Source organism: Euwallacea fornicatus, unplaced genomic scaffold (genome assembly GCF_040115645.1).
Source record: "Euwallacea fornicatus isolate EFF26 unplaced genomic scaffold, ASM4011564v1 scaffold_50, whole genome shotgun sequence".
NCBI lineage: Eukaryota > Metazoa > Arthropoda > Insecta > Coleoptera > Curculionidae > Euwallacea > Euwallacea fornicatus.
Window position 1 is genome coordinate 999,967 of NW_027096018.1, and position 72,089 is coordinate 1,072,055.

Sequence of the window (72,089 nt, forward strand, 5' to 3'; positions counted from 1 at the left end):
ATGAGGACCAAATTTGTTAAACAAAGTGTCAAATTAATCACCTCAACGAGATTTTGAAGATGTCGCAACACATCATGATTACATCTTGTTGAACTTCCAAGAAAAATAGTACTTTATGTGCTCAAACACACAACTTTTGTGACTTTTCAAACTTTGATGCTCGATAGCTTCGACAAATGAAGACCAAATTTGTTAAACAATGTGTCAAATTAATCAGCTCGACGAGATTTTGAATATGTCACAACACATCGTGATTGCATCTTGTTGAATTTCCAAGAAAAATAGTACTTTATGTGCTCAAACACACAACTTTTGTGACTTTTCAAACTTTGAAGCTCGATAACTTCGCCAAATGAGGACCAAATTTGTTAAACAGAGTGTCAAATTAATCAGCTCGACGAGATTTTGAATATGTCACAACACATCATGATTGCATCTTGTTGAATTTCCAAGAAAAATAGTACTTTATGTGCTCAAACACACATATTTTGTGACTTTTCAAACTTTGAATCACGATAACTTCGGCAAATGAGGACGAAATTTGTTAAACAGAGTGTCAAATTAATCAGCTCGATGAGATCTTTAACATGACACAACACATCAGAATTGCATCTTCTTGAACTTCCAAGAAAAATAGTACTTTATGTGCTCAAACACACAACTTTTGTGACTTTTCAAACTTTGAAGCTCGATAACTTCGGCAAATGAGGACCACATTTGTTAAACAGAGTGTCAAATTAATCAGCTCGATGAGATCTTTAACATGACACAACACATCAGAATTGCATCTTGTTGAACTTCCAAGAAAAATAGTACTTTATGTGCTCAAACACACATATTTTGTGACCTTTCAATCTTTGAATCTCGATAACTTCGGCAAATGAGGACCAAATTTGTTACACAAAGTGTCAAATTAATCAGCTCGATGCGATTTTGAATATGTCACAACACATCATGATTGCATCTTGTTGAATTTCCAAGAAAAATAGTACTTTATGTGCTCAAACACACAACTTTTGTGACTTTTCAAACTTTGAAGCTCGATAACTTCGGCAAATGAGGACCAAATTTGTTAAACAGAGTGTCAAATTAATCAGCTAGATGAGATCTTTAACATGACACAACACATCAGAATTGCATCTTGTTGAACTTCCAAGAAAAATAGTACTTTATGTGCTCAAACACACAACTTGTGTGACTTTTCAAACTTTGAAGCTCGATAACTTCGGCAAATGGGGACCAAATTTGTTAAACAGAGTGTCAAATTAATCAGCTCGACGAGATTTTGAATATGTCACAACACATCATGATTGCATCTTGTTGAATTTCCAAGAAAAATAGTACTTTATGTGCTCAAACACACATATTTTGTGACCTTTCAATCTTTGAATCTCGATAACTTCGGCAAATGAGGACCAAATTTGTTAAACAAAGTGTCAAATTAATCACCTCAACGAGATTTTGAAGATGTCACAACACATCATGATTACATCTTGTTGAACTTCCAAGAAAAATAGTACTTTATGTGGTCAAACACACAACTTTTGTGACTTTTCAAACTTTGAAGCTCGATAACTTCGGCAAATGTGGACCAACTTTCTTAAACAAAGTGTCAAAGTAATCACCTCATCGAGATTTTGAAGATGTCGCAACACATCATGATTACATCTTGTTGAACTTCCAAGAAAAATAGTACTTTATGTGCTCAAACACACAACTTTTGTGACTTTTCAAACTTTGAAGCTCGATAACTTCGGCAAATGAGGACCAAATTTGTTAAACAGAGTGTCAAATTAATCAGCTCGACGAGATTTTGAATATGTCACAACACATCATGATTGCATCTTGTTGAATTTCCAAGAAAAATAGTACTTTATGTGCTCAAACACACATATTTTGTGACCTTTCAATCTTTGAATCTCGATAACTTCGGCAAATGAGGACCAAATTTGTTAAACAAAGTGTCAAATTAATCACCTCAACGAGATTTTGAAGATGTCACAACACATCATGTTTACATCTTGTTGAACTTCCAAGAAAAATAGTACGTTATGTGGTCAAACACACAACTTTTGTGACTTTTCAAACTTTGAAGCTCGATAACTTCGGCAAATGTGGACCAAATTTCTTAAACAAAGTGTCAAACTAATCACCTCAACGAGATTTTGAAGATGTCGCAACACATCATGATTACATCTTGTTGCACTTCCAAGAAAAATAGTACTTTATGTGCTCAAACACACAACTTGTGTGACTTTTCAAACTTTGAAGCTCGATAACTTCGGCAAATGAGGACCAAATTTGTTAAACAAAGTGTCAAATTAATCACCTCAACGAGATTTTGAAGATGTAACAACACATCATGATTACATCTTGTTGAATTTCCAAGAAAAATAGTACTTTATGTGCTCAAACACACAACTTTTGTGACTTTTCAAACTTTGAATCTCTATAACTTCGGCAAATGAGGACCAAATTTGTTACACAAAGTGTCAAATTAATCAGCTCGATGAGATTTTGAATATGTCACAACACATCATGATTGCATCTTGTTGAATTTCCAAGAAAAATAGTACTTTATGTGCTCAAACACACAACTTTTGTGACTTTTCAAACTTTGAAGCTCGATAACTTCGGCAAATGAGGACCAAATTTGTTAAGCAGAGTGTCAAATTAATCAGCTCGATGAGATCTTTAACATGACACAACACATCAGAATTGCATCTTGTTGAACTTCCAAGAAAAATAGTACTTTATGTGCTCAAACACACATATTTTGTGACCTTTCAATCTTTGAATCTCGATAACTTCGGCAAATGAGGACCAAATTTGTTACACAAAGTGTCAAATTAATCAGCTCGATGAAATTTTGAATATGTCACAACACATCATGATTGCATCTTGTTGAATTTCCAAGAAAAATAGTACTTTATGTGCTCAAACACACATATTTTGTGACTTTTCAAACTTTGAATCACGATAACTTCGGCAAATGAGGACCAAATTTGTTAAACAGAGTGTCAAATTAATCAGCTCGATGAGATCTTTAACATGACACATCACATCAGAATTGCATCTTGTTGAACTTCCAAGAAAAATAGTACTTTATGTGGTCAAACACACAACTTTTGTGACTTTTCAAACTTTGAAGCTCGATAACTTCGGCAAATGTGGACCAAATTTCTTAAACAAAGTGTCAAAGTAATCACCTCATCGAGATTTTGAAGATGTCGCAACACATCATGATTACATCTTGTTGAACTTCCAAGAAAAATAGTACTTTATGTGCTCAAACACACAACTTTTGTGACTTTTCAAACTTTGATGCTCGATAGCTTCGACAAATGAAGACCAAATTTGTTAAACAGAGTGTCAAATTAATCAGCTCGACGAGATTTTGAATATGTCACAACACATCATGATTGCATCTTGTTGAATTTCCAAGAAAAATAGTACTTTATGTGCTCAAACACACATATTTTGTGACCTTTCAATCTTTGAATCTCGATAACTTCGGCAAATGAGGACGAAATTTGTTAAACAGAGTGTCAAATTAATCAGCTCGATGAGATCTTTAACATGACACAACACATCAGAATTGCATCTTATTGAACTTCCAAGAAAAATAGTACTTTATGTGCTCAAACACACAACTTATGTGACTTTTCAAACTTTGAAGCTCGATAGCTTCGGCAAATGAAGACCAAATTTGTTAAACAGAGTGTCAAATTAATCAGCTCGACGAGATTTTGAATATGTCACAACACATCATGATTACATCTTGTTGAACTTCCAAGAAAAATAGTACTTTATGTGGTCAAACACACAACTTTTGTGACTTTTCAAACTTTGAAGCTCGATAACTTCGGCAAATGTGGACCAAATTTCTTAAACAAAGTGTCAAAGTAATCACCTCATCGAGATTTTGAAGATGTCGCAACACATCATGATTACATCTTGTTGAACTTCCAAGAAAAATAGTACTTTATGTGCTCAAACACACAACTTTTGTGACTTTTCAAACTTTGATGCTCGATAGCTTCGACAAATGAAGACCAAATTTGTTAAACAATGTGTCAAATTAATCAGCTCGACGAGATTTTGAATATGTCACAACACATCGTGATTGCATCTTGTTGCATTTTCAAGAAAAATAGTACTTTATGTGGTCAAACACACAACTTTTGTGACTTTTCCAATTTTGAAGCTCGATAACTTTGGCAAATGTGTACCAAATTTGTTAAACAGAGTGTCAAATTAATCAGCTCGACAAGGTTATGAAGATGTCACAACACATCATGATTACATCTTGTTGAAATTCCAAGAAAAATAGTACTTTATGTGCTCAAACACACATATTTTGTGACTTTTCAAACTTTGAAGCTCGATAACTTCGGCAAATGAGGACCAAATTTGTTAAACAGAGTGTCAAATTAATCAGCTCGACGAGATTTTGAATATGTCACAACACATGATGATTACATCTTATTGAACTTCCAAGAAAAATAGTACTTTATGTGCTCAAACACACAATTTATGTGACTTTTCAAACTTTGAAGCTCGATAGCTTCGGCAAATGAAGACCAAATTTGTTAAACAATGTGTCAAATTAATCAGCTCGACGAGATTTTGAATATGTCACAACACATCGTGATTACATCTTGTTGAATTTCCAAGAAAAATAGTACTTTATGTGGTCAAACACACAACTTTTGTGACTTTTCAAACTTTGAAGCTCGATAACTTCGGCAAATGAGGACCAAATTTGTTAAACAGAGTGTCAAATTAATCAGCTCGACGAGATTTTGAATATGTCACAACACATCATGATTGCATCTTGTTGAATTTCCAAGAAAAATAGTACTTTATGTGCTCAAACACACAACTTGTGTGACTTTTCAAACTTTGAAGCTCGATAACTTCGGCAAATGGGGACCAAATTTGTTAAACAGAGTGTCAAATTAATCAGCTCGACGAGATTTTGAATATGTCACAACACATCATGATTGCATCTTGTTGAATTTCCAAGAAAAATAGTACTTTATGTGCTCAAACACACATATTTTGTGACCTTTCAATCTTTGAATCTCGATAACTTCGGCAAATGAGGACCAAATTTGTTAAACAAAGTGTCAAATTAATCACCTCAACGAGATTTTGAAGATGTCACAACACATCATGATTACATCTTGTTGAACTTCCAAGAAAAATAGTACTTTATGTGGTCAAACACACAACTTTTGTGACTTTTCAAACTTTGAAGCTCGATAACTTCGGCAAATGTGGACCAACTTTCTTAAACAAAGTGTCAAAGTAATCACCTCATCGAGATTTTGAAGATGTCGCAACACATCATGATTACATCTTGTTGAACTTCCAAGAAAAATAGTACTTTATGTGCTCAAACACACAACTTTTGTGACTTTTCAAACTTTGAAGCTCGATAACTTCGGCAAATGAGGACCAAATTTGTTAAACAGAGTGTCAAATTAATCAGCTCGACGAGATTTTGAATATGTCACAACACATCATGATTGCATCTTGTTGAATTTCCAAGAAAAATAGTACTTTATGTGCTCAAACACACATATTTTGTGACCTTTCAATCTTTGAATCTCGATAACTTCGGCAAATGAGGACCAAATTTGTTAAACAAAGTGTCAAATTAATCACCTCAACGAGATTTTGAAGATGTCACAACACATCATGTTTACATCTTGTTGAACTTCCAAGAAAAATAGTACGTTATGTGGTCAAACACACAACTTTTGTGACTTTTCAAACTTTGAAGCTCGATAACTTCGGCAAATGTGGACCAAATTTCTTAAACAAAGTGTCAAACTAATCACCTCAACGAGATTTTGAAGATGTCGCAACACATCATGATTACATCTTGTTGCACTTCCAAGAAAAATAGTACTTTATGTGCTCAAACACACAACTTGTGTGACTTTTCAAACTTTGAAGCTCGATAACTTCGGCAAATGAGGACCAAATTTGTTAAACAAAGTGTCAAATTAATCACCTCAACGAGATTTTGAAGATGTAACAACACATCATGATTACATCTTGTTGAATTTCCAAGAAAAATAGTACTTTATGTGCTCAAACACACAACTTGTGTGACTTTTCAAACTTTGAAGCTCGATAACTTCGGCAAATGGGGACCAAATTTGTTAAACAGAGTGTCAAATTAATCAGCTCGACGAGATTTTGAATATGTCACAACACATCATGATTGCATCTTGTTGAATTTCCAAGAAAAATAGTACTTTATGTGCTCAAACACACAACTTTTGTGACTTTTCAAACTTTGAAGCTCGATAACTTCGGCAAATGTGGACCAATTTTCTTAAACAAAGTGTCAAAGTAATCACCTCATCGAGATTTTGAAGATGTCGCAACACATCATGATTACATCTTGTTGAACTTCCAAGAAAAATAGTACTTTATGTGGTCAAACACACAACTTTTGTGACTTTTCAAACTTTGAAGCTCGATAACTTCGGCAAATGTGGACCAAATTTCTTAAACAAAGTGTCAAAGTAATCACCTCATCGAGATTTTGAAGATGTCGCAACACATCATGATTACATCTTGTTGAACTTCCAAGAAAAATAGTACTTTATGTGCTCAAACACACAACTTTTGTGACTTTTCAAACTTTGAAGCTCGATAACTTCGGCAAATGAGGACCAAATTTGTTAAACAGAGTGTCAAATTAATCAGCTCGACGAGATTTTGAATATGTCACAACACATCATGATTGCATCTTGTTGAATTTCCAAGAAAAATAGTACTTTATGTGCTCAAACACACATATTTTGTGACCTTTCAATCTTTGAATCTCGATAACTTCGGCAAATGAGGACCAAATTTGTTAAACAAAGTGTCAAATTAATCACCTCAACGAGATTTTGAAGATGTCACAACACATCATGATTACATCTTGTTGAACTTCCAAGAAAAATAGTACTTTATGTGGTCAAACACACAACTTTTGTGACTTTTCAAACTTTGAAGCTCGATAACTTCGGCAAATGAGGACCAAATTTGTTAAACAAAGTGTCAAATTAATCAGCTCGACGAGACCTTCAAGATGTCACAACACACCATGATAGAATCTTGTTGAATTTCCATGAAAAATAGTACTTTAAGTGCTCAAACACACAACTTTTGTGACTTTTCAAACTTTGAAGCTCGATAACTTCGGGAATTGTCGACCAAGGTTGTTAAACAAAGTGTCAAATTAATCAGCTCGACGAGATTTTTAGGATATCACAACAATTCATTATTGCATCTTGTTGAATTTCCAAGAAAAATAGTACTTTAAGTGCTCAAACACACAACTTTTGTGACATTTCAAACTTTGAAGCTCGATAACTTCGGCAAATGAGGACCAAATTTGTTAAACAAAGTGTCAAATTAATCCGCTCCACGAGATCTTTAAGATGTCACAACACATCATGATTGCATCTTGTTGAATTTCCAAGAAAAATAGTACTTTAAGTGCTCAAACACACAACTTTTGTGACTTTTCAAATTTTGAAGCTCAATAACTTCGGGAATTATGGACCAAATTTCTTAAACAAAGTGTCAAAGTAATCACCTCAACGAGATTTTGAAGATGTTACAACACATGATGATTACATCTTGTTGAACTTCCAAGAAAAATAGTACTTTATGTGCTCAAACAAACATATTTTGTGACATTTCAAATTTTGAAGCTCGATAACTTCGGCAAATGTGGACCAAATTTCTTAAACAAGGTGTCAAAGTAATCACCTCAACGAGAGTTTGAAGATGTCACAACACATCGTGATTGCATCTTGTTGAACTTCCAAGAAAAATAGTACTTTATGTGCTCAAACACACATATTTTGTGACTTTTCAAACTTTGAAGCTCGATAACTTCGGCAAATGTGGACCAAATTTCTTAAACAAAGCGTCAAAGTAATCACCTCAACGAGATTTTGAAGATGTCACAACACATCATGATTACATCTTGTTGAACTTCCAAGAAAAATAGTACTTTATGTGCTCAAACACACAACTTTTGTGACTTTTCACACTTTGAAGCTCGATAACTTCGGCAAATGAGGACCAAATTTCTTAAACAAAGTGTCAAATTAATCAGCTCGACGAGATCTTTAAGATGTCACAACACATCATGATTGCATATTGTTGAATTTCCAAGAAAAATAGTACTTTAAGTGTACAAACACACAACTTTTGTGTCTTTTCAAACTTTGAAGCTCGATAACTTCGGCAAATGAGGACCAAATTTGTTAAACAGAGTGTCAAATTAATCAGCTCGACGAGATTTTGAATATGTCACAACACATCATGATTGCATCTTGTTGAATTTCCAAGAAAAATAGTACTTTATGTGCTCAAACACACATATTTTGTGACCTTTCAATCTTTGAATCTCGATAACTTCGGCAAATGAGGACCAAATTTGTTAAACAAAGTGTCAAATTAATCACCTCAACGAGATTTTGAAGATGTCACAACACATCATGATTACATCTTGTTGAACTTCCAAGAAAAATAGTACTTTATGTGGTCAAACACACAACTTTTGTGACTTTTCCAATTTTGAAGCTCGATAACTTTGGCAAATGTGTACCAAATTTGTTAAACAGAGTGTCAAATTAATCAGCTCGACAAGGTTATGAAGATGTCACAACACATCATGATTACATCTTGTTGAAATTCCAAGAAAAATAGTACTTTATGTGCTCAAACACACATATTTTGTGACTTTTCAAACTTTGAAGCTCGATAACTTCGGCAAATGAGGACCAAATTTGTTAAACAGAGTGTCAAATTAATCAGCTCGACGAGATTTTGAATATGTCACAACACATGATGATTACATCTTATTGAACTTCCAAGAAAAATAGTACTTTATGTGCTCAAACACACAATTTATGTGACTTTTCAAACTTTGAAGCTCGATAGCTTCGGCAAATGAAGACCAAATTTGTTAAACAATGTGTCAAATTAATCAGCTCGACGAGATTTTGAATATGTCACAACACATCGTGATTACATCTTGTTGAATTTCCAAGAAAAATAGTACTTTATGTGGTCAAACACACAACTTTTGTGACTTTTCAAACTTTGAAGCTCGATAACTTCGGCAAATGAGGACCAAATTTGTTAAACAGAGTGTCAAATTAATCAGCTCGACGAGATTTTGAATATGTCACAACACATCATGATTGCATCTTGTTGAATTTCCAAGAAAAATAGTACTTTATGTGCTCAAACACACAACTTTTGTGACTTTTCAAACTTTGAAGCTCGATAATTTCGGCAAATGAGGACCAAATTTGTTAAACAGAGTGTCAAATTAATCAGCTCGACGAGATTTTGAATATGTCACAACACATCATGATTGCATCTTGTTGAATTTCCAAGAAAAATAGTACTTTATGTGCTCAAACACACAACTTTTGTGACTTTTCAAACTTTGAAGCTCGATAACTTCGGCAAATGTGGACCAAATTTCTTAAACAAAGTGTCAAAGTAATCACCTCATCGAGATTTTGAAGATGTCGCAACACATCATGATTACATCTTGTTGAACTTCCAAGAAAAATAGTACTTTATGTGGTCAAACACACAACTTTTGTGACTTTTCAAACTTTGAAGCTCGATAACTTCGGCAAATGTGGACCAAATTTCTTAAACAAAGTGTCAAAGTAATCACCTCATCGAGATTTTGAAGATGTCGCAACACATCATGATTACATCTTGTTGAACTTCCAAGAAAAATAGTACTTTATGTGCTCAAACACACAACTTTTGTGACTTTTCAAACTTTGATGCTCGATAGCTTCGACAAATGAAGACCAAATTTGTTAAACAATGTGTCAAATTAATCAGCTCGACGAGATTTTGAATATGTCACAACACATCGTGATTGCATCTTGTTGAATTTCCAAGAAAAATAGTACTTTATGTGCTCAAACACACAACTTTTGTGACTTTTCAAACTTTGAAGCTCGATAACTTCGGCAAATGAGGACCAAATTTGTTAAACAGAGTGTCAAATTAATCAGCTCGACGAGATTTTGAATATGTCACAACACATCATGATTGCATCTTGTTGAATTTCCAAGAAAAATAGTACTTTATGTGCTCAAACACACATATTTTGTGACCTTTCAATCTTTGAATCTCGATAACTTCGGCAAATGAGGACCAAATTTGTTAAACAAAGTGTCAAATTAATCACCTCAACGAGATTTTGAAGATGTCACAACACATCATGATTACATCTTGTTGAACTTCCAAGAAAAATAGTACTTTATGTGGTCAAACACACAACTTTTGTGACTTTTCAAACTTTGAAGCTCGATAACTTCGGCAAATGAGGACCAAATTTGTTAAACAAAGTGTCAAATTAATCAGCTCGACGAGACCTTCAAGATGTCACAACACACCATGATAGAATCTTGTTGAATTTCCATGAAAAATAGTACTTTAAGTGCTCAAACACACAACTTTTGTGACTTTTCAAACTTTGAAGCTCGATAACTTCGGGAATTGTCGACCAAGGTTGTTAAACAAAGTGTCAAATTAATCAGCTCGACGAGATTTTTAGGATATCACAACAATTCATTATTGCATCTTGTTGAATTTCCAAGAAAAATAGTACTTTAAGTGCTCAAACACACAACTTTTGTGACATTTCAAACTTTGAAGCTCGATAACTTCGGCAAATGAGGACCAAATTTGTTAAACAAAGTGTCAAATTAATCCGCTCCACGAGATCTTTAAGATGTCACAACACATCATGATTGCATCTTGTTGAATTTCCAAGAAAAATAGTACTTTAAGTGCTCAAACACACAACTTTTGTGACTTTTCAAATTTTGAAGCTCAATAACTTCGGGAATTATGGACCAAATTTCTTAAACAAAGTGTCAAATTAATCAGCTCCACGAGATCTTTAAGATGTCACAACACATCATGATTGCATCTTGTTGGATTTCCAAGAAAAATAGTACTTTAAGTGCTCAAACACACAACTTTTGTGACTTTTCAAACTTTGAAGCTCGATTACTTCGGCAAATGTGGACCAAATTTCTTAAACAAAGTGTCAAAGTAATCACCTCAACGAGATTTTGAAGATGTTACAACACATGATGATTACATCTTGTTGAACTTCCAAGAAAAATAGTACTTTATGTGCTCAAACACACATATTTTGTGACATTTCAAATTTTGAAGCTCGATAACTTCGGCAAATGTGGACCAAATTTCTTAAACAAGGTGTCAAAGTAATCACCTCAACGAGAGTTTGAAGATGTCACAACACATCGTGATTGCATCTTGTTGAACTTCCAAGAAAAATAGTACTTTATGTGCTCAAACACACATATTTTGTGACTTTTCAAACTTTGAAGCTCGATAACTTCGGCAAATGTGGACCAAATTTCTTAAACAAAGCGTCAAAGTAATCACCTCAACGAGATTTTGAAGATGTCACAACACATCATGATTACATCTTGTTGAACTTCCAAGAAAAATAGTACTTTATGTGCTCAAACACACAACTTTTGTGACTTTTCACACTTTGAAGCTCGATAACTTCGGCAAATGAGGACCAAATTTCTTAAACAAAGTGTCAAATTAATCAGCTCGACGAGATCTTTAAGATGTCACAACACATCATGATTGCATATTGTTGAATTTCCAAGAAAAATAGTACTTTAAGTGTACAAACACACAACTTTTGTGTCTTTTCAAACTTTGAAGCTCGATAACTTCGGGAATTGTGGACCAAATTTCTTAAACAAAGCGTCAAAGTAATCACCTCAACGAGATTTTGAAGATGTCACAACACATCATGATTACATCTTGTTGAACTTCCAAGAAAAATAGTACTTTATGTGCTCAAACACACAACTTGTGTGACTTTTCAAACTTTGAAGCTCGATAACTTCGGCAAATGAGGACCAAATTTGTTAAACAAAGTGTCAAATTAATCACCTCAACGAGATTTTGAAGATGTCACAACACATCATGATTACATCTTGTTGAACTTCCAAGAAAAATAGTACTTTATGTGCTCAAACACACAACTTTTGTGACTTTTCAAACTTTGATGCTCGATAGCTTCGACAAATGAAGACCAAATTCGTTAAACAATGTGTCAAATTAATCAGCTCGACGAGATTTTGAATATGTCACAACACATCGTGATTGCATCTTGTTGAATTTCCAAGAAAAATAGTATTTTATGTGCTCAAACACACAACTTTTGTGACTTTTCAAACTTTGAAGCTCGATAGCTTCGGCAAATGAAGACCAAATTTGTTAAACAATGTGTCAAATTAATCAGCTCGACGAGATTTTGAATATGTCACAACACATCGTGATTACATCTTGTTGAATTTCCAAGAAAAATAGTACTTTATGTGGTCAAACACACAACTTTTGTGACTTTTCAAACTTTGAAGCTCGATAGCTTCGGCAAATGAAGACCAAATTTGTTAAACAATGTGTCAAATTAATCAGCTCGACGAGATTTTGAATATGTCACAACACATCGTGATTACATCTTGTTGAATTTCCAAGAAAAATAGTACTTTATGTGGTCAAACACACAACTTTTGTGACTTTTCAAACTTTGAAGCTCGATAACTTCGGCAAATGAGGACCAAATTTGTTAAACAGAGTGTCAAATTAATCAGCTCGACGAGATTTTGAATATGTCACAACACATCATGATTGCATCTTGTTGAATTTCCAAGAAAAATAGTACTTTATGTGCTCAAACACACATATTTTGTGACCTTTCAATCTTTGAATCTCGATAACTTCGGCAAATGAGGACCAAATTTGTTAAACAAAGTGTCAAATTAATCACCTCAACGAGATTTTGAAGATGTCACAACACATCATGATTACATCTTGTTGAACTTCCAAGAAAAATAGTACTTTATGTGGTCAAACACACAACTTTTGTGACTTTTCAAACTTTGAAGCTCGATAACTTCGGCAAATGAGGACCAAATTTGTTAAACAAAGTGTCAAATTAATCAGCTCGACGAGACCTTCAAGATGTCACAACACACCATGATAGAATCTTGTTGAATTTCCATGAAAAATAGTACTTTAAGTGCTCAAACACACAACTTTTGTGACTTTTCAAACTTTGAAGCTCGATAACTTCGGGAATTGTCGACCAAGGTTGTTAAACAAAGTGTCAAATTAATCAGCTCGACGAGATTTTTAGGATATCACAACAATTCATTATTGCATCTTGTTGAATTTCCAAGAAAAATAGTACTTTAAGTGCTCAAACACACAACTTTTGTGACTTTTCAAATTTTGAAGCTCAATAACTTCGGGAATTATGGACCAAATTTCTTAAACAAAGTGTCAAATTAATCAGCTCCACGAGATCTTTAAGATGTCACAACACATCATGATTGCATCTTGTTGGATTTCCAAGAAAAATAGTACTTTAAGTGCTCAAACACACAACTTTTGTGACTTTTCAAACTTTGAAGCTCGATTACTTCGGCAAATGTGGACCAAATTTCTTAAACAAAGTGTCAAAGTAATCACCTCAACGAGATTTTGAAGATGTTACAACACATGATGATTACATCTTGTTGAACTTCCAAGAAAAATAGTACTTTATGTGCTCAAACACACATATTTTGTGACATTTCAAATTTTGAAGCTCGATAACTTCGGCAAATGTGGACCAAATTTCTTAAACAAGGTGTCAAAGTAATCACCTCAACGAGAGTTTGAAGATGTCACAACACATCGTGATTGCATCTTGTTGAACTTCCAAGAAAAATAGTACTTTATGTGCTCAAACACACATATTTTGTGACTTTTCAAACTTTGAAGCTCGATAACTTCGGCAAATGTGGACCAAATTTCTTAAACAAAGCGTCAAAGTAATCACCTCAACGAGATTTTGAAGATGTCACAACACATCATGATTACATCTTGTTGAACTTCCAAGAAAAATAGTACTTTATGTGCTCAAACACACAACTTTTGTGACTTTTCACACTTTGAAGCTCGATAACTTCGGCAAATGAGGACCAAATTTCTTAAACAAAGTGTCAAATTAATCAGCTCGACGAGATCTTTAAGATGTCACAACACATCATGATTGCATATTGTTGAATTTCCAAGAAAAATAGTACTTTAAGTGTACAAACACACAACTTTTGTGTCTTTTCAAACTTTGAAGCTCGATAACTTCGGCAAATGAGGACCAAATTTGTTAAACAGAGTGTCAAATTAATCAGCTCGACGAGATTTTGAATATGTCACAACACATCATGATTGCATCTTGTTGAATTTCCAAGAAAAATAGTACTTTATGTGCTCAAACACACATATTTTGTGACCTTTCAATCTTTGAATCTCGATAACTTCGGCAAATGAGGACCAAATTTGTTAAACAAAGTGTCAAATTAATCACCTCAACGAGATTTTGAAGATGTCACAACACATCATGATTACATCTTGTTGAACTTCCAAGAAAAATAGTACTTTATGTGGTCAAACACACAACTTTTGTGACTTTTCCAATTTTGAAGCTCGATAACTTTGGCAAATGTGTACCAAATTTGTTAAACAGAGTGTCAAATTAATCAGCTCGACAAGGTTATGAAGATGTCGCAACACATCATGATTACATCTTGTTGAACTTCCAAGAAAAATAGTACTTTATGTGCTCAAACACACAACTTTTGTGACTTTTCAAACTTTGAAGCTCGATAACTTCGGCAAATGAGGACCAAATTTGTTAAACAGAGTGTCAAATTAATCAGCTCGACGAGATTTTGAATATGTCACAACACATCATGATTGCATCTTGTTGAATTTCCAAGAAAAATAGTACTTTATGTGCTCAAACACACATATTTTGTGACCTTTCAATCTTTGAATCTCGATAACTTCGGCAAATGAGGACCAAATTTGTTAAACAAAGTGTCAAATTAATCACCTCAACGAGATTTTGAAGATGTCACAACACATCATGATTACATCTTGTTGAACTTCCAAGAAAAATAGTACTTTATGTGGTCAAACACACAACTTTTGTGACTTTTCAAACTTTGAAGCTCGATAACTTCGGCAAATGAGGACCAAATTTGTTAAACAAAGTGTCAAATTAATCAGCTCGACGAGACCTTCAAGATGTCACAACACACCATGATAGAATCTTGTTGAATTTCCATGAAAAATAGTACTTTAAGTGCTCAAACACACAACTTTTGTGACTTTTCAAACTTTGAAGCTCGATAACTTCGGGAATTGTCGACCAAGGTTGTTAAACAAAGTGTCAAATTAATCAGCTCGACGAGATTTTTAGGATATCACAACAATTCATTATTGCATCTTGTTGAATTTCCAAGAAAAATAGTACTTTAAGTGCTCAAACACACAACTTTTGTGACATTTCAAACTTTGAAGCTCGATAACTTCGGCAAATGAGGACCAAATTTGTTAAACAAAGTGTCAAATTAATCCGCTCCACGAGATCTTTAAGATGTCACAACACATCATGATTGCATCTTGTTGAATTTCCAAGAAAAATAGTACTTTAAGTGCTCAAACACACAACTTTTGTGACTTTTCAAATTTTGAAGCTCAATAACTTCGGGAATTATGGACCAAATTTCTTAAACAAAGTGTCAAATTAATCAGCTCCACGAGATCTTTAAGATGTCACAACACATCATGATTGCATCTTGTTGGATTTCCAAGAAAAATAGTACTTTAAGTGCTCAAACACACAACTTTTGTGACTTTTCAAACTTTGAAGCTCGATTACTTCGGCAAATGTGGACCAAATTTCTTAAACAAAGTGTCAAAGTAATCACCTCAACGAGATTTTGAAGATGTTACAACACATGATGATTACATCTTGTTGAACTTCCAAGAAAAATAGTACTTTATGTGCTCAAACACACATATTTTGTGACATTTCAAATTTTGAAGCTCGATAACTTCGGCAAATGTGGACCAAATTTCTTAAACAAGGTGTCAAAGTAATCACCTCAACGAGAGTTTGAAGATGTCACAACACATCGTGATTGCATCTTGTTGAACTTCCAAGAAAAATAGTACTTTATGTGCTCAAACACACATATTTTGTGACTTTTCAAACTTTGAAGCTCGATAACTTCGGCAAATGTGGACCAAATTTCTTAAACAAAGCGTCAAAGTAATCACCTCAACGAGATTTTGAAGATGTCACAACACATCATGATTACATCTTGTTGAACTTCCAAGAAAAATAGTACTTTATGTGCTCAAACACACAACTTTTGTGACTTTTCACACTTTGAAGCTCGATAACTTCGGCAAATGAGGACCAAATTTCTTAAACAAAGTGTCAAATTAATCAGCTCGACGAGATCTTTAAGATGTCACAACACATCATGATTGCATATTGTTGAATTTCCAAGAAAAATAGTACTTTAAGTGTACAAACACACAACTTTTGTGTCTTTTCAAACTTTGAAGCTCGATAACTTCGGGAATTGTGGACCAAATTTCTTAAACAAAGCGTCAAAGTAATCACCTCAACGAGATTTTGAAGATGTCACAACACATCATGATTACATCTTGTTGAACTTCCAAGAAAAATAGTACTTTATGTGCTCAAACACACAACTTGTGTGACTTTTCAAACTTTGAAGCTCGATAACTTCGGCAAATGAGGACCAAATTTGTTAAACAAAGTGTCAAATTAATCACCTCAACGAGATTTTGAAGATGTCACAACACATCATGATTACATCTTGTTGAACTTCCAAGAAAAATAGTACTTTATGTGCTCAAACACACAACTTTTGTGACTTTTCAAACTTTGATGCTCGATAGCTTCGACAAATGAAGACCAAATTCGTTAAACAATGTGTCAAATTAATCAGCTCGACGAGATTTTGAATATGTCACAACACATCGTGATTGCATCTTGTTGAATTTCCAAGAAAAATAGTATTTTATGTGCTCAAACACACAACTTTTGTGACTTTTCAAACTTTGAAGCTCGATAGCTTCGGCAAATGAAGACCAAATTTGTTAAACAATGTGTCAAATTAATCAGCTCGACGAGATTTTGAATATGTCACAACACATCGTGATTACATCTTGTTGAATTTCCAAGAAAAATAGTACTTTATGTGGTCAAACACACAACTTTTGTGACTTTTCAAACTTTGAAGCTCGATAGCTTCGGCAAATGAAGACCAAATTTGTTAAACAATGTGTCAAATTAATCAGCTCGACGAGATTTTGAATATGTCACAACACATCGTGATTACATCTTGTTGAATTTCCAAGAAAAATAGTACTTTATGTGGTCAAACACACAACTTTTGTGACTTTTCAAACTTTGAAGCTCGATAACTTCGGCAAATAAGGACCAAATTTGTTAAACAGAGTGTCAAATTAATCAGCTCGACGAGATTTTGAATATGTCACAACACATCATGATTGCATCTTGTTGAATTTTCAAGAAAAATAGTACTTTATGTGCTCAAACACACAACTTTTGTGACTTTTCAAACTTTGATGCTCGATAGCTTCGACAAATGAAGACCAAATTTGTTAAGCAATGTGTCAAATTAATCAGCTCGACGAGATTTTAAATATGTCACAACACATCGTGATTGCATCTTGTTGAATTTCCAAGAAAAATAGTACTTTATGTGCTCAAACACACAACTTTTGTGACTTTTCAAACTTTGAAGCTCGATAGCTTCGGCAAATGAAGACCAAATTTGTTAAACAATGTGTCAAATTAATCAGCTCGACGAGATTTTGAATATGTCACAACACATCGTGATTACATCTTGTTGAATTTCCAAGAAAAATAGTACTTTATGTGGTCAAACACACAACTTTTGTGACTTTTCAAACTTTGAAGCTCGATAACTTCGGCAAATGAGGACCAAATTTGTTAAACAGAGTGTCAAATTAATCAGCTCGACGAGATTTTGAATATGTCACAACACATCATGATTGCATCTTGTTGAATTTCCAAGAAAAATAGTACTTTATGTGCTCAAACACACAACTTTTGTGACTTTTCAAACTTTGAAGCTCGATAACTTCGGCAAATGAGGACCAAATTTGTTAAACAGAGTGTCAAATTAATCAGCTCGACGAGATTTTGAATATGTCACAACACATCATGATTGCATCTTGTTGAATTTCCAAGAAAAATAGTACTTTATGTGCTCAAACACACATATTTTGTGACCTTTCAATCTTTGAATCTCGATAACTTCGGCAAATGAGGACCAAATTTGTTAAACAAAGTGTCAAATTAATCACCTCAACGAGATTTTGAAGATGTCACAACACATCATGATTACATCTTGTTGAACTTCCAAGAAAAATAGTACTTTATGTGGTCAAACACACAACTTTTGTGACTTTTCAAACTTTGAAGCTCGATAACTTCGGCAAATGAGGACCAAATTTGTTAAACAAAGTGTCAAATTAATCAGCTCGACGAGACCTTCAAGATGTCACAACACATCATGATAGAATCTTGTTGAATTTCCATGAAAAATAGTACTTTAAGTGCTCAAACACACAACTTTTGTGACTTTTCAAACTTTGAAGCTCGATAACTTCGGGAATTGTCGACCAAGGTTGTTAAACAAAGTGTCAAATTAATCAGCTCGACGAGATTTTTAGGATATCACAACAATTCATTATTGCATCTTGTTGAATTTCCAAGAAAAATAGTACTTTAAGTGCTCAAACACACAACTTTTGTGACATTTCAAACTTTGAAGCTCGATAACTTCGGCAAATGAGGACCAAATTTGTTAAACAAAGTGTCAAATTAATCCGCTCCACGAGATCTTTAAGATGTCACAACACATCATGATTGCATCTTGTTGAATTTCCAAGAAAAATAGTACTTTAAGTGCTCAAACACACAACTTTTGTGACTTTTCAAATTTTGAAGCTCAATAACTTCGGGAATTATGGACCAAATTTCTTAAACAAAGTGTCAAATTAATCAGCTCCACGAGATCTTTAAGATGTCACAACACATCATGATTGCATCTTGTTGGATTTCCAAGAAAAATAGTACTTTAAGTGCTCAAACACACAACTTTTGTGACTTTTCAAACTTTGAAGCTCGATATCTTCGCCAAATGACCTCCAAATGTCAAGATAAAATATAAGAAAGTAAAAGGAAAAAATGGCGTTAATTGTGCGAGGATGTGGAAAATGATTTGTGGGAAAAATCTTACCAAATACTGACAAAAAGACTTGGATTGGGAAAAAGGCAATATCCAAATGAAGAACAAATTAGAATTCAGGTAGAGAAATTGTTCCAGAGATATCTGTCATATTGTACGCTTGTCCTAATGGAAATAATTATGTGAAAAACGAATATACAGACAAAGGCTAGAGAGAATAAATCGACGGCTGTCGCTTTGTACAGCATCTACGTACAGAACTGTATTCCTGGAAACCGGGTAGGCTATAGCCGGCATGCCCCCTTTGTCTCTATTAATAGAGGAAAGAAAAGAAATCTACGAACACGGAAATGAAATAAAACAAAAAGCTAGAGAAACATATAAAAAATTGCGGGAAAAATAGATAGAAAAGAAAGGTAACGTAGAGATATTTATTTAAGATGTGGTGAAATGGAAAAATAGATATGGAGGGTAAATAAGTTATTGGGTATCACAGGTTGGTGTGGACACGGGATATTCGGTACGTATTTGCAGAAAATAAATAAAGCTACAGACGAATCATGCTGGTTTTGCGGCTTATCGAAAGCCCCGAACACACAATGTTCCAGTGTAGGGTATTTCGGGAACAAAGGGAAAGAGCAGAGCAAAGGTGGGTAAAAAAGATAAATAAAGACAATATATCAGAAATAATGTTACAAAATATAGAGGGGTGGGGAATTGTAACTGATTGGATGGAGAAAGTTATGGAGGTGAATGAGATAAATAAAGGTTATTACCCCTTTTACCCGAAGTAATGCTAAGACGGTTCCGGGTAGGAAGCACAAAGGGGAAAAAAGGGAAGGAGTTTTAGTCGGTCGATCATGGAAATGATCAACCCGACACTATGTGAGCAAAAAAGAACGCTATAAGCCAGGCCGCATGTCTCTTTTGCAGATTTCTCCAATCCTCTGTAAAAATAAATAAATAAATAAATAAAAATTTTCGTTCGTGTTAATTCAAGTTACTTCGGGTTAATTCGGATTAATTCGTGTTACTTCGGGTTTATTCGGGTTTGTTCGGGTTCCCGTGGGTTGAGCTACCTATCGGGCGCGTCCTCCGGGTGGCGGATAGGGAAGCGGCCATTAACTCCTTTGGGTGTCAGTGGTCAGTGGGGGCCATAAGTCGCTGTTTTTCAGAGTAATCTAGAACGGCTACGAAAACCCCCACCGTGGACCAGCTCAAATAGTGATGACAATGCCTGATCACGAAAAAAATAAGACTACGGTGCAAGGGAGGGAAACCCTAGTACCGGTCGATATGGGGGTGGGCGACCAGGCCTCCCTCGACCGTCAGCCAATTACTGGTAGAAGATTTTTTGACTTGGGCAGACCAAGGAGTGTCTCACTCACCGGTGGGGAAATATTCAAGAAAAGAAAATTTATAGATACGTCTTTTGGTAGAGTGGATAATGTAGAGCCGTATAAGGAAAAGGATTGTACAGCATGTAATGTATTGATAGATGCAATTCAAATGATAACGAAAATAGAAAAAATATTAGTGGCAAATGTTGAACAAAATACAAAAAAAGAAATCAAAGAGGCGGTGAGAAGATTGAGCAGACAAGTAGAGACTATAAATAGCGATATGGTAACTGAGTGGCTGACGCAGCATAAAAATTAAAAAGAAAAATTAACAATTGATGTGGACATACAGGTAAACCTAAAAAATATGGAAACTTATAATGCCTTTACACAAACTGCAAATGATGAAATTGATTCTATAGTCCCGAGTGATGATTATGGGTTATTTGTAGCTTTAAAGGATAAAAAGTGGAGCAAAACTGTATTTAGAAATACAGAAATTAAAATAGGAAACCCTCTATTAACTAAGGACTGTACTGTGAAAGTTGCTATTGGTGAACTCACAAATGATGACATCAACCAGGGCTTCGTAAACATGTACATGAAAAAATATCCTGAATTAAAAGATGTGGTGGACGATTTTGTTACGTTGGAGCAAAATTGCAAAATAAGAAGTAACGAAAAGGAAACTCAATTGAGAAATAAAATAATATCAATAAAATTTAATGGAACGGAAGAAGACCTTTTTATGAAAATGATAAAACTAAAAAAATAATGCGGTAACGAGGAAATAATTGTGCTAAACCAACCAAATAAAATTAAATTAGATCATTTTCAAAAAATGATTGAACTACTATTCCAGGGGACAGACACCAATGTGTACATATACAGAGATAAAGATGAAAGTATTCAAGGAAAGCAATGGAAACGCAGGGAGCGACCGACGTATGCTGTTGTTGTTGGTAGTCAACAGAAAGGGTACAATGAGACACTTGCGGAAGTTAAAAAAGCCTTGGAAGGAAACAAAGTAACGGAGGACATTAGGTCAATAAAATCAACTAAAGAAGGAAAACTTATCATAACAACAGATAGAAGACAGGAAAGTATAGATGAAATACAGAGGATTTTAAAAGATGTGCAGGGGTATAATGAAAAGGACATTAAAAAATTTGGAAAAAGGGAAGATGGAACAGATTCAGTATATATTAGAGGCATAGACGCATTAACTAAAAGAGATAATGTAATTGAATCGATTAAGAGAGAAATTCCTCGGATAGCTTATTATTATATTAGTGAATTGAGGCCTATGAGTAATGGAATGCAAACTGTTACTATTAGTGCAGGGAAAAATAGCATTGATGCGTTATTACGTAAAAGAATAATTAAAATAGGGATGGTACGATGCTATGTAGAGAAAAGGCACATTATTAAAAGATGTTTGAAATGTTGGCAATATGATCATACAGTGGATAATTGTGAGGGTATAGATAGAAGAAACCAATGCTATAAATGTGGGAAGGAGGGGCATTCAATAAAAGACTATGATAACGGGGAGGAATGTCCCATATGTAAAGAAAGTGGACATTCGGCAGACAGGGGCAAATGTCAACTGTTTAAAAAACAATTATCTGTTGTTAGAAGAGAATATCGGAGAACTTTCTCTCAAATAAACCAAGAAACAAAAAGTTAACTCTAGGAAAAGGAAATAAATAAATAAATAAATAAATCTGATAGTGTATATAAAACTCGCTCAAATTACTATAATAATATAATAAATAAGATGAAATACCTTGATAAAACGATAAAAGCCTTAAAAGAAATAAAAATTTTACAGATAAACCTAAACAGAAGACGTGTGGCGCATGATGTGACATATAAAACAATACAAGAAAATAAGATTGATATTCTAATAGGACAGGAACCAAATATAAACCACTCTTATAAGCAATATTGTGATAGGAGAGGAGATTGTTTTGTTAATATGTATAATGCGGCCATTGATATAAAAAAAATGTATTCTGATGATGGTTTTGTAGCAGTGGAGACAAATCTATTTATTGTAATATCGGTATATTTTTCCCCAAATAGAGCCATTGAGGAGTTTAAAGAGATGATAAATAAACTTGAAGAATTTCTAAAGCAACAACATAAAGAAACTATAATTGCTGGTGATTTAAACGCGAAAACACATGTTTTTTATTCTAAAAATAAAAATGACAGGGGTCGAATTTTGGAAGAGTTTATCGATGCAGGAAATTTTATCGTGATAAATGATGGGTGCAAACCAACTTTTGTTGGAGCAAATGGTTCGTCAATTATAGATTTTACCATAGCAACGGCTGGCATAGGACGCCTTATTACACAATGGACGGTACAGGACCAGTGGGAAAATATGAGCGATCACCGTACTTTAACGTACAGAATTCAGTGCGGGGTAGAACAAGTAATGGTAGAGCCGTATAGATGGAAATTCCCTAGTGGCGACAATCAGAGGGCTTGGCAAAAATTTATTGACGATTGTACGGGTGTTTTTATAACGGGAACTGGACCGGAACAAATTATGAATACTCTGAAAAAAATATGCGATAAACAATTTCGTAAAGGAACCCATGCCAATAAACCTTCGGTATATTGGTGGAATTCTGATATCGCGGAGAAAAGAAAAATGTGTATTAAAATTAGAAGAGAATTAACTAGAAATCGGTCAAAAAATAATGTACTAACAAAAAAACTGGAGGGTGAATTGAAGAAGGCTAAAAAAGAACTGAAAAGAGAAATTAACAAAAGCAAAAAAAGAAATTGGATAAAACTATGTGAGGAATTAAATGACGATCCTTGGGGCAAAGCCTATCAAATTATTATGAAAAGATTCAAATTAACTAAATTTCAAAAAATTAGTGAAGATATAATTGATCGAGAAGTTGAAAAGTTATTTCCTATTGAGCCTAAAGGTGTCTGGGTGAGTCCAGTTGGGTTGCACAGTGCTATTAAGGAATTTACAGTAAAAGAACTGGATAAAGCTTTGTCTCAAATTAAAATAAAAAAAGCTCCGGGTCCTGATGGTTTTATACCGGATATGGTCAGGAAGCTGGTTTCGACTTATAAAAACGACTGCTTGAAAGTTTATAATGAGTGTCTGATAAAAGGAGAATTCCCGGAAGTATGGAAAATAGCTAGACTTATACTAATAGAGAAACCAAAAAAAGCGGATAATATACAAACCTATAGGCCTTTATGTCTTATAAGTGTTTTTGGAAAACTATTTGAATTGTTAATTAAAAATAGACTACAAAAGGAAATAGATGAAAGGAATATGATACATAGGGACCAATATGGATTTGTTAAAGGTAATTCAACTGAAAATGCATTAGGGAAAGTTAAAAATATAGTGGATGATATAAATAGGAAAGCGCATAAAAATAAGGAAATTGCTGTTATGGTTATGATTGATATACGAAATGCGTTTAATACGGTATTGAGGACAAAAATAATTAATACTTTACAAGATAATAAAATTAGTGCTTATTTAATTAAAATTCTGCAATCTTATATGAGTAATAGAAAAATAATTAAACCAAATGGAAAATTGGTAGAAGTTACTTGTGGATTCCTCAGGAATCCATTTTAGGGCCGGTGTTGTGGAATATTTTCTATAACAAAATTTTGGAAACTGGGATTGATCCGAAGGTGTCTTTGATAGCGTATGCTGACGATTTGGCGATAGTGGTAAAAGGGAAAATAACTGAAGAAATAAAAGAAACTATTCTATATTCAATAAACAAAATAACTAACATTCTGGAAAAGGAAATGAAACTAAAAGTGGAATACTCTAAAACTGAAATGCTGATTATAGCAGGAAGGAGAAAGTGCGAAAAATTAAATATAACAATCGCAAATGGCATAAATTTGGAAAGTAAAAAGTTTGTGAAATATCTTGGAATATACTTGGATAAGGATTTTAGAATGAATGAACACGTCATTCAAATGAGTTTAAGGGCCAATAAAATAATCAATCATTTCAATAGATATATACCAACGATACGAGGATCGAGAACAGGGAAACGAAGGATAATAGCAAGCGTGGTGATTTCTACAATTTTATATGGTGTACAATTTTGGGAAAAAGTTACAAGACACAAAAAATATGCAAATAAGTTAAAGGCTGTAAATCGTCGTCTATGATTAATTATTACCAGTGCCTATCGTACTGCTCCCATAGATGCTGTTGAGGCTATTGCAAGCATGGTTCCTATAGATTTACTGATTCAAGAAAGATGTAATTTAAGAAGAGGAAACAGTAAAGACAAAATAATGGAAAGAAATAAAACTATGGAAAATTGGCAGCGAAGATGGAACATATATGGGGGATGGACAAAAGTTTTTATTAGAGATGTAAGGAAATGGTTTGGTAGTGAGACGGATTATTATGTGACACAGGCTTTGACGGGTCATGGGATTTTTGGAACATATCTCTACAAAATAAAAAAGGCTGGTTCTGAAGAGTGTTGGTATTGTGAAAATGTCGATAGTCCGGAACATACTCTTTTCTTATGTGAGAAATTTAAATTACAGAGAGCGTAGCAAGACGAGTTATAGGTGTGGAAGTTACTAAGAAGAATGTTGCTGAACTTATGGAGGGATCGGATGAGACGAGACAGGCTGTGATTGAGATGTTGAGAGGAATTATGAAGACCAAAGAGGAGGAAGAAAGGAGACGTGAAGCTGTGAAGTCTAGAAGATAATGATAGAAAATGGATAGACCAAAGATAAATAAGAATGAACAGAAAAAAATATATATAATAATAATGATAATAATAATAATAAAGGAAAAAGAAGGGAAAAAAGAAGGAAGAAGATACAAAAAGGAAAAAAAAGGGAAAAGAAAGAAAAATGGGAAGGGAATAGAAAAGAAAAGGGAGAGAATGGAGGGATAGGAGAATAGCACAAAAGACACAGTATCCACCCCCTCCCCCGAAGTAATGCCTCGCGGCGGTTCCGGAGGGAGAAAGCCCTAGGGTGAAGAGAGGAAATCTGAGGGTTTTAGTGGGTATTGCACATGCGCACGCCGAGTCCCACATACCCAGGTCAACATAACATCATACCACCAATGACCTGGAATGCGTAAATGCATTTTTGCCCTACACCTCTATAAAAAAAAAGGGTTTGTTCGGGTTTATTCGGGTTTGTTCGGGTTAATTCGGGTTTATTCGGATTAATTCGGGTTATTTCGGGTTTATTAGGGTTTGTTCGGCCTCCCGATGTGTCTCCACTTTGTCGTAGTGGAAGGGCTTGTACTCATCCAATGATCCCAAAGGCCATGCCGGTGGTAGCGTAGCTACTGGCGGGTCTTAACTTGCCGGACGGGCGGAGGGAGAGGATGAGGACTAAGAGAGGCACACAAACACAAGCAGGAAGAATCATGAACAGCAAATAAGTGGATCTTTCATTACCTCCTCAGGGGTGCTCGGAGCCCCAGAAGACGGCGGGCGAGTCGCCGAAGCAGGCCTCGCTGACTGTCGAAATTCAACGACTGCCTTCAAAGGAAGGGTGCGCGATGGACCCCAAGGTCGCCACCCCGGTAAGTACTACTGGGAAGAGAGGAGGTACCAACACAGAATGGCCGAATCTAAAAGAGAAGGGAAGAATGGGGAGCCGGGAAGAATATCAAGCCGATGACGAGGGGAGAAAGCCTTCAAAAGACTGGGACCAGGAGTGCGACGTGCGGAGACCGGGAGAAGGGATTTGCAACAAGCACAAAGGTCTAGAGGACGCCACCGAGAAGCAAAGAGGCACCGTCCGTCGATGCAGGTGCCATGGGTTCTAGCGTGAACCCATCACAAATTCTCAAGGGTACAGACGACATTTTAGCCAGCGATAAAAGATCTGCCGACATGCCAAGTACTGTCGGAAACACATTCGCCGCAGAAACTGTAGCCGAACCAGATTGCACACGCGAGGAAGAAAAGGAAACTACAAGCAACGGGAAACGAGAAATCACTGTTATCTCTGAAAAACCGAGTAAAAAGAAAGGAAGCATCGAGGTAACAGGCTTCATCGAAATCCTGAAAGACTTAGAGAGGTTAGTTACACAGCTGGGAAACAACATCGAGAATAACACAAAGAAGGAAATAAAGGATATTGCAATCAAACTGGGGAAGAACACTAACAGATTAAAACGAATGGAAATCGTAGACTGGCTGGAGTCTAATAAACACGAAGAAATGGAAATGGTGCGGAAAATAGATAAAGGCATACAGACGGAACAGACTGGCCTGCCAAAACGTAACAACGATTCGGCCGACAAACAAACGGAAATTGAGATAAGACGGATACTTTTTTTTTTTTTTGCCGAGGAAAAAATCTTCAAAAGACACCCGGCCTGTTGTTCTGGCGGCCGGGTAGTGTGGGATTCACCAAAGGGACACTCTCCGGCGCTAACCGACGGTCCCCGAGCGCCTACCCACTAAAAAAACCCCGTTCTCTCTTGTTAGCTGCCAAGACCCGGTACCGTCCCTAGGGACATCTCATCAGTGTCTTGATAGTGTGGTGCGCTATGATGCGCTGTCATCTATTGGGAGTTCTCTTCGCTTGATGGAGAGTCCTCCTCGCTGTTTGCGTAGGCCTTCGGTTCTGATTGGACCTTTGTCCGTTCTTCGATTTCCTTCCGTTTGATCATGCTCGTGATTGTTTCGGTGGCTGCGTTCCACTTATCGGCGCTCTGGAGCATCCTGTCGATAAGTGTTTCCGGTGTTATTTCCTTCTGCGGATTTTGTCGACCGTCGTTCACGCACTCGGACAGCCTCTGTCTCAGATCATCGTACTTGGGACAAGTGAAAACGACGTGCTCTGCTGTGTCGTCGACACTGCAGATATCACAGTTCATCTCCGTCTTGCCCAAGCGGTGCGTGAAGTGTCGGAAGCAACCGTGGCCGCTGAATGCTTGGGTCAGGTGATGGTTCAGCCGTCGATGTTTACAGTCGATCCATCCTTGTAGGTCCGGGATTAGGCGTTTCTTCCATTGTGCTTTGTCCTGGAGACGCGTCCATTGGGCCTGCTACTTGTCGATGGTGGTTTTACGCGCCTCCTTCTTGTCCGCTTCGGTCACTCGTGGTCTGCCGTGCAGCTCCATTCTCTCTTCTATTAATAGGTCGATGGGGGGTACGCCGGCCAGTACCAGGACTGCGTCCAGTGATACCGTGCGGTACGCGCACACGACTCTCAACAGTGCTTTGCGTTGGACGCTCAGCATCATGTTTCTGTACTTTCGGACGCTCCTAACTTGTCCCCAAACAGGGGCTGCGTACAAAAGCGCCGACTGTATCACTCCGTATAGGAGGCGTCTCTTTTGTGTCGTAGGACCTTCGATCGATGGCATCACGCGCTGTAGGTGGCTCAGCTTGTTGAGGCTCTTTCTGCATATCTCCAAGACGTGGTTCGAAAAGGACAAGTTCTCTCCGAAATGAACTCCGAGGTATCTTAGTGATTTTTGTGGTTCTATCTTGTGATCTCCGGCGCGGAAAGATATTCCTCTCTTGTCTCTCCTTCCGCACAGGATCACGGCTTCCGTTTTTTCTGGAGCTAGCTGTAGAGAATTTTCTCGGAGCCATCTCTCGCATCTTGCCATAGCGGCGTTCGCTTCTGTCTTCATGTCTTCGGGGTCGTCGCCGCAGACCACAAGTGCAATGTCGTCAGCGTATCCTATGGGGATCACCTTGCGGTTCCTCGACTCTGCCACCTCGAGGATAGGGTCATACAGGACGTTCCAGAGCAGGGGTCCTAGGACCGAGCCTTGTGGTATTCCCCTCGACATTTGGAAGTCCGCTTCCTTGTCTACTATCACCGTTCTGGAGGTGAAGTAGTCGGCAATTATATTCGTTAGGCACTTGGAAATCCTTCTGGAGTTGAGTTCTCTTATCAGTCCGGACCAGGAGGCGCTGTTGAAGGCGTTACGAACATCAAGAGTGATGAGCGCACACCACCTTTTGCTCCTCCGGCCCGCGTTGTTCTCTTCGATTGCCTTGGCTATTCTCAGGACTCGGTCCATCGCGTGTCCTGTGGATCTGCCCTTTCTGAATCCGTATTGTTTGTCCGACAGCGGCCGTCTTGCCTCGAGTTCTTTCTCCAGTCTGGCCTTGATCAGGTGTTCGTACAGTTTGGCCGCCGCATCCGTGAGACAGATGGGCCTGTACGACCCCGGGTGATCCCCGTCCTTGTTCGGTTTTAGCAGCAGCAGCAGCTTGGCGGTCTTCCAGGATTTGGGGAATTCCTGGTTCTCCATTAGTTGATTTAGGAGCTTCAGCCACGTTTCTGGGTGGGCTTCCACGCTGTACTTTACCGCGTCCACGGAGAAGCCGTCTGGACCTGGGGACGCGGCACTCTTCAATTTCATGGCTGCCTCTCGAAGTTCTTCTTCCGTGAACAAGGTAAGCTCCACCGGCAGAATCTTGTCGGGCACGAAGCCCATTCCGTCTGGGAAGAGGTGTCTCGCTATGGTCATCTTTCTCTCCGTTGTTAGCTCGAAGGAATTTCTTGTTGGTTTCAGGAATTGCATGGCCATCCTGTATCCGTCACCCCAAATATTCTCTTCGAGGTCGCGACACAGCTCTCGCCATTTGTTCTTCTTTTCCCTGGCAATCGCCTTCTTCAGCGTCTTCTTGGCTTCCTTGTATTCCCGCCAAGCTGCCTTTTGTTCTTCCAGCCTTTCGTCGCTTTCGGTTTTCGTGTTCGCTCGAAGGGCGCGTCTCCTGCATCTGATGGTGTCCTTCCTAATTTCTTAGACTTGGGAATTCCACCAGTACGGCTGGGTCATGGGCTGGCTCTCCGGGATGACGTGGCTCTTCCGACATGCCTTCTTCATCATCTTGACGATCTCTTCTCCTGTGTGAATAGGGTCGACGCTTAGTCTTTGCCTCGTTTCTAGAAGGCTCTCGAAAGCATTTAGAAACGGGTCTTTGCTCAATTTCTTGCGTCAACCCGTCGGATCGTTCTTCCGTCTTTCCTTGGTGGAATTTCCTACTTCGAACAGGATGTGCTTGTGGGGGGAACACGGTTCGTTCCTTAAGACTTGCCAGTTTGCAGCTTGAGTTGCCAATCTCATGCTGACAAACGTGAGGTCTATGCACGACCACTGTTCCCGCCTGACGAACGTCGGTTCGCCGTTGTTCAGGACTATCATATTCAGTCCTGCGCACATCTGCGATAAGGCCGCTCCCCTGTACTCCTCCATCCTCGACCCCCATTCTGGGGATTTGGCGTTGAAGTCTCCCAGGAGGATCCATTCCTTTCTCGCGTCTCTCATCTCTGATTGGATGGTATCCAGTCGTTGGAAGAATTGCTGTCTGGGGCAATTTGGCGAAATGTAGCAAGCTAGGATGTTGTAGCTTTCTCCCTCCATTAGTACCGCGCCTTCTAGGCTTTTTGCTTTGGCTATTCTGATGGTCTTGTTTCTCACCAGAATTACCACGTCTCCCAGTCGATCCACGGTCCATCTGCGACTGTTCTCAACCAAGTGTCTATTCGGTTCACTTGCTACAATCACATCTACCTCTCGCTTAGCTGCTTCAAGATAAGCCATGTCGTGCGCTTTCTTCGAGCGATCCGCGTTGATCTGTAGGAATCTGCAGTTTTGGAAGACTGCAGTGTTCATCTTTGGGCTAGTTGTAGCTGTATAAATTTGCTAACCTAGGAAGGGCTAAAACTTAAGAATTTAGGGTTAGAACTTAAGACTAAAAAAGCCTGAAAACTCTAGTGCTTGTCTGCGTCGGCCTGCCTAGCGGACGAGACAGCTCCTCTCTCGGTTCCGGACTTTTCTGAGGGGACTCCGTCCTTGTGCTCGGCCGCCTTCTTGGCAAGATCCGCGGCTACCTGGGTTCGGTGCAGGTGTCTTTTATCTTCTTCCTGGCGCTTTCTCCTTCTCTCCTCCTTGGCCTCTGCTAGCGCCTCGCGGAATTTAGGGCATTTACCACTGCCTGCGTAGTGCCCTTTCTTGTCACAGAGTATGCAAACACACTCTACCTCCTTCTTCTTGCAGGCCCTGCTGAGGTGCTCCTCCTTTCCGCATCGGAAGCAAGCTTTGCGCTTGTCTGCGTTCTTACATTGGGGCGTCCTATGATCGTACGCCCAGCAGCGGTTGCACTTTACTATCTCCAAGTGTTCTTCTATCTTACACCTGGTCATCCCGATCCTGAGGGTTCTGGTCCTGACCAAGTGATCGGCGATCTTTTCGTCCAGCCTGATGGTGACCGCTTGCTCCGATCTGGCATACGGCCTCAATTCCCCTACTTTGAGCTCGTATTCCTGGATTGATCCATTGGAGAAGTCCAGGATGGCTTCTACGACATCTTCCTTGGTTACCGTCGCATCCAGTCCCTTGAGGACGATAGAAGATTTTTCACTTCTCTCTTTTAAGAGGCAGACGTTGTCCTTGCCCATAGTTTTCCTGATGTCCATTCCCAAGGACTCCAGGGCAGTCACGTTTTTGTCAAGGGTAATTATTAAATTACCGTCTCCATTTGTTCTTATGGACTTAATCTTGTCCGCGTCTCCATTGTTGCCGATGCAAGTCCTGATCTTTTTGATCGTCGCTACTGGGGTGACCGACTCTTTTTTGCCCACGACGATGGCGTAGGTCGGGTGGCTTTTGATCTTCTGGACCCTCACTGTTAGCTTGGAGGTCTCCGTCTTTTGTGGGGACTTATTCCTTTGTCTACCCGGTTCCGTGAAGATCCTGATCTTTCTCTGTGGGTCCCTAAATAGGAATTGTACCAGCTTTAGGAACTTGTCCGCGGACAGGTTCTTCACCTGGTGCAAAGCTAAGGTTTTCTCGGCTTTGGTTGCAGCTTCCAGCTTCGCCATGGCTTTGAAGATTCCTTCCTCGTCCTTGGGGAGCAGTGTCTTGTAGACCTTTACTGCTTGTCCTGCTTCTGTTTTGGATTTGCGCTTCAATGAGGAACCAATTGTCGTAGTGAGCTGGAGGAATTCCAAGTCCTCCATCTGACTCAGCAGTGGGAATTTGGCTAGGAATTCTTTCTGAATTCCATTTGCCATTTTCTGGTCTTCTAGGTCAACCAATACTACCATTGATTCCTCCGGTTTATCGTTTGTTAGGGGGGAACCCTGTACCAGCTCAGTGGTAGCGAAGATTTCTTTATCCCACTTCTTTTCAGCTAGTTGTTTCCAATCCTGGAAAGCAGTGCTTTGAGGAAGTAGTGTCAGGGTGGATGGTTCTTCGGTCTGGGTAATCATCTCTCTTGTTTCTGGAGTGGCTTGAATGGCCACTTCCCTAGTGGCGGGTTTCAATCCCTTCTCTTTTGTTTCTTCCGATAAGGCTTCAGTTTGGGTCGAGACGGTCGGCGCCTTCCTCTTCCTCAATGCCTTCTTGGCTTCCTCTAAAACAAAGCTTTTGTTTCGAAAAAGCTTCTTCGTCATCTGGTTTAGGCAATTGACTTCCTCCTTGATGTGCCTCTTCGTATTCGTATTTTGCTGTATTAAAAAATACAGCCTCTTGCCGGAGTCATGAATTGACTCTATCAGCTGGGATAACTCCTCGTTGTTTATTCCTCTCTTGAGGAATCTGCGGCTAGCAGCCGTCTTATCTGCGACCACATTGGAGTCCCGCTCCGAGTCCGACACCGAAGAAGGATCGCTGCTCCTTAGCGTCATCACTGTGGTCCTTTTACGGACACCTACTTCACCGTCACTATCAGACGACGACGACATAGCGTTTCTGTTAACCTAAGGGAATTCCCAGGTTGGGTGCGGCCCGAATAACTCCCCCCGCTTATCCGGCGGTTTGTTAACCACCAGGCCTACGGTTTGTTCGTGACTAACGAGAGTTAAGTGCGAACTTAATGAATATTTCAAAAAATTAAATGAAAAATTTCATTCCCAACCAGGGGTGCGAACCCAGAGTCCGCCGCTTGCTAAACGGTCAGACAACCTCTAGACTACAGATGTGTTTATAGCAAATGTATTACATCCTGCTCATACGCCACACCGGGGTAGTTTTTCCTTTAAAATAATGAATTTAAAAGTTTTCCACCAATCAACAATGAACAGAACTTAAACAAAAGCCTTATTTTTTTTTATAAAGCGGAAATTAATCCTTACATGCAAGCTAAATGCATATAATGACTTACCGTTTTTTCCTTGGTTCCTGACTTAATTCTGGAAATCCTGCTCCTGGTGGCCGTTCCCTAGGGTTCGTAGTGCCTTCCAGAAAGTAGAATTGTCCTCTTATGCGCCCGGAAACCCGGAAAAGTTTCAAAATTGCCTTTGCGTTTAACGGGTAAAACAAAAACTCCCTATTATTTTCCCGCTCGTCGGCACTTGTGTTCTAAAAATAGCACAAGAATTTCCCAAAATATTAAGGAAACTCCAATGTTTATGCACTTTCAGACACTGGGTAGTTGTAGGGGGTTGTACTACCCCCAACTGAATTTTTGATTCGTGACTCTGCGACCACTAGAACCAGTTTTCCGATTTTTTCCCGGAAAATTCACAATTTTTTCAGCATTTTTTTTCAACACGCTGATTCCTTTCAATTTTCTGCGTTGTTTAAGACCCGGCTTAATATTTTCCGTCGATTTTTCCGTCAATTTCGACCGTTTTCTTCGGAGCACAAACACATGTGATGTTCGCTTTACACCGTTGAAAAGGAGACTGATAAGACGGATACTGGAAGGGAAAACAGATCTTCACAAGTTGGAGACTATATCAAGGAAGGAGTGGTCAGAACATTGGTACAGGTGCACCGAGGTCACGCAAGGCAGCATCCTGGAACGAGAAACAGAGGATCTGATCATTCTTGCGGACATTAACGATTTCAATAGTAAACTCCTGAAAGAGATTGGACTTCGGGCCCCGGATTTTGCGAGATTAATCGAAAAAGAGCCAATAAAGAACGGAAAGCTATACACCATAGTTAGGAACGACGAGCTCAAAATCGAGGAGGAAGAGCTGCAGATTACCAAGAGCCGCAAAACGGTGGTGGCAGGCGTGGACACTTCTGGAGACAATGAGAAAGAGACCTTCGGACGGCTGCTGGAAGCGATTACTAAAGTCAAGAAAACGACAGAAGGCGAAAAGGAAATAGCGGTAGCAGCGACATCAGCATCGCTAATAGTGACTGCCAGGAAAATTATGGAACACCTATTTGCCGACACAGCAACGGTGATCAAGGTGTTTGGATATCCGGTCAGGCGACGGGCGTGGAATAAAGTGGTGGCAGAAGCTCGGAGCGACACGAAGACTGAGGCGACAAAGAGGACAAGACCGCGAAGGCTTGACAGCGTAAATAGCACCGCGAGCAGAAGTAGCTGGGTACCGGTTAGGAGAAAAGCTGAAACGGTAATCATCAAACCAACTACTAGAGAGCACGGATACTCGCAGATTGTGAAAATGCTGAAAGAAAAAGTCAACCTAGAAGGAATGGGAATCAGAGTAAAATCACTCGTCGAAACGAACCAAGGGCACGTCAAACTTAAGGTGACGGGAAACAAAATCGACCAAGAGAAATTCCTTAAGGTGGTGGCAGAAACGACGGCGCAAAGCGCGACAGTGCAACTGCTAACCAGAGAGCAAACAGTCTTCATCAACGGATTAGATTGCAGCGTAGAAGAGAACGAGATACGTGAAGCAGTCGCGCAATACGTGCAGACCAACAGAGGCGACATAAAGGTTAGGCTCTCGGCGCAAGTCAACAAACAAAGACAGAGACACGCTTTCGTCACTCTGCCAACAGAAAAAGCAAGAGACCTGGTCAGTAACAGACGGATCAAAATAGGATGGCTGAACTGCAGAGTGGAGGAAGTATACACACCCGTCAGGTGCTTTAAATGCAACGAATTTGGACACATGGCGGCGGCCTGCAAAAAAGCTGACAAGACGCAAGGAAGATGCCTGAATTGCTTGGAAGATGGTCACGAAGCGAAGGTCTGCCAAAACGTGGCGGTGTGCTACGTGTGTACCGACAATAAGGGACATAGAGCGCAAAGCTACAGATGCCCCGCTTACAGAAAAGCCGTAGAAGATTTGAGAAACAAAAGGAAGCCCTCCAAAGCCGCTCACGATGATGAATAAACAAGTCAGCCTTTTACCAACCAGCCAGCCTACGTCCGGAAACTCCCAGGGTAAAATCCCCTCCGGTCCCTTTAAATGCCTGCAAGTCAACCTAAATAGGAGCAAAGTCGCAATGGACCTGCTGTTTCAAATAATACGGGATGAAAACATACACGTGGTGTTGGGACAAGAGCCCAACGTAGCCAAATCAAACCGTCTTGAGCGCGATCTCAACTCCGACGCCTTCGTCTGGGCAGCAGCGCCTCTAGGAAAACCTATCAGAAGCCATCGGGGAGAGGGTTTTGTGATACTGGAATGCGAGTCGGTAGTGCTAGTATCGTCATACTTCTCTCCAAACCGGGTGGATTGCATGTTCGAACGTCTACTCGACGACCTAGAGGCAAAACTTAAAAACTACAAAAAACAAATAGTTTTAGGGGCCAATTGGAATGCGAAGACTCCAGCAATCGGCTCAAAGACGACTAACCCCAGAGGGAGGATCCTCGAAGACTGGCTGGCTACAAACAAGATGGTAGTCTGTAATAAAGGAAGTAAAATCACATGCACCAAAGGAAACGGATCCGTCATCGACTTCACTGCTACATCCGAGGAGGGTTTCACACGCGTACACGGGTGGAGGGTAGAAGATTCGAAGGAAAACTTCAGCGATCACCATTCCATCTTTTTCAATCTCTTCGATCCAAACCTGGAAGGTAAAAGCACCAAGGGACCAATCGCAACAACTGTCAAAAAATAAATCATACCACCTAGGGATTTGCAGACACGGCGTCTGAGATCTTCGGAGAACCATACTCACCGGAATCCATAATGCGCCAGATAACGGAGCATTCTTACAGGATACTGAAGCGTACCAATTGCCATGGCGGGAAACATCCACCCAATTACTGGTGGAACAGCGAAATAGCGGCAAAAAGGAAAGAGTGCCACGAGACCAGAAGAAAACTCACCAGACTACGAGCGATCCCTCACGAGGCCCGAGAAGAAGAAAACCTGAAAGAAATCCTGGAACAAAAGAAAAGAACCCTAAAGTACGAAATTAACAAAAGCAAAAGAGAAAAATGGAAAGAGATCTGTGCGGAAGTAGAGGAAAACATATGGGGAAGAGCGTACAAAATCGCAATGGGAAGACTGAAGATCAAACCAACCGCGCCATTCACTGTTTCAACGATCGACGAGCAGATGAGAAAACTGTTTCCGAGACATGAAGAAATAAAATGGCCGGTAACGCTAGTACACGAGGACATACCGCTTTTTACGGACGCAGAACTCAGGATTGCCGTGCAAAACACCAAAATGAAGAAGTCTCCAGGTCCGGACGGAGTACCCCCGGAGATTGCCAGATTGTGTGTCGAGAAGAACCCGCAGATCTTCTTACACATATTCAACGACTGCCTAAGAAACGGAATTTTTCCAAAAATATGGAAATCGGCACGTTTGATCTTAATCGAGAAGACGAGGCCAAACGAGGAAAAAACATCTTATCGGCCGATATGTTTGCTGAACACCGTGGGCAAGATACTCGAAAGGTTGATCAAACAAAGACTTACCGAAGAGGTGGAACGGAAGAATCTCATCAGCGAAAGGCAGTTCGGCTATCGAAAGGGGAGGTTTACGGTGGACGCAATAAGGTGCGTACGGAACATCATACAAAAGGAGAACAGAGTGTCTTACACCCATAGAGGATTCGGAGCAATGGTATTGGTGGACATAAAAAACGCTTTTAACTCGGTCTCGTGGGAGGTGATCGCCCGCACCTTGGAAAAAAGGAATGTAGAACGCTACATCTTGAGAATGATTAAATCCTACCTAGAGGACAGAAGCATCGTCGACGAAATAGGAAGAACGCACAGGGTCACGAGCGGTGTCCCTCAGGGCTCCATACTGGGGCCAGTCCTGTGGAACATCGTGTACGATGAATTATTGAATGTCAAAGTTGAGAAAGGAGTAAACTTGGTGGCGTACGCGGACGACCTGGCGATAGTAGTAACGGGGAAAAACTCAGAAGATCTCGAGGGCAAGATACAGTTCACGATGGAACAGGTCACGCACAAATTGAAAGAGATGCGCCTGGAGGTAGTTGTTGAGAAAACGCAATTACTAGTACTGGCCGGCAGAAGGAAAGTTCGACAACTGAAAGTAGGATTAGAAGGACGTGAGCTACACAGTGTCCAGAGCGCAAAATACCTGGGCGTATACTTAGATCGAGACCTGAGAATGAAGAAGCACGTAGAACGGATCTGCGAAAAGTGCCACCGGCTTATGGGTTTGATGGCGGGAATTACGACAAAAATAACGGGTCCCCGTCAAAGTAAAAAAACATTTGCTTGCGAGCGTCGTGACGTCCACTTTACTGTACGCCGCGCCAGTGTGGTGGAGGGTAATAGAGAAAAGTACCTACCTGAGTCCTCTGGTAAGAGTCAATCGTAGGATAGCGATAATGGTCGCAGCGGCATATCGCACTGTACCGACAGCAGCGGTGGAAGTAATTTTCGGGCTTCCACCGATAGACCTACAGATCAAAGAAAGGGCAAAAGGCTACGGAAAAGAGACGAAAGAGAAGACCGCTTACCGAAGCGAACTTCTAAAGGAGTGGCAAGAAAGGTGGAAAAACTATCAGGGGTGGACGAAGGTCTTCATTAAGGACGTGGGCCAGTGGAAAAATCGCAAGTGGGGTGAGGTAACTTCTTCCTCACTCAAGCTCTTACGGGTCACGGAACTTTCGGAACGTATCTGAAGAGAATAAAACGGAAAGATGACAGTGCATGCTGGTATTGCGGAGAAAGGGACAATGCGCGTCACACAATCTTTTTCTGTGAAAATTTTGCAGCAGAGAGGGGAGAGGCATCACACGAATGCGCTGAAGAAGTGACAATGGAGAACGTGTCCATGCTCATGCTAAGATCTGAAAAAGATTGGAACAGCGTCAGTAACATGATCAACAAAATCATGAAAAAGAAATCGGACAAGGAAAGGAGCATAGAAAGGAGAGAGCCTATAGCGCCGTGAACGATGAGACAAATACCACCCCCCCCCTGAAGTAATGCCTAGCGGCGGTTCCGGGGGGACTCAAGGTAAAGAGAGGAGGGTTTTAGTGGGTAGGCGTCCCACTTAGGGACGAATCCCACATAACCCGGTCGCCAGAACATCAGACCGGGTACCTTTGGAAGGTTTCCCCCCTCTATAAAAAAAAAAAAAAAAAAAAAAAAAGGTTAGTTCAGGTTAGTTCGGGGGTCAAAGTCCTATCCGCACCTCCACATGGTGACCCCTGGATGCCTCTGGCTACCGAGACCGGGTAACCATCCCCGGTGGAGGGAAGCGGAGATAACCAACGCGGAGGGCACAACAAGACATGGCAATGGAAAGGGAAAAGAGTAAGACGGTTACGGAGCAGGGGAGGGAAACCCCAGTTCCGGTCGGTGTTGGCAGTGGTAGTGCAGGCTGCCCCCGACTGTTAGCAAGCAACTGTACAGAATCTATGGTGGGAAGCCAGGCCGAGATGCAGGGGATTGCTTCTGGAACAAAGACACCTGGAAGGAGGGTTTTCGGAACCTCTCCGACCAAAGTTTGGTCTTTATTCGTGGATGGAGATAAAAAGGTGGACAGAACACCAAAGACTCCAAGAAACATAGTGGAACTAGACCTAACCTGGAACGAAGAAGAAGGCATATCTCAATCAACAAAGAAAAGGAAGTACGAAAATCAGGAAAAGGAAGACAGAGAGACAGAACAAGATATAGAAGATCAAAAGACACGCATATTAATCAAAAAGGCAATAGAACTTATCAATATTCTAAACAAGGACATCAACAAAACACAGAGCATAATGCGATAAAACCCAAACACGAAAAGAGAACTCAAAGAACAAATAAACAAAATAGCCAGTATTACGAGTCAACTTACAACCCAAGCCATAAAGAAGGCACTAGAAGAAAAAATGGATAGACAAAACACAACGAGAACGCAAATTGGACAGACGGAAAAAGTTTATCGAACCACGGAAACACAAACGGACTTTCTAGGAAACGAACCAAACACAGTACTGAGAAGACAGCAATTAAATATGGTAAATGACTACAGAGACTTTAAGCTCATCAAGCATATGGAATGGAATGAAAATCTAATGAAAAACGTAAAAGTAATGGAGGGAAATCCAGTAAATGCCCGAACTGAAAAGTTAAAGTTGCTTATAGAGTGTAATAAAGAGGAAGGAAATAAAGGAAATGATATACAAAATATGTACAAAAACAAATATCCAGAACTAAATGAATTGAGAGAACCTGTGGAAATACTAGAAAACAGTACGAAGATGAAGAGAAATGGTGAGGAACAAATGATTAAAAAACGTATAATAAAAGTTATAATAGACAATTACGAAGAAGACTTGTGGAAAAAATTACAAGAGGTAAAAGAAATAGCGATACAAAGTAAGGAAAAGAAAATAATAGCACATCAGATAACACAGTTAACTATTGGCGAGCAAAAGAAAATGATACAAGCGACTTTGGAAGGGACCAACATACAAGTAGATATATACACGCAAAGAGGAAAAGAAGAAATTAACAAAGAAGGTAGGGCAGAGAAACTACAAAAATCTTATGCTTTAGTAGTCAGTAAAGGAAACACAGAATTTAAAACACTAGCGAATAACGTAGTTACATGTACATCCTCTATGATAACGAGTGATGTGAACCTGTAATAGGGATCCTTTCCCATGAAACAGCAAACCAAGTATTTCCTTGAAATGTGCAGAGACAGCAACCTATCTATATAAATTATTACAATAGCTAGATAGGGGAGCTTCTTATGTTTTAAACGTAGAACAGAGTAGTCTTGTGCATTGTGCTTCGCGTTTTTTTAAAAATCTCCCTTTCCTGGACGAAAACCTAACTGGCGCAGTCGGTAGGATTCATCGAAACGATATTACGACAAAAATCGCGTAAAGTTCCGTTTCAACGGTTAATTCGGTGATCCTAAGAATCAAGATTGTCCCGTGAAAAGGAGAGAAGACAAGCATCGTTTCTGAAGAAACGCAACCAGGCAGAAGACAAGCATCGCTTCTGAAAAACCACAAGCAACAAGAAGATAAGCATCACTTCTGAAGGAAGACAACCAGGGAGAAGAAGAAAAATCGTTCAACTCCTCTTGGAACTAGGACTTTAAGGGCTAAGATTAAGAAGAAGCAGAACGAATAATTCAGGAATTAATATTTTCCTTTTAATATTAATGTAAGTAATTGATTTTTCATTTTTTTTGTCACAAGATAATTTCCTTGAGTAATAATTAGAGATAGGAGCTCGTATAAATCGAAATAGTTAACTTAGTTATTGAGTGATTAAACACTTAATGTCAGATTCAGAGACAGAACTTTCTGAAATTATAAACAAATTCGATTTATCTCAAAGTAAAAATCCTCATACTCGATCTAGTAGCAATTCTGAATATCGAGAATATTATCATAATATGGCTACTCCCACACAAAATCCACCAGCAGCTGTTAACTATCAGCTTCTACGTCTTTACGTTGATACGATTCCCTTGTATGATGGAAACCCTCATACACTGCAAATATTTCTAAACAACTGTACCAGCCTGATTAACACATTCTATAGGCAGGGTGATGAAGCCCATAATAATTTTATCGTAAGAGCAATAATTGGCAAATTATCCGGCCGTTCTTTAACTTTAATTGGAACTAGATTAAACGAGCTAGACAAGTGGCTAGATATCAAAAATGCTTTAGAACTCACTTTTGGCGACCAAAGAGATTTGCAATGTTTAATTCAAGACATGTTAGATTTACGTCCTAATAAAAATGAAACTCCATATAATTTCGGCATGAGATGTCAGGATTCTCGTTCATTGCTTTTTTCAAAATTAAACACACTAAATTTAAGTGATGAGTCTCGTAGAGCAAAAATGGAAGACTACGAAGATTTAGTTTTAAAAGCTTTTATTAGAGGCTTAACAGGTCAATTACAGAATAATATCCGTTTGAAACAACCCGACAGTCTAGAAAGGGCAATGGCACTTGTAATTGAAGAAGAAAACTTCATGTACGGACAACACCGTAGCAATTCCTTGAATACCCAGAGATTTAATCCCAATGTTAGAATAACTCCCACACACTTTCAACATTCGGTTCAACAAAAGCATGATTCATTTGGACCCAATAACTTTAATATGAAACCACCGAGTAATTCTCAAAATTTCTTTCAAAGACCAGCTTTCAATAATAATTTCTCAAGATTTAATCAACCAAATTTCCAATCCCCAATGATGAGACCAACGAATTTTCAACCCAATACATTCCAAAATAACTTCAGACCTCAAAGATTCCCACAATTTGTGCCAAATCGAAGTCAAATAAGTCGTAACCAAACCATGAACTCTGCTAAAAGACCTTTTATTAATCAGCGATCTTTACCACAAATTAACGAGCCGATGGATACGTCGTCTGGTAATTCTAAATTATCTTCAAAAGCTAATCCAAAATACAACTTCGCTGGATTACACCAACAAAATATAGAGGAATGTGAAAACACTTATTAAAACCAACCCTTTGAATATTACCAAGATGAAAATCCTAACTTCGAAAAAGAATATTTTAATAATTCCACACGATTCGAAGATATACCCACGGACTATTACAACGAGTCGCGCTTTTATGCTGAGATGGCAAATTGTTACGAACGCGAGCCAGTAGATGAACGACCTTACGACAATGACCCAGTGATATATCCCGATGCAAGTATTTCTCAGAATTTTCCCATGGTCGAGGCCGAGAACAACAAAACCTGATAAATATTAATACCACCGCTTCAAATCTACCTTACATCAAAATTCCCGAAATTAATGCTAAATTACTTATCGATACCGGAAGTACTAAGAGTTTACTGTCAGAAGAAATCGTCAAAAAGTATTATAAAAAGTTTATTTTCAATGAATATTTCCAAATTAAAACCGCTCATATGACAAGTTATCATAATCAAGCCATTTTTATACCAATTTTCGACACATTTCAAACTAAATTACAACACAAATTTTACGTTTTCGATTTCAGTGATGAATACGATGGATTAATAGGCATTGATTTATTAAGTCGGTTGAAAGCAATTTTAAACGTTGAACAAAGGTTCTTGGAAACTCCCTTTGTCAAAATTCCTATTATCTATAATCCTGAAGAAAAGTTAAATAAAAAATATAATGATTCCCCGCACATAAATTATTCCGTAACAATTCCCGCTAGAACAAATCAGGTAGTAAAATTGCCAGTCGATATGACTAATGGAACTGCATTAATAAAACATGTTAAATTTACAAATCAAGTCGAAACACCTCAAGCTATTGTTAATATAATAAACAATTTTGCTATCACTTCGGTAATAAATTCTAGTGAAAATCCCTTTACCATAAAATTAAAAGCTCCAGTAGAAATTGAACCTATAGATACGACCGAAATCAATTTCATTGAAAAAATGGAAACGGATAGTTTAATCAACAACGACACGATGACCTCCTATGATCAATTGTTGAAAGCTAACTTGAAATCACTTAGATTAGACCACTGTAATGTTGAAGAGAAACGTTATATTAGAGACTTATGTTTAGAATACCGTGACATATTTTATTGTGAACAAATCCCGTTAACATTCAGCAACCAAATCAGCCATAAAATAAATCTAACAGACGAATCTCCAATTTATACTAAAACTTATAGGTACCCTGAAGTTCACAAATCGGAAGTGAAATCCCAAATTAATAAAATGTTGGAACAAGAAATTATCCAGGATTCCGTATCCCCATGGTCAAGTCCGATATGGATTGTCCCAAAGAAGCTCGACGCTTAGGGAAAAAAGAAATGGCGCTTAGTAGTGGACTACCGAAAACTAAATGAAAGAACAATTGACGACAAATATCCTTTGCCTAATATAACGGATATATTAGATAAATTAGGCAAATGTCAATATTTCTCTACACTAGACCTAGCAAATGGGTTCTACCAAATCCAAATGGACCCGAGTGATGTTCAAAAAACCGCATTTTCCACCGAAAATGGTCACTACGAGTTTAAAAGAATGCCTTTTGGACTCAAGAACGCACCATCGACATTTCAACGCGTGATGGACGGTATCTTAAGGGGCATTCAAAATGAAGAATGTCTCGTGTACCTAGATGATATTGTCATATTTAGCACATCACTACAAGAACATTTAGAACGGCTAAGGAAAGTTTTCGAGAGGTTAAGAAGCGCGAATTTCAAAGTCCAATTAGATAAGTCCGAGTTTCTCCGTAAGGAAATCAGTTATCTTGGACATGTAATTACCAATAAAGGCGTTAAACCAAACCCTGACAAAATCAATGTTATAAAAAACTATCCTATTCCAAAGACTCAAAAAGAAATAAAAGGTTTTTTAGGTTTAATCGGGTATTACCGGAAATTTATTCATGACTTTGCAAAGATTACTAAGCCATTAACCATGTGCTTAAAGAAAAATTCCAAAGTTGTTCATAACTCTAGTTTTATTTCTGCTTTCGAAACGTGCAAAAATTTATTAATCAATGCTCCAATACTCCAATATCCGGATTTTAAAAAACCGTTTATCCTAACAACAGATGCGTCAAATGTTGCGCTAGGAGCCATTTTGTCCCAAGGAACAATAGGCTCAGATAAACCTATTGCATTCGCTTCTCGAACGTTAAACGACTCCGAAACGAAGTATAGCGCTATAGAAAAAGAACTTTTGGCAATAGTATGGGCCTGCAAATATTTTAGACCATACTTGTTTGGCAGGAAATTTATTATATATACCGACCACAGACCATTGATGTGGCTCTTTAATTTAAAGTAACCAAATAGTAAACTAGTGCGATGGCGACTTCGTTTGGAAGAATTTGACTATCAGATAGTGTATAAAAAAGGAAAATCCAACACAAATGCAGACGCACTGTCACGCATACGAATTAACGCTTTGGAAAATGAATCCATAATTAATAACCCTGGAGATCAAGAAGAAGCTCTTGATTACCTAAAAGGAATAGGCGCCCTATTCGATCGATCGAATGAAGATATAGAAATCTTGAGTGATCTCGAAGATTACTTGCAACTCGATCCCGATATAAGACAGAATCCACAAAGCGACAAAAGCAAAACTAGACCGATTCAAATTATTTCCGATATTCAAATTAAACCTCCAGACACAGATATCAATACACAACATACAACATACAATGAAACCACAAATCGAGGCATACCAATTTTAGATGACATAGTCAATAACAAACTCAATCAAATCTTAATTTTTCCTCACGTTCATAACAAACTTGAAGTAAAACATGAGCAATATCAGCACATTAAAATAATCACTGTCAAAATTCCGAGAATTGATAACGAAAAATTAATATACGAATTTCTCCGCGACTATACTACTACAGGAAAACATTATCATATTTATTTCCATACCGCTGATTTGTACTTAAAGTTCAATAATATCTATCTGCAACATTTTTCAGAAAAAGGACCGAAATTATTAAAATGTACCAAACTAATTAATACTGTAAAAGATTTAGAAAAACAAATTACGTTAATTAAAAATCATCACGAAGGCAAGTTAAATCATCGTGGAATCAATGAAACTTTAGAGTACCTCAAACGAAATTATTATTGGATTAACATGCAAAAACCGGTAACTCAATATATAAATTCCTGCGATATTTGTCAAAGAGCAAAATACGCCCGGAGAAAACCTTATTTTCCTATAATGACCACGGAAACAGCATCGAAACCCTTCGAAATCGTACATATCGATATATTCTACTACAACAATCAGTCTTACTTGACAATTATTGACGCATTTTCAAAATTCGCGCAAGCCATAAAAATTTTTAGTAAAAATGCAATAAGTATAACTAATTCTTTAATTCAATATTTCTCATATTGTGGCGTACCGGAAAAAATCGTTTGCGACAACGGACTAGAATTCAATAATAGTACCGTAAAAGAAATTCTAAATATTCCTAAGATTAAAATTCATTTTACCACCCCGCAACACCATGAGTCAAATAGTATTGTAGAACGTCTACATTCGACCCTGATAGAGCATCTTCGGTTACTACAGGAAACATTTCCAAACGACACCAATCTAATACCTTATGCAGTAATAGCTTATAATAGTTCTATTCACTCAGCTACAGGGTACACCCCCTTCGAATTAATCTATGGACACACAAACTCCCGAGATCCAAATGATACATTTTTGCTAAAACAATTTTACAACGATTACGCCTCAAATCATAAGAAAAAGTTAGAACTCATATATAATGATTTAAAAGAAAAATTAAAGATAAATAAAGAAAAAATTACAACTAAACACAACAATGAAGGAAACGAAAATATCGATTTCAAAGTAGGATAAAAAGTTTTTAAACAGAATGCTCAATCTCGCTCGAAAAAGACAAATAAGTTTTTAGGTCCCTATACGATAGTCGAATTGTTAGAAAGAAACCGAGCAATAATATCATTAAATAGTAACCCCAACAAAAGAGAAACTATTCATATTAAAGAATTAAGACAACCACCTCGTTTAATTTCAGAACCTTCAACTTCGTCTACGGCGGACCAGATAAACCAATATTCCATGACTTAAAGGAAAATCCGGGATTGTTACCTTTAAAATTAGGAAATGCCCAAAAGGCAGTTGATTCTTGGACATTTATGCAAGTTTTTGACATAAGCAATTTAACAACAAAATTCAAAGATTTACAGATCCAATCTCAACGTATAAAACATGCATTCGATAAGAACGACACTATCAGTGAAAGCTACAGGATGGCATTTTTTAACTCTTACGGGTTATTAACGTTTTTAGAAAACAAAATTTTAAATGAAATTTTTCAAATCAACCCCCTCCAAAATCTCACTCATCTCCGCTCGAAACGTGGATAATCAATGGATTAGGTTCGTTCATAAAAACCATTACCAGTAATCTAGATGAGAATGATGCTGTAAAATACAATAAAGCTATTGACACGATTTTTAGTAATCAACAAAGTATGAAAACCCTAGTTAAAGAACAAATAACTTTGGTCACTAAATCTGTAAACGAGTTTCAAAGCAATATAAAAAATTTATCTAACAATGAACGAAAAATAGAAAAACAAGTAAATGAAATAGAAGAATATATTCATACTTCGGAAACCGATTCACTAAGTACCTACTGGTTCTTTTACGTGGAACTGGCCATATCTCAAATCATTGCCGAACTAGAAATTATGTATGATATTCTCGAAAAACTTCAAATTGCAATAACGTTTTCAAAATTAAATACGTTTCATAACTCGATTATCGATCCTAAAGAGTTATTGGACGAAATTAAAGGCATTTCAATATATTTGACAGAAAACAAAATACCTTTTGATCCAAAACCAGAAAATATATTGCATTTCGAAGAAATGATTAACATCAAAAGTTACAGCAACAACAATCAAATCGTATTCATTCTTGAGATTCCAATTGTTGAAAAGGCTATGTATAACTATTTCCATTTGTATTCAGTGCCTATGTTAAAAGATAACAACAACTTTCTTGTCATAATTCCACAATCAAAATTCTTAATAATAAACGAACAAAACCATATATCTTTTGATAACAAATGCAAAGAAATCATTCCTGGAGAGTTCATCTGTCAAGAATCCAACACCCTACAGTCAAATGAAAAGGCGCCCTGCGAAGTACAACTTTTGAAGAACAGCGGCAACCTATCGAACTGCCAACCCGTACCAGCAACATTAAGTTTAGTGAAAATTCAGAAAATAGGGAATAATAAATGGATCGTTATCACACCCAGACCAACTTTAGCTATACAACAATGCGGTAACGAAAGAACTAATGTATTTCCTTATGGAAGCTACTTATTAGAACTGAACCCTAATTGTTTTGTAAAAATTGAAAATTATGTATTAAAGGATTTTGAAAACCCGAATATACATGTAAGCCATATTGTATTACCCAAATTTCATTTTGACCAGATAACACATAAGGAAATTGTTAATTTTCAAAAATTTAGCTTAGATAAAGTAAACCTAAATGCCCTAAGCGAAATAAAAAGTATTTTAGAAATAGAACAACGAGATTTGGAAACGATGAACATGGAACCACTGTTAAATTATACCAATATTAATATTTGGACCATATTTATATATTTAATTTTCCTGGCTGTCATAATTGTACTAATATTCAAATATTTTAAAGGATGTATTATTAAATGTTTTAAGCAAAAAACCAGCCCAAGACGGACGATTACCAGGACCCAGCCAAATTCGGGATGTGAACCCCCGAATCCAACTCTAAGGATGGAGGAGTTACATGTACATCCTCTATGATAACGAGTGATGGGAACCTGTAATAGGGATCCTTTCCCATGAAACAGCAAACCAAGTATTTCCTTGAAATGTGCAGAGACAGCAACCTATCTATATAAATTGTTACAATAACTAGATAGGGGGGCTTCTTATGTTTTAAAACGTAGAATAGAGTAGTCTTGTGCATTGTGCTTCGTGTTTTTTAAAAATCTCCCTTTCCTGGACGATAACCTAACTTGCTTATTTTGCCAAAAGGAGACGATTTGAACAAAATTGGTTGTAGCGTTTGCGAGATATCGCCAAATTGTACGATTTGGCCAAAAATTGCCGCTTCTATTAGAGCCAAATTGACGATTTGCCGTTTAAGGCCTTATTATGCTTATTTTGCCAAAAGGAGACGATTTGAACAAAATTGGTTGTAGCGTTTGCGAGATATCGCCAAATTGTACGATTTGGCCAAAAAGTGCCGCTTCTATTAGACCCAAATTGACGATTTGCCGTTTAAGGCCTTATTATGCTTATTTTGCCAAAAGGAGACGATTTGAAAAAAATTGGTTGTAGCATTGGCGAAATAACGCCAAATCGTGGTTTTCGGGCAATTTCCGACGAAACTCGCCGATTTCACGGATTTGACTATTTTTAAGCTCAGTATTGGTAGGAATGACGGAAATAGCACGAAATCGTACGATTTACACGATTTGGTCAAAAAGTGCCGCTTCTATTAGAGCCAAATTGACGATTTGCCGTTTAAGGCCTTATTATGCTTATTTTGCCAAAAGGAGACGATTTGAACAAAACTGGTTGTAGCGTTTGCGAGATGACGCCAAATCTTAAGAGTTGGACAAAAAGTGCCGCTTCTATTAGAGCCAAATTGACGATTTGCCGTTTAAGGCCTTATTATGCTTATTTTGCCAAAAGGAGACGATTTGAACAAAATTGGTTATAGCGTTTGCGAGATATCGCCAAATTGCACGATTTGGCCAAAAAGTGCCGCTTCTATTAGAGCCAAATTGACGATTTGCCGTTTGAGGCCTTATTATGCTTATTTTGCCAAAAGGAGACGATTTGAACAAAACTTGTTGTAGCGTTTGCGAGATAACGCCAAATCTTAAGATTTGGACAAAAATTGCCGCTTCTATTAGAGCCAAATTGACGATTTGCCGTTTAAGGCCTTATTATGCTTATTTTGCCAAAAGGAGACGATTTGAACAAAATTGGTTGTAGCGTTGGCGAAATATCGCCAAATTGTACGATTTGGCCAAAAAGTGCCGCTTCTATTAGAGCCAAATTGACGATTTGCCGTTTAAGGACTTATTATGCTTATTTTGCCAAAAGGAGGCGATTTGAACAAAATTGGTTGTAGTGTTTGCGAGATAACGCCAAATCATAAGATTTGGCCAAAAAGTGCCGCTTCTATTAGAGCCAAATTGACGATTTGTCGTTTAAGGCCTTATTATGCTTATTTTGCCAAAAGGAGACGATTTGAACATAATTGGTTGTAGCGTTTGCGAGATATCGCCAAATTGTACGATTTGGCCAAAAAGTGCCGCTTCTATTAGACCCAAATTGACGATATGCCGTTTAAGGCCTTATTTTGCTTATTTTGCCAAAAGGAGACGATTTGAACATAATTGGTTGTAGCGTTTGCGAGATATCGCCAAATTGTACGATTTGGCCAAAAATTGCCGCTTCTATTAGAGCCAAATTGACGATTTGTCGTTTAAGGCCTTATTATGCTTAGTTTGCCAAAAGGAGACGATTTGAACAAAATTGGTTGTAGCGTTGGCGAAATAACGCCAAATTGTACGATTTGGCCAAAAAGTGCCGCTTCTATTAGAGCCAAATTGACGATTTGCCGTTTAAGGCCTTATTATGCTTATTTTGCCAAAAGGAGACGATTCGAACAAAATTGGTTGTAGCGTTTGCGAGATATCGCCAAATTGTACGATTTGGCCAAAAATTGCCGCTTCTATTAGAGCCAAATTGACGATTTGTCGTTTAAGGCCTTATTATGCTTATTTTGCCAAAAGGAGACGATTTGAACAAAATTGGTTGTAGCGTTGGCGAAATAACGCCAAATCGTGGTTTTCGGGCAATTTCCGACGAAACTCGCCGATTTCACGGATTTGACTATTTTTAATCTCAGTATTGTTAAGAATGACGGAAATAGCACGAAATCGTACGATTTACACGATTTGGTCAAAAAGTGCCGCTTCTATTAGAGCCTAATTGACGATTTGCCGTTTAAGGCCTTATTATGCTTATTTTGCCAAAAGGAGACGATTTGAACATAATTGGTTGTAGCGTTTGCGAGATAACGCCAAATCATAAGATTTGGCCAAAAAGTGCCGCTTCTATTAGACCCAAATTGACGATTTGCCGTTTAAGGCCTTATTATGCTTATTTTGCCAAAAGGAGACGATTTGAACAAAATTGGTTGTAGCGTTTGCGAGATATCGCCAAATTATACGATTTGGCCAAAAAGTGCCGCTTCTATTAGACCCAAATTGACGGTTTGCCGTTTAAGGCCTTATTATGCTTATTTTGCCAAAAGGAGACGATTTGAACAAAATTGGTTGTAGCGTTTGCGAGATATCGCCAAATTGTAAGATTTGGCCAAAAAGTGCCGCTTCTATTAGACCCAAATTGACGATATGCCGTTTAAGGCCTTATTATGCTTATTTTGCCAAAAGGAGACGATTTGAACATAATTGGTTGTAGCGTTTGCGAGATAACGCCAAATCTTAAGAGTTGGACAAAAAGTGCCGCTTCTATTAGAGCCAAATTGACGATTTGCCGTTTAAGGCCTTATTATGCTTATTTTGCCAAAAGGAGACGATTTGAACAAAATTGGTTGTAGCGTTTGCGAGATATCGCCAAATTATACGATTTGGCCAAAAAGTGCCGCTTCTATTAGACCCAAATTGACGATTTGCCGTTTAAGGCCTTATTATGCTTATTTTGCCAAAAGGAGACGATTTGAACAAAATTGGTTGTAGCGTTTGCGAGATATCGCCAAATTGTAAGATTTGGCCAAAAAGTGCCGCTTCTATTAGACCCAAATTGACGATATGCCGTTTAAGGCCTTATTATGCTTATTTTGCCAAAAGGAGACGATTTGAACATAATTGGTTGTAGCGTTTGCGAGATAACGCCAAATCTTAAGAGTTGGACAAAAAGTGCCGCTTCTATTAGAGCCAAATTGACGATTTGCCGTTTAAGGCCTTATTATGCTTATTTTGCCAAAAGGAGACGATTTGAACAAAATTGGTTGTAGCGTTGGCGAAATAACGCCAAATCGTGGTTTTCGGGCAATTTCCGACGAAACTCGCCGATTTCACGGATTTGACTATTTTTAATCTCAGTATTGTTAAGAATGACGGAAATAGCACGAAATCGTACGATTTACACGATTTGGTCAAAAAGTGCCGCTTCTATTAGAGCCTAATTGACGATTTGCCGTTTAAGGCCTTATTATGCTTATTTTGCCAAAAGGAGACGATTTGAACAAAATTGGTTGTAGCGTTTGCGAGATATCGCCAAATTGTACGATTTGGCCAAAAAGTGCCGCTTCTATTAGACCCAAATTGACGATTTGCCGTTTAAGGACTTATTATGCTTATTTTGCCAAAAGGAGACGATTTGAACAAAATTGGTTGTAGCGTTGGCGAAATAACGCCAAATCGTGGTTTTCGGGCAATTTCCGACGAAACTCGCCGATTTCACGGATTTGACTATTTTTAAGCTCAGTATTGTTAAGAATGACGGAAATAGCACGAAATCGTACGATTTACACGATTTGGTCAAAAAGTGCCGCTTCTATTAGAGCCTAATTGACGATTTGCCGTTTAAGGCCTTATTATGCTTATTTTGCCAAAAGGAGACGATTTGAACAAAATTGGTTGTAGCGTTTGCGAGATATCGCCAAATTGTACGATTTGGCCAAAAATTGCCGCTTCTATTAGAGCCAAATTGACGATTTGTCGTTTAAGGCCTTATTATGCTTATTTTGCCAAAAGGAGACGATTTGAACAAAATTGGTTGTAGCGTTGGCGAAATAACGCCAAATCATAAGATTTGGCCAAAAAGTGCCGCTTCTATTAGAGCCAAATTGACGATTTGCCGTTTAAGGCCTTATTATGCTTATTTTGCCAAAAGGAGACGATTTGAACAAAATTGGTTGTAGCGTTTGCGAGATAACGCCAAATCATAAGATTTCGCCAAAAAGTGCCGCTTCTATTAGAGCCAAATTGACGATTTGCCGTTTAAGGCCTTATTATGCTTATTTTGCCAAAAGGAGACGATTTGAACAAAATTGGTTGTAGCGTTTGCGAGATATCGCCAAATTGTACGATTTGGCCAAAAAGTGCCGCTTCTATTAGACCCAATTTGACGATTTGCCGTTTAAGGCCTTATTATGCTTATTTTGCCAAAAGGAGACGATTTGAACAAAATTGGTTGTAGCGTTTGCAAGATAACGCCAAATCATAAGATTTGGCAAAAAAGTGCCGTTTCTATTAGAGCCAAATTGACGATTTGCCGTTTAAGGCCTTATTATGCTTATTTTGCCAAAAGGAGACGATTTGAACAAAACTGGTTGTAGTGTTGGCGAGATAACACCAAATCATAAGATTTGGCCAAAAGTGCCGCTTCTATTAGAGCCAAATTGACGATTTGCCGTTTGAGGCCTTATTATGCTTATTTTGCCAAAAGGAGACGATTTGAACAAAATTGGTTGTAGCGTTTGCGAGATAACGCCAAATCGTAAGATTTGGACAAAAAGTGCCGCTTCTATTAGAACCAAATTGACGATTTGCCGTTTAAGGCCTTATTATGCTTATTTTGCCAAAAGGAGACGATTTGAACAAAATTGGTTGTAGCGTTTGCGAGATATCGCCAAATTGCACGATTTGGCCAAAAATTGCCACTTCTATTAGAGCCAAATTGGCGATTTGCTGTTTAAGGCCTTATTATGCTTATTTTGCCAAAAGGAGACGATTTGAAAAAAATTGGTTGTAGCATTGGCGAAATAACGCCAAATCGTGGTTTTCGGGCAATTTCCGACGAAACTCGCCGATTTCACGGATTTGACTATTTTTAAGCTCAGTATTGGTAGGAATGACGGAAATAGCACCAAATCGTACGATTTACACGATTTGGTCAAAAAGTGCCGCTTCTATTAGAGCCAAATTGACGATTTGCCGTTTAAGGCCTTATTATGCTTATTTTGCCAAAAGGAGACGATTTGAACAAAATTGGTTATAGCGTTTGCGAGATATCGCCAAATTGTACGATTTGGCCAAAAAGTGCCGCTTCTATTAGAGCCAAATTGACGATTTATCGTTTAAGGCCTCATTATGCTTATTTTGCCAAAAGGAGACGATTTGAACAAAATTGGTTGTAGCGTTGGCGAAATATCGCCAAATTGTACGATTTGGCCAAAAAGTGCCGCTTCTATTAGAGCCAAATTGACGATTTGTCGTTTAAGGCCTTATTATGCTTATTTTGCCAAAAGGAGACGATTTGAACAAAATTAGTTGTAGCGTTGGCGCGATAACGCCAAATCGTACGATTTGGTCAAAAAGTGCCGCCTCTATTAGAGCCAAATTGACGTTTTGCCGTTTAAGGCCTTATTATGCTAGTTAGGTTTTCGTCCAGGAAAGGGAGATTTTTAAAAAACACGAAGCACAATGCACAAGACTACTCTATTCTACGTTTTAAAACATAAGAAGCCCCCCTATCTAGTCATTGTAACAATTTATATAGATAGGTTACTGTCTTTGCAGATTTCAAGGAAATACTTGGTTTGCTGTTTCATGGGAAAGGATCCCTATTACAGGTTCCCATCACTCGTTATCACAGAGGATGTACATGTAACTCCTCCATCCTTAGAGTTGGATTCGGGGGTTCACATCCCGAATTTGGCTGGGTCCTGGTAATCGTCCGTCTTGGGCTGGTTTTTTGCTTAAAACATTTAATAATACATCCTTTAAAATATTTGAATATTAGTACAATTATGACAGCCAGGAAAATTAAATATATAAATATGGTCCAAATATTAATATTGGTATAATTTAACAGTGGTTCCATGTTCATCGTTTCCAAATCTCGTTGTTCTATTTCTAAAATACTTTTTATTTCGCTTAGAGCATTTAGGTTTACTTTATCTAAGCTAAATTTTTTAAAATTAGCAATTTCCTTATGTGTTATCTGGTCAAAATGAAATTTGGGTAATACAATATGGCTTACATGTATATTCGGGTTTTCAAAATCCTTTAATACATAATTTTCAATTTTTACAAAACAATTAGGGTTCAGTTCTAATAAGTAGCTTCCATAAGGAAATACATTAGTTCTTTCATTACCGCATTGTTGTATAGCTAAAGTTGGTCTGGGTGTGATAACGATCCATTTATTATTCCCTATTTTCTGAATTTTCACTAAACTTAATGTTGCTGGTACGGGTTGGCAGTTAGATAGGTTGCCGCTGTTCTTCAAAAGTTGTACTTCGCAGGGCGCCTTTTCATTTGACTGTAGGGTGTTGGATTCTTGACAGATGAACTCTCCAGGAATGATTTCTTTGCATTTGTTATCAAAAGATATATGGTTTTGTTCGTTTATTATTAAGAATTTTGATTGTGGAATTATGACAAGAAAGTTGTTGTTATCTTTTAACATAGGCACTGAATACAAATGGAAATAGTTATACATAGCCTTTTCAACAATTGGAATCTCAAGAATGAATACGATTTGATTGTTGTTGCTGTAACTTTTGATGTTAATCATTTCTTCGAAATGCAATATATTTTCTGGTTTTGGATCAAAGGGTATTTTGTTTTCTGTCAAATATATTGAAATGCCTTTAATTTCGTCCAATAACTTTTTAGGGTCGATAATCGAGTTATGAAACGTATTTAATTTTGAAAACGTTATTGCAATTTGAAGTTTTTCGAGAATATCATACATAATTTCTAGTTCGGCAATGATTTGAGATATGGCCAGTTCCACGTAAAAGAACCAGTAGGTACTTAGTGAATCGGTTTCCGAAGTATGAATATATTCTTCTATTTCATTTACTTGTTTTTCTATTTTTCGTTCATTGTTAGATAAATTTTTTATATTGCTTTGAAACTCGTTTACAGATTTAGTGACCAAAGTTATTTGTTCTTTAACTAGGGTTTTCATACTTTGTTGATTACTAAAAATCGTGTCAATAGCTTTATTGTATTTTACAGCATCATTCTCATCTAGATTACTGGTAATGGTTTTTATGAACGAACCTAATCCATTGATTATCCACGTTTCGAGCGGAGATGAGTGAGATTTTGGAGGGGGTTGATTTGAAAAATTTCATTTAAAATTTTGTTTTCTAAAAACGTTAATAACCCGTAAGAGTTAAAAAATGCCATCCTGTAGCTTTCACTGATAGTGTCGTTCTTATCGAATGCATGTTTTATACGTTGAGATTGGATCTGTAAATCTTTGAATTTTGTTGTTAAATTGCTTATGTCAAAAACTTGCATAAATGTCCAAGAATCAACTGCCTTTTGGGCATTTCCTAATTTTAAAGGTAACAATCCCGGATTTTCCTTTAAGTCATGGAATATTGGTTTATCTGGTCCGCCGTAGACGAAGTTGAAGGTTCTGAAATTAAACGAGGTGGTTGTCTTAATTCTTTAATATGAATAGTTTCTCTTTTGTTGGGGTTACTATTTAATGATATTATTGCTCGGTTTCTTTCTAACAATTCGACTATCGTATAGGGACCTAAAAACTTATTTGTCTTTTTCGAGCGAGATTGAGCATTCTGTTTAAAAACTTTTTATCCTACTTTGAAATCGATATTTTCGTTTCCTTCATTGTTGTGTTTAGTTGTAATTTTTTCTTTATTTATCTTTAATTTTTCTTTTAAATCATTATATATGAGTTCTAACTTTTTCTTATGATTTGAGGCGTAATCGTTGTAAAATTGTTTTAGCAAAAATGTATCATTTGGATCTCGGGAGTTTGTGTGTCCATAGATTAATTCGAAGGGGGTGTACCCTGTAGCTGAGTGAATAGAACTATTATAAGCTATTACTGCATAAGGTATTAGATTGGTGTCGTTTGGAAATGTTTCCTGTAGTAACCGAAGATGCTCTATCAGGGTCGAATGTAGACGTTCTACAATACTATTTGACTCATGGTGTTGCGGGGTGGTAAAATGAATTTTAATCTTAGGAATATTTAGAATTTCTTTTACGGTACTATTATTGAATTCTAGTCCGTTGTCGCAAACGATTTTTTCCGGTACGCCACAATATGAGAAATATTGAATTAAAGAATTAGTTATACTTATTGCATTTTTACTAAAAATTTTTATGGCTTGCGCGAATTTTGAAAATGCGTCAATAATTGTCAAGTAAGACTGATTGTTGTAGTAGAATATATCGATATGTACGATTTCGAAGGGTTTCGATGCTGTTTCCGTGGTCATTATAGGAAAATAAGGTTTTCTCCGGGCGTATTTTGCTCTTTGACAAATATCGCAGGAATTTATATATTGAGTTACCGGTTTTTGCATGTTAATCCAATAATAATTTCGTTTGAGGTACTCTAAAGTTTCATTGATTCCACGATGATTTAACTTGCCTTCGTGATGATTTTTAATTAACGTAATTTGTTTTTCTAAATCTTTTACAGTATTAATTAGTTTGGTACATTTTAATAATTTCGGTCCTTTTTCTGAAAAATGTTGCAGATAGATATTATTGAACTTTAAGTACAAATCAGCGGTATGGAAATAAATATGATAATGTTTTCCTGTAGTAGTATAGTCGCGGAGAAATTCGTATATTAATTTTTCGTTATCAATTCTCGGAATTTTGACAGTGATTATTTTAATGTGCTGATATTGCTCATGTTTTACTTCAAGTTTGTTATGAACGTGAGGAAAAATTAAGATTTGATTGAGTTTGTTATTGACTATGTCATCTAAAATTGGTATGCCTCGATTTGTGGTTTCATTGTATGTTGTATGTTGTGTATTGATATCTGTGTCTGGAGGTTTAATTTGAATATCGGAAATAATTTGAATCGGTCTAGTTTTGCTTTTGTCGCTTTGTGGATTCTGTCTTATATCGGGATCGAGTTGCAAGTAATCTTCGAGATCACTCAAGATTTCTATATCTTCATTCGATCGATCGAATAGGGCGCCTATTCCTTTTAGGTAATCAAGAGCTTCTTCTTGATCTCCAGGGTTATTAATTATGGATTCATTTTCCAAAGCGTTAATTCGTATGCGTGACAGTGCGTCTGCATTTGTGTTGGATTTTCCTTTTTTATACACTATCTGATAGTCAAATTCTTCCAAACGAAGTCGCCATCGCACTAGTTTACTATTTGGTTACTTTAAATTAAAGAGCCACATCAATGGTCTGTGGTCGGTATATATAATAAATTTCCTGCCAAACAAGTATGGTCTAAAATATTTGCAGGCCCATACTATTGCCAAAAGTTCTTTTTCTATAGCGCTATACTTCGTTTCGGAGTCGTTTAACGTTCGAGAAGCGAATGCAATAGGTTTATCTGAGCCTATTGTTCCTTGGGACAAAATGGCTCCTAGCGCAACATTTGACGCATCTGTTGTTAGGATAAACGGTTTTTTAAAATCCGGATATTGGAGTATTGGAGCATTGATTAATAAATTTTTGCACGTTTCGAAAGCAGAAATAAAACTAGAGTTATGAACAACTTTGGAATTTTTCTTTAAGCACATGGTTAATGGCTTAGTAATCTTTGCAAAGTCATGAATAAATTTCCGGTAATACCCGATTAAACCTAAAAAACCTTTTATTTCTTTTTGAGTCTTTGGAATAGGATAGTTTTTTATAACATTGATTTTGTCAGGGTTTGGTTTAACGCCTTTATTGGTAATTACATGTCCAAGATAACTGATTTCCTTACGGAGAAACTCGGACTTATCTAATTGGACTTTGAAATTCGCGCTTCTTAACCTCTCGAAAACTTTCCTTAGCCGTTCTAAATGTTCTTGTAGTGATGTGCTAAATATGACAATATCATCTAGGTACACGAGACATTCTTCATTTTGAATGCCCCTTAAGATACCGTCCATCACGCGTTGAAATGTCGATGGTGCGTTCTTGAGTCCAAAAGGCATTCTTTTAAACTCGTAGTGACCATTTTCGGTGGAAAATGCGGTTTTTTGAACATCACTCGGGTCCATTTGGATTTGGTAGAACCCATTTGCTAGGTCTAGTGTAGAGAAATATTGACATTTGCCTAATTTATCTAATATATCCGTTATATTAGGCAAAGGATATTTGTCGTCAATTGTTCTTTCATTTAGTTTTCGGTAGTCCACTACTAAGCGCCATTTCTTTTTTCCCTAAGCGTCGAGCTTCTTTGGGACAATCCATATCGGACTTGACCATGGGGATACGGAATCCTGGATAATTTCTTGTTCCAACATTTTATTAATTTGGGATTTCACTTCCGATTTGTGAACTTCAGGGTACCTATAAGTTTTAGTATAAATTGGAGATTCGTCTGTTAGATTTATTTTATGGCTGATTTGGTTGCTGAATGTTAACGGGATTTGTTCACAATAAAATATGTCACGGTATTCTAAACATAAGTCTCTAATATAACGTTTCTCTTCAACATTACAGTGGTCTAATCTAAGTGATTTCAAGTTAGCTTTCAACAATTGATCATAGGAGGTCATCGTGTCGTTGTTGATTAAACTATCCGTTTCCATTTTTTCAATGAAATTGATTTCGGTCGTATCTATAGGTTCAATTTCTACTGGAGCTTTTAATTTTATGGTAAAGGGATTTTCACTAGAATTTATTACCGAAGTGATAGCAAAATTGTTTATTATATTAACAATAGCTTGAGGTGTTTCGACTTGATTTGTAAATTTAACATGTTTTATTAATGCAGTTCCATTAGTCATATCGACTGGCAATTTTACTACCTGATTTGTTCTAGCGGGAATTGTTACGGAATAATTTATGTGCGGGGAATCATTATATTTTTTATTTAACTTTTCTTCAGGATTATAGATAATAGGAATTTTGACAAAGGGAGTTTCCAAGAACCTTTGTTCAACGTTTAAAATTGCTTTCAACCGACTTAATAAATCAATGCCTATTAATCCATCGTATTCATCACTGAAATCGAAAACGTAAAATTTGTGTTGTAATTTAGTTTGAAATGTGTCGAAAATTGGTATAAAAATGGCTTGATTATGATAACTTGTCATATGAGCGGTTTTAATTTGGAAATATTCATTGAAAATAAACTTTTTATAATACTTTTTGACGATTTCTTCTGACAGTAAACTCTTAGTACTTCCGGTATCGATAAGTAATTTAGCATTAATTTCGGGAATTTTGATGTAAGGTAGATTTGAAGCGGTGGTATTAATATTTATCAGGTTTTGTTGTTCTCGGCCTCGACCATGGGAAAATTCTGAGAAATACTTGCATCGGGATATATCACTGGGTCATTGTCGTAAGGTCGTTCATCTACTGGCTCGCGTTCGTAACAATTTGCCATCTCAGCATAAAAGCGCGACTCGTTGTAATAGTCCGTGGGTATATCTTCGAATCGTGTGGAATTATTAAAATATTCTTTTTCGAAGTTAGGATTTTCATCTTGGTAATATTCAAAGGGTTGGTTTTAATAAGTGTTTTCACATTCCTCTATATTTTGTTGGTGTAATCCAGCGAAGTTGTATTTTGGATTAGCTTTTGAAGATAATTTAGAATTACCAGACGACGTATCCATCGGCTCGTTAATTTGTGGTAAAGATCGCTGATTAATAAAAGGTCTTTTAGCAGAGTTCATGGTTTGGTTACGACTTATTTGACTTCGATTTGGCACAAATTGTGGGAATCTTTGAGGTCTGAAGTTATTTTGGAATGTATTGGGTTGAAAATTCGTTGGTCTCATCATTGGGGATTGGAAATTTGGTTGATTAAATCTTGAGAAATTATTATTGAAAGCTGGTCTTTGAAAGAAATTTTGAGAATTACTCGGTGGTTTCATATTAAAGTTATTGGGTCCAAATGAATCATGCTTTTGTTGAACCGAATGTTGAAAGTGTGTGGGAGTTATTCTAACATTGGGATTAAATCTCTGGGTATTCAAGGAATTGCTACGGTGTTGTCCGTACATGAAGTTTTCTTCTTCAATTACAAGTGCCATTGCCCTTTCTAGACTGTCGGGTTGTTTCAAACGGATATTATTCTGTAATTGACCTGTTAAGCCTCTAATAAAAGCTTTTAAAACTAAATCTTCGTAGTCTTCCATTTTTGCTCTACGAGACACATCACTTAAATTTAGTGTGTTTAATTTTGAAAAAAGCAATGAACGAGAATCCTGACATCTCATGCCGAAATTATATGGAGTTTCATTTTTATTAGGACGTAAATCTAACATGTCTTGAATTAAACATTGCAAATCTCTTTGGTCGCCAAAAGTGAGTTCTAAAGCATTTTTGATATCTAGCCACTTGTCTAGCTCGTTTAATCTAGTTCCAATTAAAGTTAAAGAACGGCCGGATAATTTGCCAATTATTGCTCTTACGATAAAATTATTATGGGCTTCATCACCCTGCCTATAGAATGTGTTAATCAGGCTGGTACAGTTGTTTAGAAATATTTGCAGTGTATGAGGGTTTCCATCATACAAGGGAATCGTATCAACGTAAAGACGTAGAAGCTGATAGTTAACAGCTGCTGGTGGATTTTGTGTGGGAGTAGCCATATTATGATAATATTCTCGATATTCAGAATTGCTACTAGATCGAGTATGAGGATTTTTACTTTGAGATAAATCGAATTTGTTTATAATTTCAGAAAGTTCTGTCTCTGAATCTGACATTAAGTGTTTAATCACTCAATAACTAAGTTAACTATTTCGATTTATACGAGCTCCTATCTCTAATTATTACTCAAGGAAATTATCTTGTGACAAAAAAAATGAAAAATCAATTACTTACATTAATATTAAAAGGAAAATATTAATTCCTGAATTATTCGTTCTGCTTCTTCTTAATCTTAGCCCTTAAAGTCCTAGTTCCAAGAGGAGTTGAACGATTTTTCTTCTTCTCCCTGGTTGTCTTCCTTCAGAAGTGATGCTTATCTTCTTGTTGCTTGTGGTTTTTCAGAAGCGATGCTTGTCTTCTGCCTGGTTGCGTTTCTTCAGAAACGATGCTTGTCTTCTCTCCTTTTCACGGGACAATCTTGATTCTTAGGATCACCGAATTAACCGTTGAAACGGAACTTTACGCGATTTTTGTCGTAATATCGTTTCGATGAATCCTACCGACTGCGCCAGTTAGGTTTTCGTCCAGGAAAGGGAGATTTTTAAAAAAACGCGAAGCACAATGCACAAGACTACTCTGTTCTACGTTTAAAACATAAGAAGCTCCCCTATCTAGCTATTGTAATAATTTATATAGATAGGTTGCTGTCTCTGCACATTTCAAGGAAATACTTGGTTTGCTGTTTCATGGGAAAGGATCCCTATTACAGGTTCCCATCACTCGTTATCATAGAGGATGTACATGTAACTAGCATAATAAGGCCTTAAATGGCAAATCGTCAATTTGGCTCTAATAGAAGCGGCACTTTTTGGCCAAATCTTATGATTTTGCGTTATCTCGCAAACGCTACAACCAATTTTGTTCAAATCGTCTCCTTTTGGCAAAATAAGCATAATAAGGCCTTAAACGACAAATCGTCAATTTGGCTCTAATAGAAGCGGCACTTTTTGGCCAAATCGTACAATTTGGCGATATCTCGCAAACGCTACAACCAATTTTGTTCGAATCGTCTCCTTTTGGCAAAATAAGCATAATAAGGCCTTAAACGGCAAATCGTCAATTTGGCTCTAATAGAAGCGGCACTTTTTGGCCAAATCGTACAATTTCGCAATATTTCACCAACGCTACAACCAATTTTGTTCAAATCGTCTCATTTTGGCAAAATAAGTATAATAAGGCCTTAAACGACAAATCGTCAATTTGGCTCTAATAGAAGCGGCACTTTTTGGCCAAATCTTATGATTTGGCGTTATCTCGCCAACGCTACAACCAATTTTGTTCAAATCGTGTCCTTTTGGCAAAATAAGCATAATAAGGCCTTAAACGACAAATCGTCAATTTGGCTCTAATAGAAGCGGCACTTTTTGGCCAAATCTTATGATTTGGCGTTATCTCGCCAACGCTACAACCAATTTTGTTCAAATCGTGTCCTTTTGGCAAAATAAGCATAATAAGGCCTTAAACGACAAATCGTCAATTTGGCTCTAATAGAAGCGGCACTTTTTGGCCAAATCTTATGATTTGGCGTTATCTCGCAAACGCTACAACCAATTTTGTTCAAATCGCCTCCTTTTGGCAAAATAAGCATAATAAGTCCTTAAACGGCAAATCGTCAATTTGGCTCTAATAGAAGCGGCACTTTTTGGCCAAATCGTACAATTTGGCGATATTTCGCCAACGCTACAACCAATTTTGTTCAAATCGTCTCCTTTTGGCAAAATAAGCATAATAAGGCCTTAAACGGCAAATCGTCAATTTGGCTCTAATAGAAGCGGCACTTTTTGGCCAAATCTTATGATTTGGCGTTATCTCGCCAACGCTACAACCAATTTTGTTCAAATCGTCTCCTTTTGGCAAAATAAGCATAATAAGGCCTTAAACGGCAAATCGTCAATTTGGCTCTAATAGAAGCAGCACTATTTGGCCAAATCGTACAATTTGGCGATATTTCGCCAACGCTACAACCAATTTTGTTCAAATCGTCTCCTTTTGGCAAAATAAGCATAATAAGGCCTTAAACGGCAAATCGTCAATTTGGCTCTAACAGAAGCGGCACTTTTGGCCAAATCGTACAATTTGGCGATATTCCGCCAACGCTACAACCAATTTTGTTCAAATCGTCTCCTTTTGGCAAAATAAGCATAATAAGGCCTTAAACGGCAAATCGTCAATTAGGCTCTAATAGAAGCGGCACTTTTTGACCAAATCGTGTAAATTGTACGATTTCGTGCTATTTCCGTCATTCTTAACAATACTGAGCTTAAAAATAGTCAAATCCGTGAAATCGGCGAGTTTCGTCGGAAATTGCCCGAAAACCACGATTTGGCGTTATTTCGCCAACGCTACAAACAATTTTGTTCAAATCGTCTCCTTTTGGCAAAATAAGCATAATAAGGCCTTAAACGACAAATCGTCAATTTGGCTCTAATAGAAGCGGCAATTTTTGGCCAAATCCTATGATTTGGCGTTATCTCGCAAACGCTACAACCAATTTTGTTCAAATCGTCTCCTTTTGGCAAAATAAGCATAATAAGGCCTTAAACGGCAAATCGTCAATTAGGCTCTAATAGAAGCGGCACTTTTTGACCAAATCGTGTAAATCGTACGATTTCGTGCTATTTCCGTCATTCTTAACAATACTGAGCTTAAAAATAGTCAAATCCGTGAAATCGGCGAGTTTCGTCGGAAATTGCCCGAAAACCACGATTTGGCGTTATTTCGCCAACGCTACAAACAATTTTGTTCAAATCGTCTCCTTTTGGCAAAATAAGCATAATAAGGCCTTAAACGACAAATCGTCAATTTGGCTCTAATAGAAGCGGCAATTTTTGGCCAAATCGTACAATTTGGCGATATCTCGCAAACGCTACAACCAATTTTGTTCAAATCGTCTCCTTTTGGCAAAATAAGCATAATAAGGCCTTAAACGGCAAGTCGTCAATGTGGGTCTAATAGAAGCGACACTTTTTGGCCAAATCATACAATTTCGCAATATTTCGCCAACGCTACAACCAATTTTGTGCAAATCGTCTCCTTTTGGCAAAATAAGCATAATAAGGCCTTAATCGGCAAATCGTCAATGTGGGTCTAATAGAAGCGGCACTTTTTTGCCAAATCTTATGATTTGGCGTTATCTTGCAAACGCTACAACCAATTTTGTTCAAATCGTCTCCTTTTGGCAAAATAAGCATAATAAGGCCTTAAACGGCAAATCGTCAATTTAGGTCTAATAGAAGCGACACTTTTTGGCCAAATCGTACAATTTGGCGATATCTCGCAAACGCTACAACCAATTTTGTTCAAATCGTCTCCTTTTGGCATAATAAGCATAATAAGGCCTTAAACGGCAAATCGTCAATTTGGCTCTAATAGAAGCGGCAATTTTTGGCCAAATCTTATGATTTGGCGTTATCTCGCAAACGCTACAACCAATTTTGTTCAAATCGTCTCCTTTTGGCAAAATAAGCATAATAAGGCCTTAAACGGCAAATCGTCAATTTGGCTCTAATAGAAGCTGCACTTTTTGGCCAAATCTTATGATTTGGCGTTATCTCGCAAACGCTACAACCAATTTTGTTCAAATCGTCTCCTTTTGGCAAAATAAGCATAATAAGGCCTTAAACGGCAAATCGTCAATTTGGCTCTAATTGAAGCAGCACTATTTGGCCAAATCGTACAATTTGGCGATATTTCGCCAACGCTACAACCAATTTTGTTCAAATCGTCTCCTTTTGGCAAAATAAGCATAATAAGGCCTTAAACGGCAAATCGTCAATTAGGCTCTAATAGAAGCGGCACTTTTTGACCAAATCGTGTAAATTGTACGATTTCGTGCTATTTCCGTCATTCTTAACAATACTGAGCTTAAAAATAGTCAAATCTGTGAAATCGGCGAGTTTCGTCGGAAATTGCCCGAAAACCACGATTTGGCGTTATTTCGCCAACGCTACAAACAATTTTGTTCAAATTGTTTCCTTTTGGCAAAATAAGCATAATAAGGCCTTAAACGACAAATCGTCAATTTGGCTCTAATAGAAGCGGCAATTTTTGGCCAAATCGTACAATTTGGCGAAATCTCGCAAACGCTACAACCAATTTTGTTCAAATCGTCTCCTTTTGGCAAAATAAGCATAATAAGGCCTTAAACGACAAATCGTCAATTTGGCTATAATAGAAGCGGCACTTTTTGGCCAAATCGTACAATTTCGCGATATTTCGCCAACGCTACAACCAATTTTGTTCAAATCGTCTCCTTTTGGCAAAATAATCATAATAAGGCCTTAAACGCCAAATCGTCAATTTGGCTCTAATAGAAGCGGCACTTTTTGGCCAAATCTTATGATTTGGCGTTATCTCGCCAACGCTACAACCAATTTTGTTCAAATCGTCTCCTTTTGGCAAAATAAGCATAATAAGGCCTTAAACGGCAAATCGTCAATTTGGCTCTAATAGAAGCAGCACTATTTGGCCAAATCGTACAATTTGGCGATATTTCGCCAACGCTACAACCAATTTTCTTCAAATCGTCTCCTTTTGGCAAAATAAGCATAATAAGGCCTTAAACGGCAAATCGTCAATTTGGCTCTGACAGAAGCGGCACTTTTTGGCCAAATCGTACAATTTGGCGATATTCCGCCAACGCTACAACCAATTTTGTTCAAATTGTTTCCTTTTGGCAAAATAAGCATAATAAGGCCTTAAACGGCAAATCGGCAATTTCGCTCTAATAGAAGCGGCACTTTTTGGCCAAATCGTACAATTTCGCAATATTTCGCCAACGCTACAACCAATTTTGTTCAAATCGTCTCCTTTTGGCAAAATAATCATAATAAGGCCTTAAACGGCAAATCGTCAATTTGGCTCTAATAGAAGCGGCACTTTTTGGCCAAATCTTATGATTTGGCGTTATCTCGCCAACGCTACAACCAATTTTGTTCAAATCGTGTCCTTTTGGCAAAATAAGCATAATAAGGCCTTAAACGACAAATCGTCAATTTGGCTCTAATAGAAGCGGCACTTTTTGGCCAAATCTTATGATTTGGCGTTATCTCGCCAACGCTACAACCAATTTTGTTCAAATCGTGTCCTTTTGGCAAAATAAGCATAATAAGGCCTTAAACGACAAATCGTCAATTTGGCTCTAATAGAAGCGGCACTTTTTGGCCAAATCTTATGATTTGGCGTTATCTCGCAAACGCTACAACCAATTTTGTTCAAATCGCCTCCTTTTGGCAAAATAAGCATAATAAGTCCTTAAACGGCAAATCGTCAATTTGGCTCTAATAGAAGCGGCACTTTTTGGCCAAATCGTACAATTTGGCGATATTTCGCCAACGCTACAACCAATTTTGTTCAAATCGTCTCCTTTTGGCAAAATAAGCATAATAAGGCCTTAAACGGCAAATCGTCAATTTGGCTCTAATAGAAGCGGCACTTTTTGGCCAAATCGTACAATTTCGCGATATTTCGCCAACGCTACAACCAATTTTGTTCAAATCGTCTCCTTTTGGCAAAATAATCATAATAAGGCCTTAAACGGCAAATCGTCAATTTGGCTCTAATAGAAGCGACACTTTTTGGCCAAATCTTATGATTTGGCGTTATCTCGCAAACGCTACAACCAATTTTGTTCAAATCGTCTCCTTTTGGCAAAATAAGCATAATAAGGCCTTAAACGACAAATCGTCAATTTGGCTCTAATAGAAGCGGCACTTTTTGGCCAAATCGTACAATTTGGCGATATCTCGCAAACGCTACAACCAATTTTGTTCGAATCGTCTCCTTTTGGCAAAATAAGCATAATAAGGCCTTAAACGGCAAATCGTCAATTTGGCTCTAATAGAAGCGGCACTTTTTGACCAAATCGTGTAAATCGTACGATTTCATGCTATTTCCGCCATTCTTAACAATACTGAGCTTAAAAATAGTCAAATCCGTGAAATCGGCGAGTTTCGTCGGAAATTGCCCGAAAACCACGATTTGGCGTTATTTCGCCAACGCTACAAGCAATTTTGTTCAAATCGTCTCCTTTTGGCAAAATAAGCATAATAAGGCCTTAAACGGCAAATCGTCAATTTGGCTCTAATAGAAGCGGCACTTTTTGGCCAAATCGTACAATTTCGCAATATTTCACCAACGCTACAACCAATTTTGTTCAAATCGTCTCATTTTGGCAAAATAAGTATAATAAGGCCTTAAACGACAAATCGTCAATTTGGCTCTAATAGAAGCGGCACTTTTTGGCCAAATCTTATGATTTGGCGTTATCTCGCCAACGCTACAACCAATTTTGTTCAAATCGTGTCCTTTTGGCAAAATAAGCATAATAAGGCCTTAAACGACAAATCGTCAATTTGGCTCTAATAGAAGCGGCACTTTTTGGCCAAATCTTATGATTTGGCGTTATCTCGCCAACGCTACAACCAATTTTGTTCAAATCGTGTCCTTTTGGCAAAATAAGCATAATAAGGCCTTAAACGACAAATCGTCAATTTGGCTCTAATAGAAGCGGCACTTTTTGGCCAAATCTTATGATTTGGCGTTATCTCGCAAACGCTACAACCAATTTTGTTCAAATCGCCTCCTTTTGGCAAAATAAGCATAATAAGTCCTTAAACGGCAAATCGTCAATTTGGCTCTAATAGAAGCGGCACTTTTTGGCCAAATCGTACAATTTGGCGATATTTCGCCAACGCTACAACCAATTTTGTTCAAATCGTCTCCTTTTGGCAAAATAAGCATAATAAGGCCTTAAACGGCAAATCGTCAATTTGGCTCTACTAGAAGCGGCACTTTTTGGCCAAATCGTACAATTTGGCGATATCTCGCAAACGCTACAACCAATTTTGTTCAAATCGTCTCCTTTTGGCAAAATAAGCATAATAAGGCCTTAAACGGCAAATCGTCAATTTGGCTCTAATAGAAGCGGCAGCTTTTGGCCAAATCTTATGATTTGGCGATATCTCGCAAACGCTACAACCAATTTTGTTCAAATCGTCTCCTTTTGGCAAAATAAGCATAATAAGGCCTTAAACGGCAAATCGTCAATTTGGCTCTAATAGAAGCGGCACTTTTTGGCCAAATCGTACAAATTGGCGATATCTCGCAAACGCTACAACCAATTTTGTTCAAATCGTCTCCTTTTGGCAAAATAAGCATAATAAGGCCTTAAACGGCAAATCGTCAATTTGGCTCTAATAGAAGCGGCAGTTTTTGACCAAATCTTATGATTTGGCGATATCTCGCAAACGCTACAACCAATTTTGTTCAAATCGTCTCCTTTTGGCAAAATAAGCATAATAAGGCCTTAAACGGCAAATCGTCAATTTGGCTCTACTAGAAGCGGCACTTTTTGGCCAAATCGTACAATTTGGCGATATCTCGCAAACGCTACAACCAATTTTGTTCAAATCGTCTCCTTTTGGCAAAATAAGCATAATAAGGCCTTAAACGGCAAATCGTCAATTTGGCTCTAATAGAAGCGGCACTTTTTGGCCAAATCTTATGATTTGGCGATATCTCGCAAACGCTACAACCAATATTGTTCAAATCGTCTCCTTTTGGCAAAATAAGCATAATAAGGCCTTAAACGGCAAATCGTCAATTTGGCTCTAATAGAAGCGGCACTTTTTGGCCAAATCGTACAATTTGGCGATATCTCGCAAACGCTACAACCAATTTTGTTCAAATCGTCTCCTTTTGGCAAAATAAGCATAATAAGGCCTTAAACGGCAAATCGTCAATTTGGCTCTAATAGAAGCGGCAGTTTTTGGCCAAATCTTATGATTTGGCGATATCTCGCAAACGCTACAACCAATTTTGTTCAAATCGTGTCCTTTTGGCAAAATAAGCATAATAAGGCCTTAAACGACAAATCGTCAATTTGGCTCTAATAGAAGCGGCACTTTTTGGCCAAATCTTATGATTTGGCGTTATCTCGCCAACGCTACAACCAATTTTGTTCAAATCGTGTCCTTTTGGCAAAATAAGCATAATAAGGCCTTAAACGACAAATCGTCAATTTGGCTCTAATAGAAGCGGCACTTTTTGGCCAAATCTTATGATTTGGCGTTATCTCGCAAACGCTACAACCAATTTTGTTCAAATCGCCTCCTTTTGGCAAAATAAGCATAATAAGTCCTTAAACGGCAAATCGTCAATTTGGCTCTAATAGAAGCGGCACTTTTTGGCCAAATCGTACAATTTGGCGATATTTCGCCAACGCTACAACCAATTTTGTTCAAATCGTCTCCTTTTGGCAAAATAAGCATAATAAGGCCTTAAACGGCAAATCGTCAATTTGGCTCTAATAGAAGCGGCACTTTTTGGCCAAATCGTACAATTTCGCGATATTTCGCCAACGCTACAACCAATTTTGTTCAAATCGTCTCCTTTTGGCAAAATAATCATAATAAGGCCTTAAACGGCAAATCGTCAATTTGGCTCTAATAGAAGCGACACTTTTTGGCCAAATCTTATGATTTGGCGTTATCTCGCAAACGCTACAACCAATTTTGTTCAAATCGTCTCCTTTTGGCAAAATAAGCATAATAAGGCCTTAAACGACAAATCGTCAATTTGGCTCTAATAGAAGCGGCACTTTTTGGCCAAATCGTACAATTTGGCGATATCTCGCAAACGCTACAACCAATTTTGTTCGAATCGTCTCCTTTTGGCAAAATAAGCATAATAAGGCCTTAAACGGCAAATCGTCAATTTGGCTCTAATAGAAGCGGCACTTTTTGACCAAATCGTGTAAATCGTACGATTTCATGCTATTTCCGCCATTCTTAACAATACTGAGCTTAAAAATAGTCAAATCCGTGAAATCGGCGAGTTTCGTCGGAAATTGCCCGAAAACCACGATTTGGCGTTATTTCGCCAACGCTACAAGCAATTTTGTTCAAATCGTCTCCTTTTGGCAAAATAAGCATAATAAGGCCTTAAACGGCAAATCGTCAATTTGGCTCTAATAGAAGCGGCACTTTTTGGCCAAATCGTACAATTTCGCAATATTTCACCAACGCTACAACCAATTTTGTTCAAATCGTCTCATTTTGGCAAAATAAGTATAATAAGGCCTTAAACGACAAATCGTCAATTTGGCTCTAATAGAAGCGGCACTTTTTGGCCAAATCTTATGATTTGGCGTTATCTCGCCAACGCTACAACCAATTTTGTTCAAATCGTGTCCTTTTGGCAAAATAAGCATAATAAGGCCTTAAACGGACAAATCGTCAATTTGGCTCTAATAGAAGCGGCACTTTTTGGCCAAATCTTATGATTTGGCGTTATCTCGCCAACGCTACAACCAATTTTGTTCAAATCGTGTCCTTTTGGCAAAATAAGCATAATAAGGCCTTAAACGACAAATCGTCAATTTGGCTCTAATAGAAGCGGCACTTTTTGGCCAAATCTTATGATTTGGCGTTATCTCGCAAACGCTACAACCAATTTTGTTCAAATCGCCTCCTTTTGGCAAAATAAGCATAATAAGTCCTTAAACGGCAAATCGTCAATTTGGCTCTAATAGAAGCGGCACTTTTTGGCCAAATCGTACAATTTGGCGATATTTCGCCAACGCTACAACCAATTTTGTTCAAATCGTCTCCTTTTGGCAAAATAAGCATAATAAGGCCTTAAACGGCAAATCGTCAATTTGGCTCTAATAGAAGCGGCACTTTTTGGCCAAATCTTATGATTTGGCGTTATCTCGCCAACGCTACAACCAATTTTGTTCAAATCGTCTCCTTTTGGCAAAATAAGCATAATAAGGCCTTAAACGGCAAATCGTCAATTTGGCTCTAATAGAAGCAGCACTATTTGGCCAAATCGTACAATTTGGCGATATTTCGCCAACGCTACAACCAATTTTGTTCAAATCGTCTCCTTTTGGCAAAATAAGCATAATAAGGCCTTAAACGGCAAATCGTCAATTAGGCTCTAATAGAAGCGGCACTTTTTGACCAAATCGTGTAAATTGTACGATTTCGTGCTATTTCCGTCATTCTTAACAATACTGAGCTTAAAAATAGTCAAATCCGTGAAATCGGCGAGTTTCGTCGGAAATTGCCCGAAAACCACGATTTGGCGTTATTTCGCCAACGCTACAAACAATTTTGTTCAAATCGTCTCCTTTTGGCAAAATAAGCATAATAAGGCCTTAAACGACAAATCGTCAATTTGGCTCTAATAGAAGCGGCAATTTTTGGCCAAATCCTATGATTTGGCGTTATCTCGCAAACGCTACAACCAATTTTGTTCAAATCGTCTCCTTTTGGCAAAATAAGCATAATAAGGCCTTAAACGGCAAATCGTCAATTAGGCTCTAATAGAAGCGGCACTTTTTGACCAAATCGTGTAAATCGTACGATTTCGTGCTATTTCCGTCATTCTTAACAATACTGAGCTTAAAAATAGTCAAATCCGTGAAATCGGCGAGTTTCGTCGGAAATTGCCCGAAAACCACGATTTGGCGTTATTTCGCCAACGCTACAAACAATTTTGTTCAAATCGTCTCCTTTTGGCAAATAAGCATAATAAGGCCTTAAACGACAAATCGTCAATTTGGCTCTAATAGAAGCGGCAATTTTTGGCCAAATCGTACAATTTGGCGATATCTCGCAAACGCTACAACCAATTTTGTTCAAATCGTCTCCTTTTGGCAAAATAAGCATAATAAGGCCTTAAACGGCAAGTCGTCAATGTGGGTCTAATAGAAGCGACACTTTTTGGCCAAATCATACAATTTCGCAATATTTCGCCAACGCTACAACCAATTTTGTGCAAATCGTCTCCTTTTGGCAAAATAAGCATAATAAGGCCTTAATCGGCAAATCGTCAATGTGGGTCTAATAGAAGCGGCACTTTTTTGCCAAATCTTATGATTTGGCGTTATCTTGCAAACGCTACAACCAATTTTGTTCAAATCGTCTCCTTTTGGCAAAATAAGCATAATAAGGCCTTAAACGGCAAATCGTCAATTTAGGTCTAATAGAAGCGACACTTTTTGGCCAAATCGTACAATTTGGCGATATCTCGCAAACGCTACAACCAATTTTGTTCAAATCGTCTCCTTTTGGCATAATAAGCATAATAAGCATAATAAGGCCTTAAACGGCAAATCGTCAATTTGGCTCTAATAGAAGCGGCAATTTTTGGCCAAATCTTATGATTTGGCGTTATCTCGCAAACGCTACAACCAATTTTGTTCAAATCGTCTCCTTTTGGCAAAATAAGCATAATAAGGCCTTAAACGGCAAATCGTCAATTTGGCTCTAATAGAAGCTGCACTTTTTGGCCAAATCTTATGATTTGGCGTTATCTCGCAAACGCTACAACCAATTTTGTTCAAATCGTCTCCTTTTGGCAAAATAAGCATAATAAGGCCTTAAACGGCAAATCGTCAATTTGGCTCTAATAGAAGCAGCACTATTTGGCCAAATCGTACAATTTGGCGATATTTCGCCAACGCTACAACCAATTTTGTTCAAATCGTCTCCTTTTGGCAAAATAAGCATAATAAGGCCTTAAACGGCAAATCGTCAATTAGGCTCTAATAGAAGCGGCACTTTTTGACCAAATCGTGTAAATTGTACGATTTCGTGCTATTTCCGTCATTCTTAACAATACTGAGCTTAAAAATAGTCAAATCTGTGAAATCGGCGAGTTTCGTCGGAAATTGCCCGAAAACCACGATTTGGCGTTATTTCGCCAACGCTACAAACAATTTTGTTCAAATTGTTTCCTTTTGGCAAAATAAGCATAATAAGGGCCTTAAACGACAAATCGTCAATTTGGCTCTAATAGAAGCGGCAATTTTTGGCCAAATCGTACAATTTGGCGAAATCTCGCAAACGCTACAACCAATTTTGTTCAAATCGTCTCCTTTTGGCAAAATAAGCATAATAAGGCCTTAAACGACAAATCGTCAATTTGGCTATAATAGAAGCGGCACTTTTTGGCCAAATCGTACAATTTCGCGATATTTCGCCAACGCTACAACCAATTTTGTTCAAATCGTCTCCTTTTGGCAAAATAATCATAATAAGGCCTTAAACGCCAAATCGTCAATTTGGCTCTAATAGAAGCGGCCACTTTTTGGCCAAATCTTATGATTTGGCGTTATCTCGCCAACGCTACAACCAATTTTGTTCAAATCGTCTCCTTTTGGCAAAATAAGCATAATAAGGCCTTAAACGGCAAATCGTCAATTTGGCTCTAATAGAAGCAGCACTATTTGGCCAA

General features: G+C 37.7%; 2 protein-coding genes across 2 annotated transcripts; one reads left to right on the plus strand and one right to left on the minus strand.

Moving 5' to 3' along the window:
- Positions 1–30,316: 30,316 nt before the first annotated feature.
- On the minus strand, positions 30,317–32,290 carry LOC136349737 (uncharacterized). The gene has a single exon (XM_066301460.1). The coding sequence runs from the start codon at positions 32,288–32,290 to the stop codon at positions 30,317–30,319; it is 1,974 nt and encodes a 657-aa protein (XP_066157557.1).
- A 152-nt stretch (positions 32,291–32,442) lies between these two features.
- LOC136349739 (uncharacterized) lies at positions 32,443–34,651 on the plus strand. Its single transcript, XM_066301461.1, has 2 exons — positions 32,443–32,468; positions 33,229–34,651. The coding sequence occupies exons 1-2, from the start codon at positions 32,443–32,445 to the stop codon at positions 34,649–34,651; spliced, it is 1,449 nt and encodes a 482-aa protein (XP_066157558.1).
- Positions 34,652–72,089: the final 37,438 nt, after the last annotated feature.

What these genes read in the sequence shown, in the direction of transcription:
- LOC136349737 (XM_066301460.1), bottom strand. Translation starts at nt 32,290, where the DNA reads ATGTCGTCGTCGTCTGATAGTGACGGTGAAGTAGGTGTCCGTAAAAGG.
- LOC136349739 (XM_066301461.1), top strand. Translation starts at nt 32,443, where the DNA reads ATGAAAAATTTCATTCCCAACCAGGG. An exon ending in AATTTCATTCCCAACCAGGG is followed by an intron (nt 32,469 to 33,228) that starts GTGCGAACCCAG and finishes ACCGTTGAAAAG; the next exon opens with GAGACTGATAAGACGGATAC.